The sequence below is a fragment of the Taudactylus pleione genome, unplaced genomic scaffold (assembly GCF_031769625.1).
Source record: "Taudactylus pleione unplaced genomic scaffold, aTauple2 ptg000018l, whole genome shotgun sequence".
In the NCBI taxonomy this organism is placed as follows: domain Eukaryota; kingdom Metazoa; phylum Chordata; class Amphibia; order Anura; family Myobatrachidae; genus Taudactylus; species Taudactylus pleione.
The window spans coordinates 15,296,736-15,362,316 of NW_028284420.1; the positions used below are offsets into that span (position 1 = coordinate 15,296,736).

A 65,581-nucleotide genomic window follows, 5' to 3' on the forward strand; every position below is an offset into this window, starting at 1 on the left:
GATAGTGACACCTTTCGTTTCTGATGGTTGAATGTACATAAACTTTTACTGCCCAAAATTATTACAAATATTGCATTCAATTATTGTCAGGCGTGTGTATAAGGTGTATATATGCAACATAACAAATTAATTTCATGTCTGTACACAAGCTTTGTTTGATGCACAATTATTAAAAATATTGTATAAAATTACCTTCAGGCTGTGTATATGAAACATAAAAGATCTCATTATGGTATGCAATTATTCCAAAATACAGACAAATCCGATATCCAAAATACTTCTGGTCCCAAGCATTTTTGGATATGGAAGACTCAACCCGTATTGCAGTGGTTCTCAAACTCGGTCCTCAGGACCCCACACAGTTCACGTTTTTCAGGTCACCTGGCAGGTGCACAGGCGGTGTATTCCTTACTCAGACACAGGTGGAGCTAATTATTTCACTTGTGATTCTGTGAGACCTGGAAAACATGTACTGTTTGGGGTCCTGAGGACAGAGTTTGAGAACCTGTGCTGCATCGTCATCCACTTCAGCCTGATGGAGCACAAATGGACAGTGCAGTAGGGATGGACATTGGAAGCTGATGGTTAGCAACCATTGATGTTCTACCTGAAAGTTGTATCTACAGTTCAGGTACTGTTCGCATGTGCGAAGATCTGACTGCTTCTGTGTACAGTATAACCACTGATGGTTATAGAATCAAATGGTTTGCTGCCTGGTCTTTCCTGCTAGTAAATTTCCATTGCCTCATTGTTGTGGACTGGTTTGTATATCCTGTCTCCTTCATTTTGGTTGTCAAGTGGTTCCTGTTTTTTTCCCCTGTTGTGATCCCCACATTACTGAAGCCTGACTATTAAACTCTGGTGTCCAATGTGGAGCCACTGCTCTTTGACTCACTTCCAGGTAATTTACACTGCTGTTCATTAAGGGGCAGTCTTATTACGGATCCGTGGCCTGCAGATTGCACCAATTTTCCCTTATTGCATCTGCAATAAAGGGCTTGTTCCAGCAGGCCTTCTGGCCCCCATAGGGGCACAGTGCACCCCATAGGCCTGAAGTTACTCTACGACAAGTATTGTAGATGGTAAATGACAGTGGCCTTCATGTGATTGATACTCTTAAGGAGCTGCAGGTAGACATGCCTTTAATGAGTGGTGAGTTTATTGATGTGAGGTCTTCTTGTGAGATTATGTAATTCTTTGCCATATTTTCACACAATGCTTTGACAACTCCATTCCATGCTATGTCACAAATTTTGTATGTACTGTGGCTGATCTTTGCTGGACTGATGTCAACATTACTACATGAACCTGTGGTGATAGTGCATGTACAGTATGTTTCCCCTTTGACTCAGACATTTTTATGGAATACATTTAGAATAGTCTCACCTGGTACCTACCACTGAGAGCCTTCTTACCTATGCTGCTTTATTACCAAGTCAGCAAGACTTTTCTATTCCCTGATCTTCCCAAGTCTGTCTGGCTGGGTTGTGTGCAATTTGTTCCACCAGAGGGCATTTAGGTGCCCTTTCCTTGTTTTCCACCTGGCATGCCCACCTGCTACATACAAACTAACTCTCATTTTACCTGCTGTGTGTATGCAAAACGTACCTTTGTTAACTCTCTTTCTTCTAAGTCTATAGGGTCAACAGGGATACCTTGGGTTTTAGGTGGAGGTTAGGACCAGACATTTAAAGCTGTTGACTCCCAGGGTGCACTGGTCCTTCCCCCCTATACCCCTCCCCTAAGCAGAGGCCCTTCAGTTAGTTATCAAGCCAATGGCAGGAGGAGGAAAGGAGAGAAGGAAGACTGGTACACAGAAGAAACACACTCTCACACAAGGGAGACAGAGACCAGGAAAACCAACCTAGAGAAGTCAGGGCGGGTGCCCTATGGACCCTATGAACTTCTAAGAGGGTTAACAAAGAAGTTTTACCAAAACTCTTTTTCTTCATCAGGGTCCATAGGGATACCTTAGGGATGTCCCAATGCAGTATTCAAGGGCGGGGATGCTCCTGAGCGGACAGGAGAATCTGGTGTCCAAATGAAGCATCCTGAGAGGCAAATGTGTCAAACGCTTAGAAACACAGAAAGGTGTGGACAGAGGACCACGTGGCCGCCTTACAAAGCTGTTCAGCCGAGGCACCACGGTAAGCTCCACACGAAGGTCCCACAGAGCGAGTGGAATGAGCAGTGATGGTAGCTGGCACAGGGAGACCCGGGTGGAAGTAGGCCTGAGAGGTAGCCATACGAATCCATCTAGCTGGGGTCTGTTTGTTAGCTGGTCAGCCTTTCTTATGGAGTCCATAGAGGACAAATAGAGAATCTGTTTTCCTAAATGAACTGGTGCGGTCCACACAGATCCTGAGAGCACGGACCACATCCAAGGAACCCTCCTCAGCCAAAACATCGGGTAAACAGAAGGCCAGGGCTACAATTTCCTCATCCATATGGAATATAGAGACCGCCTTGGGAAGAAAACCAGGGCGAGTACGAAGAACCGCCCTATCTGGATGAAAAATCAGGGATGGGGGGGGGAGGGAGGGGCGACTTGACAGTGCCCCCAAGTCTCACACCCTTCGGGCAGAGGCAATAGCCAGAAGAAAGATTGTGTTTGCTGTTAAACATTTGAGATCCACTGATTCCAGAGATTCAAAGGGAGGGCCCTGCAGAGCCTGAAGAACCACAGACAAATCCCAAGGAGCCACCGGAGGGACAAAGGGAGGTTGTGCGGAGAACACCCTGTACATAGGTGTGACATCCGGTAGTGTAGCAATCTTGCGTTGGAACCAGATAGAGAAAGCAGAGACATGAACCTTAAGTGAGGCCAGGCGAAGTCCAAGTTCCAGTCCAGCCTGAAGGAAGGCAAAGATTCTAGAGATCCGAAAAATCTGGGGGTCATAACGTCTGGCGCTACACCACTGGAAGTAAGTATGTCACACATTCAGGCAGAAGCTGGTTTACACGCCCTGAGCATATTCTGAACTACAGCATGAGAAAATCCCTTAGATCTTAAGAGGGATGTCTCAAGAGCCATGCCGGCAAAGATAGGCGACCCAAGTCCGGGTGTAGACAAGAACCCTGAGACAACAGATCCGGCCGTTGAGGCAGCAAAAGAGGAGCATCGATGGAGAGGCTCTGAAGGTCCGAGTACCAATGTCGTCTGGGCTATGCTGGAGCCACCAGACGGACAGTGCCTCTGTCTTATTTGAACTTCCGAAGAACTCGAGGAAGGAGGGTGACTGGAGGAAAACAGGTAGTTCCACTTTATGGACAATGCGTCAACAAAGGCTGCTGCGGCGTCCCTTGTCCTTGATCCGTACATAATCAGTTTGCGATTGTGTCGAGAGGCCATGAGGTCTTCCTCTGGGAGATCCCACTTGTCCACAAGAAATTGAAACACTTCCAGGTGGAGAGACCATTCCCCGACCTGTACAACGTGACGGCTGAGGAAGTCTGCTTCTCAAGTCAGAACTCCGGGAATGAAAAAGCTGAGATTGCCGGACAGTGTTTTTCGGCCCATGTGAGAATGTGAGCCACTTCTGACATGGCTGCCCGACTGCGAGTGCCTCCTTGGTGATTGAGGTACCGTGGCATTGTCGGACTATACCTGCACAGGACTTCCTTGAAGAATATGCTGTGCTAGAGTGATGGCTTTGTATACCGCTCGGACGTCCAACACGTTTATGGGTTGGGTTGTCTCGACCGTTGTCCAACAGCCCTGCAAAGAGTGTGCGGGCCGGTCACCACGCCCTAACCCCGGAGACTGGCATCAGTTGTTAGAATCACCCAGTCCGGGACCCAGAAGGGGTGACCTCTGGTTAGGTGAGATGTCTGTAACCACCATGAGAGGGGCAGACAAACCTTTGGAGCACCATCGTCTGAGACTTCAGACGATGAGGCAATCCGTTCCACCTGGAGAGGATTAAGAGCTGCAGGCGTCTTGAGTGGAATTGGGTGTATTCCACCATGTCGAAGGTGGAGACCATGGATCCCCAGGACCTGCATCGCTGAGTGGATGGACACTCGGCGACTGCTGAGTAGTCTGCGCCCACGTTGTTGCTGTGTGGAGATCTTGTCTGCTGTCAGGAAGATTCTTTGAACCTGAGCATCTAAAAAAGCCCCCAGATGGACCATTCTTTGGGAAGGAACCGGGAGGATTTCTTCAAATTGATTAACCAGCCGTGATCTATCAGAAAGGCAATGGTAACCTGAAGGTGTTGCTGAAGAAGCTCTGGGGAACGTGCTAATAGCAAGAGGTCGTCCAGGTATGGTAGCAGTCTGAATCCCTGACAACGGAGATGAGCCACCATGACCACCATCATTTTGGTAAAGACCCATGGGGTTGTAGAAAGTCCAAAGGGCAGAGCCTGGAACTGATAATGTTGCTGTTGAACAGCAAACCTGATGCATTTTTGGTGAGAAGGCACTATAAGTATATGTGTGTAAGCGTCCTGAATGTCCAGTGACACCATAAAGTCTCTCGGTTCCATAGCTAGTACCAGGGTTTCTATCCGAAATCTGGGCACCCTGATGAATTTGTTCAGGGATTTGAGGTTGAGAATAGGACGGTAAGCCCCATTTGGCTTCTGAACCAGAAACAAGTTGGAGTAATAATCTGTCCCTCTCTGAGATAGAGGGACCGGAACGATCACACCCTCCTGCAGTAATGACTGAATAGCCTGTTGTATAAGCAGGGTTTTGACTGGCTCCGAGGAAGGGTCCGTGTGGAAAAATAGGTGGGGTGGTTGTATTAGGAAAGAAGGGGCGTAACCGTAAGAGACCACTTCCTGTACCCAAGCGTCTTGACTCCAGCGCTGGGCAAAGAGAAGTCGGCCCACTACCCTGGGATCCCCCAGAGGGAGGCCTGCCCCGTCAGGGGGACTGTTTCTCCTCTGATTTTGCAGCAGGACGGCAGGTGGCCAAGGCTGGCTTGGGCCTAGGTTTGGCTGACGTAGAGGAAGCCTGCTGTCCAGGAAAGGACTTGGCCCCTAGGTTTGCCTTGGGGGCGAAACCCTCTAAAAGGACATTGTCCGTTTAATAGCTGAAGCAGAAAAGTAGTCTTAGAGACCACCAAAGTGACAATCTTGTCCAAGTCAGGGCCAAAAAGAATGTCCCCATTGTAAGGGAGCGATTCCAAGGCCTTTTTAGAGTCTGCATCCGCCGTCCAGGACCGTAAGCACAGAGAGCGACGGACAGACACTGACGATACTCTGAAGGTTAAAAGACTTACGTCCAGCGCAGCATCCCCTATGTAGGAGGCTGCATCCCTAATGTGAGCCACAAGAGAAATCGTGTCCTGAGGTGCGTCGTCGGGGAGGAGCTCCTCGAGGGCATCTGTCCAGCCTTCACTTGCCTTGGCCACCCAAGCAATAGCCATGGATGGGCGAGCAAAGGCTCCTGAAAGGGAATACATAAATTTTACACCAGCTTCTACCTTTTTTCTCTGTGGGATCCTTCAGCGAGGAAGCAGATGGAATAGGCAAGGTAGAACTTTTGATCAACTGCATGATATACGACAGTCCACAGTCGGGGGGAGTCTCCCACTTCGTACAATGATCAGCTGAATAGGGATAACAATAAGTGAGTCTCTTATGCGGCTGAAACCTTTTACCGGGTGTCTGCCAGGCAGCCATCACATGTTCAACTAGCTCATCTGAGTTTAGACTTTGGAGGGGGTTCATCATCTTCTATGTGAAGTATATCTCTAACCGCTAGAACTAGGGCATGGATAGGAATCTTTGCCTGTAGATCCTCTTCCCCTGAGGGAGATTCAGTATTCGACAAATCCGCCTCGTCAGAGGAAGCCTCAGAATCTGAAAGGAGTGTGGACTGAGAGGAAACCAGAGGACGTTTATGGTTTACTAGGTAGTGATTTCTCACCCTGTAATAGATTTTTAACAGCCATGGATACCATCATTTCTAGGGTAGTGGGCAGAGGAGGTACTTGTATAGCCTGTACCTGTTGTGGCAACCCCATAGGGGGAATTACAGCCTGTAAATGCTGTGGCAACACCAAAGAAGGAGTTACTGCAGGACAGTTAGGCAGTCTACAAGTGAATTTAGCACCTGTGTAAAGGAAGCCCGTGGGGGCTCCTGGATAGGAGCTGGGGGGAGCTGATGGGCCAGGTTTGTTATAAAAAATGGCACAAAGTTCCTCTTGGATTAAATCTTCATTCAATCCTGCTGCACATGACAGTAATATGGGTGCAGCAGCATTACCCTTGCCTGAGTTAGACATATTGCAGAGTAAAACAGCACAACAGTATGAGGCAGAATATCACCCCTGTGTTTTAACACAAGGGGAGAAGTAAGGTAAATAGCTAGTTCAAGCCTGTATAGAGTTGTAGAACTGTAGCACTATGTGTAGTGCAACTGCCCCAGTATGTGATAACTCCAGTGAGAAATTAAGTATATATGGTCCCTGAATATACCGGTATTAAAGGGGACCCAGAGAGAAAGAAAGTGATAGGCAAAGTTTGACAGTATAGAAAATATCAAACAGACACACAACGCTAGCAGATCGCATACAATGCAGAAAAATAACTGCACAATTGGCACTAAATACTGTAATGTCTGGTAGGCAATAGCGCTACATAACCTGGCTCCATGGAGAGGTATGTAGGGGGACCCAGACTGAGCTGTGTCTGAGCTGGAGAAGATGGCCGCCGGAGATCTGAGGGGGCGTGGCCGGAGAGGAAATGCAGCTCAGAGTGGTTTAGACCTCTGTGGAATTGCGCCCTGAGCTGGGGGGAGGGGCTGCTTAAACAGGGAATGCTGGCCTCACCTGACTGATTATTGACCCCAGGGACGCTGGTATCCCTGTGGACCCTGAAGTAGAAAATAAGTATTGAACACATCAACATTTTTCTCAGTAAATATATTTGTAATGGGGGTACTGTATTGAAATTTTCACCAAATGTCAGCAACAACCCATGCAATCCACACATGCCAAGAAATCAAACCATAGATGTCCATAAATTAAGTTATGTGTAATAATGTGAAATGACACAGGGAAAAAGTATTGAAAACGAAGAAAGGGAGGTGCAAAAAGGCACGGATAGCTGAAATCTATCAGTAATTAGAAAGCAATCCTTCCCCTGGTCAGTGCAAATTAATATGAGATGGTTAAGTCCCAACTGATGGCCTATAATAAGGTGTCATTACCAAGGTGTCACACAAGAAACATCTCATGATGGGTAAGAGCAAAGAGCTCTCTCAAGACCTTTGCAACCTTATTGTTGCAAAACATACTGATGGCATTGGTTACAGAAGGATTTCTAAACCTCTGAATGTTCCAGTGAGCACTGTTGAGGCCATAATCCAGAAGTGGAAAGAACATAATTTCACTATCTTCTTGGGTCTCCTGTGTTTGGGTGATCAAGTTGTCTGGTTTTGCGTGCAGGCCTAGAATGATTTGTTTCTAATTACTGCTTTGGTTTTATGCCTCTAGTGAGCTTGGCCGAACATGTGCGCATACCTGGACTGCATGATTTCAATTAATCTTATTTCTCACCTATTTCTTCCATGGTTCTATTTACCAAGATGGTACAGTTTGCTGTTACTACTCATCCACATTACTCTCTTGATTATTTAATGTTTATCTCGGTTTACACCGATGTGTTTTATTGCTGGAGAACACCTCACTTTAGGTAATCTATAGGATGATATCTCCTACCAGCTGGTTTATAATTTTAGGTCTTGGGTTCGGGAGGATGCAGTGTTTCCAGTTAGTAAGATATGCCATAATTTGGTTTTGTATAAAGGATGGATGGTATCTTGGGCATATAGGGAAATGTATATGGTTGTTATCTAAGTGTTCCGCAGCTGGGGAATGGTATACAGGGTATGGGGAATTTATCATAGGGATTCTATTTATATTGTTTAGTCTGGTTTTATAGTCCCGATACTTACTTTGGTTATGGTGGCACAGTGATGGATATTTGTCAGCTTCATCTGCTGGCGGGTGTTCAGGCTACTCGTAGATCCTTCGGGGGCAGAGGTTAGTCAGTCCTTTTTCGACTGTTTTGATGTTATATCTCTGCAGATAATCTCTGTTTTCCACAATGAGATACTGCAGGCATTTATATTATGGTCCAGTTCTAACTGACAGTATGCTCCGAATGGCACTTTTTTTTGAGGCCTGAGTGTTGCTTATCACCATGGGGTCAATCCAATTAGGTGCAAGCTATTTTCACTGCAAACTGGCACTGCAAATTGAAGTTGCAATCCAATTCGAAACTCATTGCTTTTCCAGATAAAATTCCCTTTTTTTGTCCACAGACCCCTAAGGGTGTGAAAAGGTAGGGAAGATCTTTATTTTAAAGGTAAACATGTTGGAACACACTGCAGAACCCCTTGGACACCCCCATAATGATTAGTCATTTGGAAGTTCTCAATTAGCGTAACAGGACCAATGTCATTTTTGGGTGTTAAATAAAAAAAAAAAAAAGGCCTCAAATTACCACCAAATCCACTTTTTTGTGATTTAAGCACCCCAAATATAAAGTATTTTTTAATGAAAAATTGGCATTTCATTTTTTTGTTTAATTAGTTTGCAATATAAAGGGAAAAAAAAGATTATTATTATTTAAAAACCTCACTTTCCTGTTGCCCAGTACCAGCCTTCTTTGTGATTCTGCTAACAAAATTTTCACATTTTTGGGATGGGATGGACTTCCCACATTTCATGAACTTCTCCCAGGTTACATTTTGTTATAAAAAACACTCACAGCGATTACCCCAAGTAGACATTTCTAATTGGTTCCTGCATTTCTCAGGAGTGCGAATTTGTGTGATGTTTGAGAGTTTTATGAAACAAACTCGCACCTAATTGGATTGACCCCTATATCTACTCAACATGACAGCAATGTAGATCAATGTTGCTTTATTCTAAAATACTTTTATCTTGTACAATATTTCTTGTCATTTCCCTTTCATTGTACTGCCTGTGTTGCTTTAATATACTGCTCTGCTCCCAGCTGCCATCAAGCCACTTCCCTTTAATATTTTCATGTTGGCATTGCTCCTGACACTGCATACTCCTCCTTGCCTTGTAAGATGTGACTCCATGCTCCTGTCTATCCTACTTTCTGTTTAACATGTTTTGCTTGAGATTTTTTGTACAAATGTCAAATCTATTTCTTTAAACAAACAAGATTTAATAACCCATAACACATACTAGCTTCCTCGATTGCTGAGTGACTCATGTTAGTGCGTATATCCCATTTACACCAAAATCAGCTTTCCAGACACCAGTCAGCTTCCACTGTTCTATACAACAAGCTGGAGATGAGACAAATCACTTACTGAAATTTAGCAAAGAAAAAGATTTATTACAGAATTACTCCCCACAGATTTTCTCGCAGAATAAATTAAGTCTTCTTCTGTTTCTTCTTCTCATTCTCTTCTTTCTCCTTTTCAATATCTGCAACGTACCTTTCAATCTCATCTGGGCTCAATATCTGCAATGAAAGAAATATGCACACTATAAACTTAGTATTTAACAGGAAGGGTAATTTCCACTCTATAGGTGCGACTCCGTTCTTACCTTCAGAGGCTGGTCTCGCCTCATGACTGCTAATTCAATGTTTTTTCCACCGGACTGAACCACCTAGAATATAAAATGATAAAGAATCAGCACATGTTACACACAATAAGCTACAATAAAACCATACCACATGAAATTATGATGATATTACAATAAACCACTGTAGACTGCTTCACAAAGGTTGTTTCATAATAACCAGCTGAGAAAGTGGAATAGATATTCTAAACAGATTAACAGATCATTGGGCCGTGATACCTTGCAATGATTTCCTTCCTAATTAGACTCTTAAGAGTATAATTTGAGTGAGTGGAGCTATTGTTAGATATACTGTACTATATTTTAGTAATGGTACTCACTTCAAGCAGAGCCTTAATGACCAGTTTAATGGTCAAATCATCAGTCTCGATGGCCTCATCAGTGTAGTGTTTTTCCAGGAACTCACGCACAGACTTGGCTCCTCTGCCGATAGCATTTGCCTGTGGGGTAACAGGAGATCGTTATGGTCTATAAAGTTCACCTGGATACAAGATTCAGTTAGTGGATGTCAGACTTACTTTCCATGCATGGTAAGTGCCTGAAGGATCTGTCTGGTAGAGACGGGGAGTTCCATCAAAGTCAAACCCCACAATCAATGCAGATATTCCAAAAGGCCGACGTCCATTGCTCTGAGTGTAACGCTAGAGGAAACAAAAGTTGCGCTCAATGTATAATGAGCAAGAAGCAGACACATTAAATCACTAACCTTACAAGTCTCCAACACTGAAGTACTGTTTGGTCCTCAAATTTCCAAGTCTAAACATTCTGAATTAAGAGTGTTTTTGGGTGGCATCTTTGCGATTTAACCACTTTTATCCCATGTATTCAAGCAGTCATTTTCCATAATGTCTATAAGGTTAATTTACAGCACTAATGGCCTAGAGCACTTTTTTCTTTAATGAGGCAGCACATGGTTTTGCAGGGCCAAGGTAATGATGAGGCCTAGCTGTGGGCTAAGTGTTTGTAAATTGTGTTAATTGGTGAGCGAAAGGACTGGATTTTAACCAATCCTCAAAGATGGTTGGGTAGGAAATTGCTATACTTTCAGTAGGTCTTTTGCCCATTCCAGGCACACTTTATATAGGAAAATTCATTTCTAAGCACATGTCAACCAATTTATTAAGAGTCGTGACATGTGAAAGTAATATCTGATGTAACGACTCATGTTTAATTTAAGACAATTTAAATTTAGGAGTACATTAGGAGAAAAAGTGACAGGAAAAAATTAATGAAGGAGTGGTCCTATAGTGTTAGGATGTTGTCCTTTATAACACGTTCCATCATAAGCATTTCCAGCAAGCCACACATACCAAAAGTATGAAGAGCACTGTCACGAGTACCAATTTAAAAGTTCAGAATGAAGTTGCGCCAGCAGCTCCCACCCTCTTAGATGAGGGGGGCAACTGCTGCCAGTTGGAGGAAAGGAGGACTCAGACACTGTAGTCCCGAATCCCGACGCCTGCGCAATAGATCTGGCATGCGCAGAGCACCGGCTTCTAGGGACTGCATAGGACGCAATACCTAGAAGCGGGAAGGGCTATCCGATAAGCCGAGAGCGTGCTTCCTTTGGGAAGCTGCTTATCTCAGCCCGGACTGGTAGTCCCTGTGGGAGAAGACACCTCCCCTGGGACTGCCTGTCCTCTATGTGACTGGAAGGTTGCGATTCCAATGGGAATCCACTGCCAGTCAGTGTAGCCAGTCAGTCACAGACTGCAGCTGGCTCCCTGAGGTGGCAAATTTTACTGGGGGGTTTGGGTTAAATCCACCACTGAGTTGCGCTCATTTGTGTTAACAGGTAAATTAGACACATTCATGCAAATAGAACTGTGTTGCGCTCTTGCATATTTTGGTGCTAATAAATGACCAGTAGCCTCACCTATGCCACAAATACTTGTTCCCATTAGTCAGATTATGATTTTGGTACCATGACATGCAAAGCAGTTCAGGTAGCTAAATGATAATATATGCCTCATTATGCCACATGACAAACAAGTTATGTATATATACACTCTAAAAATACGACTACAGTACATCTAGCAGAGATATTCAATTAGCTTCAAGATTACGTCAGAATTTAATGCACTACTATAATGCAGATAAGGAGAGGAGAATGCATTTTTTTCCTTTACATAGTAAAATGTACTGTATACTAAAGATGCCGTGTGTAACCTCACTTACAGCAACCTATAGTATGTAATCAATACTTCCAGAAACTTTTACATGTCTGTGAATGCTGCTTGCTGGAATTCAGTTTAAAAGTAGTTTGCATTTAGGTTTGGTGTTTATTTCAATGCGCTGTTAACGGACTCACCTGTTTTAGACTAGCAATATATCTTGTAATGTATTCCACTGTCACCGGGTCTTCTACTGTAAGGCGGTGGCTCTGACATTCTACACGTGCGCGGTTTATAACAATTCGAGCATCGGCTGTGAGACCTGGAACAGAGGTGGTTGCGTTTGTGCACAGGAGGGCAAATCATACTAAGAGGACTGTCCAAAAGTAAACAACTCCTTAAAGAGACAACTGTGAGTATGGCTGCATTTGTGATCAAGTCTATAGTCATTTGTATGGAGAAAATTCAACAAGCACTTTTTGGTTTCCTATACACTCTCCTATCCTGCAAATACATGAGGATATTAGATGTACAGCTTTTGAGAACATCCCTCTAAAATGTGTGTAGGCAGCAATAATTAAGTCTAAATGGATTGTAATTAATCTATTACATAAAATAAAGGAGGTTGATTAAGAAGCCTGTTCATGTCCGCCCATTTATCCATGTAAAAGGTAAATGAGGAGGAATTATAACCGCTTATGTAAAAGAATGAGGTTGAGGGCAGTGCTGGTCAAATAAGTACATGAGATGACTTAATAACAATTAGTATTGATTTCTGGTAAGCCTTTGGTGTATATACTGTAACCCCATCACCCAAACATGTTCATACCAGCAAAAGCCATAAAAACATTCTCATCTAGCGCACAGATCTTCCGCACCGTCCTCTCATCCTGGAGTTTGGCTACAGATTTCTTCTCAACTCCAAGGACCACAATTTCCTTTCCTCGTACCCCAACCTAATACAGACAGAACAAGACACTTTTATTAACTGCAAACAACAATATTCTCAGTGGGCACATATTGTGTTCTTGCATAATATGAAGTGCCTGACTTGCTGTGGTCTTCGGTTAACACAGAGGAAACTTTTGTATGCAGACAACTACAGGTGGACCCTATGTTACCCTACATTAAAGGCCCAAAATGACTTGCAATATAAATATGCTGATGCACTCCAGGGGCTGGCTTTATTTTTATTAAGCAGTGGCTTGGATTCTCTGTGGTTTTGACCCAAAGATATAAGACAGCAATACTATTCAGCACAAAACACACCTGGTTTTGCATTTATTATATAGACATTCTAATATGTCAGGGTAAAAAACCACCGCTTAGTAACTCTACCCCATGATTAACCTTATTCAGTATGAGATAGCAGGAACACTCCAGCAAATCCTGATAGGAGCAGAAAGTAAATGCTAATGCTGGCCATACACGCTACAATTATCGGGACGATCCGCCCGATATCCGCGGATCGCCGCGATAATTGAAGCGTGGGGGGGGGCGACCGAGGGTTAAATATTGCTCGGTCGGGCATGCTGAATTGTCCAGCATGCCCATCCGATGCGATATTACCTGGTAAACTGTCGGCCGCATCGGGCAGTGTATGCCCAGCGCAGCCGACAGACAGACATTTCCTGCGTTCCTTCCTAAGGAAGGAACAGGGAAATGTCTCCTCCCCCGGGGGCGGAGCGCGGATGTCGGGCTATACACTGTGAGATTTCTCTCACAGTGTATGCCGAGGACATCTGCGGCTGGCAGCCTGCCAGATAAAATGTCTGTCGGTCTGACAGACATTTTATCTGGCAGTGTATGCCCAGCATAAGGAGCAAACATCATAAATTACATATTTTTGCTACATTGTGTGTATATATATATTTATATATATATTTAATATACACCCACACACATAGTCAGGTGCATAAATATTGGGACATTGACGGAATTTTCATATTTTGGCCTCTATTCACCACCACAATGGCTTTGAAATGAAACAAACAAGATGTGCTTTAAATGCAGACTTTCAGATTTCATTTGAGGGTAATTACATCCAAATCAGGTGAACGGTGTAGGAATTACAACGGTTTCTATATGTGCCTCCCACTTTTTAAGGGGCCAAAAGTAATGGGACTATCAACTCAAAAGCTATTTCATGGACAGGTGTGGGCTATTCCCTCATTATTTCATTATCAATTAAGCAGGTAAAAGGTCTGGAGTTGATTCTAGGTGTGACATTTGCATTTGAATCAGTTGCTGTCGACTCTCAATATGAGATCCAAAGAGCTGTCACTATCAGTGAAGCAAGCCATCATTAGGCTGAAAAATCAAAACAAACCCATCAGAGAGATAGCAAAAACATTAGGTGTGGCCAAATCAACTGTTTGGAACATTCTTAAAAAGAAAGAACACACCGGAGAGCTCAGCAACACCAAAAGACCCAGAAGACCACGGAAAACAACTGTGGTGGATGACAAAATAATTATTTCCCTGGTGAAGAAAAACCCCTTCACAACAGTTGGCCAAATCAAGAACACTCTCCAGGAGGTAGGTGTATATGTGTCAAAGTCAACAATCAAGAGAAGACTTCACAAGAGTGAATATAGAGGGTTCACCACAAGATGTAAACCATTGGTGAGCCACAAAAACAGGAAGACCAGATTGCCAAACAACATCTAAAAAAGCCATTACAGTTCTGGAACAACATCCTATGGACAGATGAGACAGTTCAACTTGTACCAGAGTGATGGGAAGAGAAGAGTATGGAGAAGGAAAGTAACTGCTCCAAAACATACCACCTCATCAGTGAAGCATGGTGGTGGTAGTGTCATGGCGTGGGCATGTATGGCTGCCAATGGAACTGGTTCCCTTGTATTTATTGATGGTGTGACTGCTGACAAAAGCAGCAGAATGAATTCTGAATGGTTTCGGGCAATATTATATGCTCATATTCAGTCAAATGCTTCAGAACTCATTGGACGGCGCTTCACAGTGCAGATGGACAATGACCCGAAGCATACTGCAAAAGCAACCAAAGAGTTTTTTAAGGCGAAAAAGTGGAATGTTATGCAATGGCCAAGTCAATCCCCTGACCTGAATCCGATTGAGCATGCATTTCACTTGATGAAGACAAAACTGAAGGGAAAATGCCCCAAGAACAAGCAGGAACTGAAGACATTTGTAGTAGAGGCCTGGCAGAGCATCACCAGGGATGAAACCCAGCGTCTGGTGATGTCTATGCGTTTCAGACTTCAGGCTGTAATTGCCTGCAAAGGATTTGCAACAAAGTATTAAAAAGTGAAAGTTAGATTTAGGATTGTTTAGTTTGTCCCATTACTTTTGGCCCCTTAAAAAGTGGGAGGCACATATAGAAACCGTTGTAATTCCTACACCGTTCACCTGATTTGGATGTAATTACCCTCAAATTAAATCTGAAAGTCTGCAGCTAAATCACATCTTGTTTGTTTCATTTCCAAGCAATTGTGGTGGTGAATAGAGGCCAAAATATGAAAATTCTGTCAATGTCCCAATATTTGTGCACCTGACTGTATATATATATTAAAATATTCCACACTGTGCCTTCATATAGCAATATTAACCAAAATATAAAGCCCCCATTTATCTACATTACCAGCCAATCTCCAATCACCCTTTCATGTCTCCACCCATCGGAACCCTCTTTGTCATCCAGTATGCCCGATTTTTATGATATTGGAGCATTTCTTTTTTTTTCCACCCAGGGAATCCCGATTGGTACGAGACTCCCCCTTTCCTAACCAAGGATCCCGATTTTCATTCTCGTGTTTCACCAGTCAAGGGGTATCCAATTTTCCCTCTACAACCGGAGATTCTTTATGTTATACCATCTCCAGAGGGGCCTTCTTCCCCCTCCCCACATGAGTCCCGTCTTTCACCACCACAGTCCCTTCTATCCTTTCGGCTACCGCGTATAGTAAGTGGCATGCAGACGTATCTATATCCATTCTTACCGCTGTGGATCCTTTCTTCACGGCTTCCTGCGCATATTCCACCTGGAACAGATGCCCGTCCGGGGAGAAGACGGTAATGGCCCTGTCGTAGCTCATCCTCAAACCGGGAACAGACTGCTCACAAACCGAAACCTACTGAAAACAGCGCACTCATCCGCGGACAATTCACGAAGCCTACTTAGGGCGTCGGCGTAGCGTAACCTTATGGCCGATTCCCTCCTCTAGTCTACGTAAATTGCGTTACTAAACTCCGCCCCCGGGAACCTGCACTACCCGGTGCCTGAGACAGGAAACCCGGCTTGTAGGAGATACCACTTCTGTACAGGGGGAGCCTACAATCTAATCTACTAATAGCTCACACTAGCACACTTCTGTACCTACATTTAGGTTTTATGGAGGTTATATACTAGTATTCTATACAAAACAGAAATATTCACCTGTATACATTAGATTAAAGCGTAACAGGTTGTTTCATTGACCCCCGCAAACCCCCTGTCTGCTGCACAGAATAAGAATTCCCTGCCTAGTAATAGGGTGCAGATATTAAGAATATCTGTAATAATTTATACTGCTGACTGACACCTAAGATCAGACATACAGGGGCATAGGGGGATCATGTCTGTGGCCTTTGCTTCAGCCAGACCCAGAGGGAAAGGAGAGGTCACCCAGCAAACTATACAGAAGGTAACTGATCTGCAGGGGGTGTCTGATGGCAGCAGCTTTATTCTAAGGGGAGGAGAGGAGATAAATTCCTCATGTGTCATACATGCTATGCAGAATGTGGACAGATGCATGAGTTCGAGCTACAAGAAGCATAAAAAATGCATCATCAAAAATCTATATATTGATGTGTGTATATAATATATATATATATATATATATATATATATTTTAGTATCGGATTTGCAATAGAACGCTAGGAAGTGCGGGTGGAATACATCATCTCTCTCAGGTAGCATTTGCCTCCATGATGACAAAAAGAACAAGATGCATGAGTGTCTTCATCGTTATCAGTGGATTAGGGAGGGGGTGGTGAGTGAGAAGCTATATTTTACCATTGTCTGACAGGAAGTTACAATTTTCTGATCCTCTTTATACTGGCTCCGAAGAGGAGACGCATGTGAAGCAGAATGGGAACCAGCACACAGCTTTTACCATCTGATGTATATAATGTGTTATTTCATGTTACTTTATAGGTCTCAGATCCTATTGATGAAATTGATACTCGTGTTTTGTTCATTGTAAATGTGTCTGCCAGGATAAGCAATGTTATCGTTGTATTTCTTTTGTTACATATATTCAGTGTGAATGTAGTTGACAAAATTATATTAGCAAATAATTTACAGAACCCTTTATGGTTTGCAGACATTTTTTTATTTTTTATTCATTATGTTTTATTAATTAAATGTACTGTCATTGATTTAATAACTGTAAAACCTGCTACTATTTGGTAATACAATATAATTCCGCACTCAACACAACATGTGTTTCTCGTTCCTTACAATAATTTTTATGGGTACTACAACCTATTAGTCTAATGCTTAAAATGAGCCGCATGCCCGAAATGTACTGTCGAAAATTCACAAAAGTAGAATATGCCTGAATTTTGTAATATGTTAGATCTGAAAGTCTTAATAATAGCTACATTTGTCCCATGCATTCTTGCAGTGTTTTCCTGTATGAGTCCCCACCAGAAATGCTGGGAGACTTTACCATGGATCTTTCACTCTTTATGTAAAATAGTTCATCATTAGGGCTCCTTTTTAGTCTTCATCCTAACGATTTTCAAAGTGTGCTGTATGGTTCTACATGTTAAGCTGGGTACACCCTACACCAGGGGTCTTCAACCTTGGCCCTCCAGCTGCTGCGGAACTACACATCCCAGCATGCACTGCCATAGTTTTAGCATGCTGTTATATCAAAAAGGTGGCAGTGCATGCTGGGATGTGTAGTTCCACAGCAGCTGGAGGGCCAAGGTTGAAGACCCCTGCCCTACACGATGTGTGTAGCCTTGACAATACATCATGCCGTCGGACACACTGCACAATGCAGTGGATGACACTGCGATGTGCAGTTAGTTCCATGTTGCATTTAGCAGCATGGCGTGGTTCATCGCATCGTGCACAGCAGATGGGACGATGCGATGAACGAGCCACGGACATGCCCGGATACACACTATGCGATCCGCACAATATATCGTTCCAATCCACATTGGAACAATATATTGTGCAATGGATCGCGTAGTGTGCACCCAGCTTTAGAAGCAGGTGCTGCTAGCCATCGCAAGCACTGAAAGAGTGCCATTATGTCACTTATTCAGTGGTTTAGGTGCCCCTATGTCACTTCTCTCCTGTAAACTGTGTATGTTAAACTCAAAGCATTTTTTTTTTATGTTTTCTTATGTAGCCATGCACTAATTCAGTAGCCCTTCTATTATTTGTCTTTTTGGAGATTGAGCACCAGAACTGTACACAGTACTCAAGGTGGGATCTTACCAGTGACCTCTAAAGCAGTGACGTGTGGTGAGGTCAATTGCAAGGGAGGCACACTTGGAGATGGGTCTGAGTGCTGGAATCCTGTGTCTCCCCCTTACTCACTGTACCTCTCCCCACACCACACTAAGCTTCAGTGTCCATTGATTCTCCTACCTGCATCACTGTGTCTTCTCTTGCTGCCCCTGACTGAGGTCCGATCTCTAAACACTGCAGTGCACTTCCTTGTCACATGACACATACAAGGTGTCCATCAGTGATCAAGTCATGCCCCCCTACTCAGAGGCATGCCTCTATCAGTTCACTTTCTGTGCAGCTTACTGCCTGTGGTGTGGTCCCGCCCCCAGCTCTGCAAGCAGTGTCTGACTATACAGAAGCGAGGCTGAGTTGTTGCTGCCTCATCTCCCCACCGTGCCAGGGAGCTCCACAAAGCTGGTGAGTGTTAATTATAAAAATGATTACAATAAACAAAGAAGATGTTTAAAAGTTATAAGTATTTTCTTTGTATTATTCTAATAATTTTTATATAAAATCTCAGGAGTATGACAGGGGAGGCTCTGCCTACCATGACTGCACGTCCCTGCTCTAAATTGGCAATATATAACCTCTTTTATTCTGCTTCTAATATATTTTCAAACACAACCAAGTATGGCTTTTTCCACTGTTTGCTTACCTTCATATCATCTGACACCATGACTCCAAGGTTTCCTGTTCTGTGGTTGTTGACAAATATGTCAACATTCATTCTGTATTCTGCTTTTAGATTATTGTATCCCACTTACATTATTTTACATAGTATTAGGATTCTACTATTTAGTCAATTCCTGTGTTTATTTTTTTGTAAATCACTATACATTTGTTCTACACCTTCGGAGTATCAAGCCTGTTACTGGCAATTCTATTCTCTGCAATGTGCGTTTCCGATGTGGGGCTGTGCACATCACCCAGAATTACATTACGCCAACATTGCATATTCCTGCACATCTCTATGGGGGTAATTCCAATTGACCGTGATGTGCCGTTTTGGAACAGTTCATTGCGCCCTCTGGCATTGCAAGTTTTCCCTCGTACTCCTCCTGTAACTGGCTGATATAGGGATATACACCGATTGAAATGGTTACAGACCATCAATGTTTTTCTTTTAATGACAGTACTTTTACCATTCAATGATGAAAATTTGCTTCTATCGTTTGGTAATGATTTAATGTTTTCTCACAGTTACCTGTGTGCAGCTCCCGAAGACATGGGCAATTGTGGTACCAATAATGTAGCACAGCACTGGTCACAGCTTACCAGCCACACACATTGCCCACCACCGTAACAAGAGCAAGGTCCGATTTCACATCGTCGGTTAGAGGCAGGGAAAGACGTGATGTGCCCATGAGACCAGGGGCATGTTGGGAAGCATAGTCCCTCACTATATCTCACATACGTACATGTATACCTTTAGAACTACAACTCCCCACAGCATGGAAGACAGCAGGTCTTGTACCATAATAGCAATACACAGGCAGCAGCAATATCCACCGCACCTTGGTGGTGTTAGCGCAGTGTCTGAGGGGTATCATGACAGAAGAGGAAGAGCGGCCTCTGTCAGTGCCCCGTTTGTAGGCAACATGGCTGCATACCCAGGGATATATGTGAGTGACACAAACCAGCAGTCACTGGAGGAGGAGTGATGGCGTTGTTCTATCCTTCTCTGCCTTCTCCAGTGACAGTCCATCTCTGCCCTCTCTGGCCAGCCATGCGGCTGGGGTATTGTGCAGGTGTAAATCTGCCAAACTGTGCATGCGCGAACCATCGCTTGTTAGCTACCATCTCATTTAAAAATTTGATGGAGGAAGCCCGTCCCACCCTTGGCCGATATGGGCACAGCACATCACGTTCAATTGAATTACCCCCTATTTATGCGAGGGAAATAGTGCAATGTTAGTGATAGCGTTTCGCCCATCTCTATGACACTTCAGACCAATTTATAGGAAAAGAAGTCAAATAAATCTGACGTGCAAATGTTAATCTACTAACCCCTATTAGAGGAGTGGGACCTTGGTCCTGAATGCTTACTTTGGTGGTGCTTTCTGATTGGCTAGCTGATTATCTTATATTAGAAATTAAGAGAAAGTAGCATTTTGTGGAAGACACACTCTTTTTTGGTTTTGTTAATCGGAAAAACCTAACTAATGTATTCAATGATTACTTGGTGCACAGAATATGTTACTAACAACAAAATACTAACATAAATATTGATAATACAGACAAATACTGTATACGCCGAAAAAGGAAAAACATATACAATAAACAAAGTATGAAAATACTGTGTGTGCGGGCGCATCTTCCGGCAGAAACAGCCTGCCGCCTGGCACTTTTCCCCGCTGTGGAACGCTGGTCTCTGAAGTGACCGGAGGCTAAAGAAGCCTCCAATCACTTCAGAGGCCAGTGTTCCCAGTGATGCACTGCGCGGGTGACGTCATGACGTCACCCGCGACGTGAGGAGCCTACCCCGCGCGCCTGCTTGATCTAGTTAGATCGAGGCAGCGGGAGCGGCCAGCAAGTAAAGTTAAGTGCTGGGCTGGGGCCAGGACCATTCTGGGGGCATTATTTAAGTCTGGGGGCACTGCATAAGGGACACTATTAAACCTGGGGGCACTGCATAAGTGGCCAGCCTGGGGGCACTGCATAAGGGACACTATTAAACCTGGGGGCACTGCATAAGGTGCCAGCCTGGGGGCACTGCATAAGGGACACTATTTAATCCTGGGGGCACTATTTAAGCCTGGGGGCACTACATAGGGGCACTACTTCAGCCAGGGGGCAATGCATAAGGGCAAAGATAAAATACAGGGGGCAATGCATAAAGGGGAAAACTACAGGGGACACTGTATAATGGGCACTTTTGACTGAGAGCCAGTGGGGGAGCAGCCTGAGACCTGTCGGGCTGGATTGGTAAAGGAGATACCCCTTTTCCCGGCGCGCGCATAATTACAAAGGCCCCCAGCCGGCTACTTTTGGATGCCACCCAGCTGGAAAAAATTTCTGGGGAGAACACTGGTGTGTCTCTTTCCTTAAATCAACTCTATTATCAATATTTATATTAATTGGTGATCACTCTAGATCCACATAAAAAGCCATTGGGTCTCAATCTCTCTTAAATCACAACATAGGTAACTAATTTGTAATGTACTCTGTCTCTGTACATCACACACTGTAAGTGATATAATGTATGTCTCTTAACGTGTGAAAGTTTTGTTCGATTACTATTACCACTTTCACACATACAGCAAAAACCCAGGTTTTTTGCCATGAACATGCATCGACTTGGGTTTTTGCTTTATGTGATTAGAAATGACCTGGGTCGAAGTCCCAGGTCCACGACCCTGCTCTGTACCAGTATCGGAATGAAACCTGGGATATTTCTTGGGTCTTATATCTGAAAGGAGTATAAGAGAAGCTGTTGCTAGGTGCAGTCGTGCTTTCTAGCTTTTGATAAGTGCAGAAAGAGTACAAGGTGTTACTTTGTAGTATGGTGTTGATACAATTCAAAGATTCTGTAATATTAGTTACCGGTGTTGTGGTTTAAGAGAGGTGAGACCCATAGGAGATGAATCAAATCTAAAAGGTTGAGAAGTTGCCCATAGCAACCAATCAGCTTTGAGGCAGCATTTATCAAGTATATTACATAAAATTATAGGTAGAAGCTGATTGGTTGCTATGGGTAACTTCTTCACTTCTCCACTCGTTAGAAGGCTTGATACATCTCCCCAATAGTTCTTTATGTGAATATGGAGTCATCGCCAAGTAATATGAGTATAAATATTGTTCATAGAAGATATTAAAGAAAGGGCAACGTACAAGGCCTGATTCAGAGATGTTTACGCAGTTTGAGAGATTATCGGTAATCTGCACATGCATATTAGTCACACCGCGTATTTGTCAGGTTTCATTACTGATGTCGTCTGCAGTGATTATTTATTCGCAAAGTGATTGACAGGCAGGGACCGTATGTTGGCTGCAACTGGGGTTTTAACTCAAATGCAGGCATGTCGTGACTGTTTTCAAGATGTGTCTCTGTCTGCGACTGTGAACCCATACGCAAAAAATGACTCCTGCGTCTCAGTTCCCACGGCCATTTTGAGCAAGCATAGGGTTACTCTGAAGTCCGGTAATCGACTGATCTGCGTCCGAGCAGCGTCTTTGTACGCAGTCACTTGTATTTGGAAAGCCGCAAGTGGGCATCTGCATACAAATTCCGACGACTGTGACATTTGCATATTCTCGCACAGCTGCTGTGTACAAATTCGCAGCTGCAGTGACATTGGTGTACATTTCTGAATCAGGCCCAAATATTTAGCCTATTGTACAGTATATGATTTTCTTTTACAGTGTACACAGTGGGGCATATTCAACTGGCTACAAGATTTTTGCCACAAAAATCAACGCAGCTATCGCAACCAATTTCTGGTTACCGCAGCTATGCGAGGTCCTGATCCTCGTGCTATCCAATTGAAATAAATTGGGCACAATCATTTTTTTTGTCAAAAACCTGCGTGAAAAATAGGAAAAAATGGGTCCTGGAGCCTAAATATTGGTTAACATACAGATGCCTATTGCCGTCCCCATGGAAAGTATTTAGCACTTTTATATGTGCATTTTATTAGCAGTGAAAAAAGTATAGAAAGCGTTTTTTTTGTTAAAATAAAAGCTGTAGTTAAATTTGGGGTGTATAAAAATGCATGTAAGTTGATTTTTTTTTTATTTTTTTTTTAGACTTTTGAAGACACTTTACATTAAAAAAAAAAACTATCTCCCACCTGCAGTGTTTAAAACAAAAGTCCCATCCATACAACAGCCTTGTATACAGTACCTGTCCCACATATTTTATAGCATGCACTTTACAGGATTTTACCCCAATAATGACATGTAATTATTGGCCCAATTAAGCTAGTTTAAAACTTCTAATTGATCATTAGGAAATATGTCCCAGGGGTCCTGAACCAAGTCCCAACTGTAACACCCATTTAGCCAAACATTTTTCCATTCTATTATCTTTGATTAAGGTTAAGGATTTTTGGTTTTAAAAGTAATGTATTATAGCATACCGTATCAAATGTTTTGCTAACATATAAATAAGCTATATCATCCAATGTCTAAATACTGTTATGCTGGCCATACACGCTACAATTATCGGGACGATCCGCCCGATATCGGCGGATCGCCACGATAATTGTAGCGTGTGGGGGGGCGACCGAGGATTGTCCAGCATGCCCGTCCGATGCGATATTTAGGGGGTAAACTGTCAGCCGCATCGGGCAGTGTATGCCCAGCGCAGCCGACAGACAGAAATTTCCTGTGTCTCTTCCTACGGAGCGCGGATGTCGGGCTATACACTGTGAGATTTCTCTCACAGTGTATGCCGGCGACTTCTGCGGCTGGCAGGCTGCCAGATAAAATGTCTGTTGGTCTGACAGGCATTTTATCTAGGGGTGTGCACCGGCCACTTTTCGTGTTTTGGTTTTGGATCTGGATCTTTCTTCGTGTTTTGGATCTGGATTGGTTTTGCCAAAACCACCCTTCCGTGTTTTGGGTTCTGGGTTTTGTGTTTTGGATCTGTATTTTTTTTTTAAAAAGCATAAAAACAGCTAAAATCACAGAATTTGTTGGTTTCTCTGCTCCTATGCTATTATTAACCTCAATAACCTTAATTTCCACTCATTTCCAGTCTATTCTGAACACCTCACACCTCACAATAGTGTTTTCATGTCCAAAAGGTTGCACCGAGGTAGCTGGATGACTATGCTAAGCGACACGAGTGGGCGGCACAAACACGTGACCCATCTAGGAGTGACACTGCAGTGGCAGACAGGATGGCAGTTAGAAAAACTAGGCCCCAAACTGTACATAATGCAAAGAAAAAAAAGAAGTGCAAGATGGAATTGTCCTTGGGCCCTCCCACCCACCCTTATGTTGTATAAACAGGACATGCACACTTTAACAAATCAATCATTTCAGCGCCAGGGTCTGCCACACAACTGTGGCTGAAATGATTGGTTCGTTTGGGCCCCCACAAAACAAGCTGGCAATTAATGTGTCCCTGCACAAACTGGCTCTACGGAGGCAAGATGTCATCCTCATCCTCCTCATCCACCGATTCCTCACCCTCTTCAGTGTGTACATCCTCATCCTCACAAAGTATTAACTCGTCCCCACTTGAATCCACCACCACAGGTCCCTCTGTACCTTCTGGAGGCTGGTCTCCCTGGAAGAGCTGATAATTCATTTTGATGAACATCATCTTCTCCACATTCTGTGGAAGCAACCTCCTACGCCTTTCGCTGACAAGGTTCCCGGCTGCACTAAACACTCTTTCGGAGTACACACTGGAGGGGGGGCAACTCAGGTAAAATAGAGCCAGCTTGTACAGGGGCCTCCAAATTGCCTCTTTTTCCTGCCAGTACAGGTATGGACTGTCTGACATGCCTACTTGGATGCTGTCACCGATGTAATCCTCCACCATTCTGTCAATGGTGACAGTATCATATGCAGTGACAGTAGACATGTCAGAAATTGTTGCCAGGTCCTTCAGTCCGGACCAGATGTCCAAACTTGGTCCTGCCTGCCCTGCATCACCGCCAGCGGGTTGCTTAGGATACCTAAGTTTTTTCCTGGCAGCCCCAGTTGCGGGAGAAAATGAAGAAGGAGCCGTTGACGTGTCACGTTCCGCTTCAGCTGACAGTGTGTTCACCAGCAGGTCTTTGCACCTCTGCAGGCTTGTGTCGGCCGGAAAGAGAGACACCACATAGGCTTTAAACCTAGGATCAAGCACGGTGGCCAAAATGTAGTGGTCTGATTTCAACAGATTGACCACCCTGGAATCCTGGCAAAGCGAATGAAGGGCTTCATCCACAAGTCCCACATGCCGAGCGGAATCGCTCCGTCTTAGCTCCTCCTTCACTTTCTCCAGCTGCTTCTGCAAAAGCCTGATGAGGGGAATGACCTGACTCAAGCTGGCAGTGTCTGAACTGACTTCACGTGTGGCAAGTTCGAAGGGCTGGAGAACCTTGCACAACACGGAAATCATTCTCCACTGCGCTTGAGTCAGGTGCATACCCCCTCCTTTGCCTATGTCATAGGTGGATGTATAGGCTTGTATGGCCTTTTGCTGCTCCTCCATCCTCTGAAGCATATAGAGGGTTGAGTTCCACCGCGTCACAACCTCTTGCTTCAGGTGATGGCGGGGCAGGTTCAAGAGTGTTTGCTGGCGCTCCAGTCTTCGGCACGCAGTCGCTGAATGGCGAAAGTGGCCAGAAATTTTTCGGGCCACCCAAAGCGTCTCCTGCACGCCCCTGTCGCTTTTCAGAAAATTCTGCACCACCAAGTTTATTGTGTGAGCAAAACATGGGACGTGCTGGAATTTGCCCAGATGTAATGCCCGCACAATATTGGTGGCGTTGTCAGATATCACAAATCCCCAGGAGAGTCTAAGTGGGGTAAGCCACTGGGCGATGATTTCCCTCAGTTTCTCTAAGAGGTTGTCGGCGGTGTGCCTCTTACTGAAACCGGTGATACACAGCGTAGCCTGCCTTGTAACGAGCTGGCGTTTCTGAGATGCTGCTACTGGTGACGCTGCTGCTGTTGCTGCGTAAGGTGATACATCTACCCAGTGGGCTGTCACAGTCATATAGTCCTTAGTCTGCCCTGTTCCACTTGTCCACATGTCCGTGGTTAAGTGGACATTGTGTACAACGGCATTTTTCAGGACACTGAGTACACTTTTTCTGACGTTTCTGTACAGTCTCGGTATCGCCTGCCTAGTGAAGTGGAATCTAGACGGGATTTGGAACCGGGGACACACTACCTCCATCAATTGTCTAAATCCCAATGCACTAATGGCGGATACCGGACGCACGTCTAACACCAACATAGCAGTCAAGGCCTCAGTTATACGTTTTGCTTCAGGATGACTGCTGTCGTACTTCATCCTCCTCGCTAAGGACTGTTGGATGGTCAATTGTTTAGTAAAAGTAGTGGTGTTCCTACTTCCTCTCTGGGATGATGAACGACTCCCAGCAGCAGCAACAGCAGCAGCGGCAGCAGTAGGCGTAGCAATGCAGGATCCTCCAGAGGAATCCCGGATAGGAGAGTCAGTCATGCCAGTGACATGGCCTGCAGGACTACTTCCGATCCTGACTAAGGAGGAAATTGACGAGGAGGGAGTTGACGGTGTGGTTTGCAGGCGCTTGGATACAACAGGACAACGGGATTTAGGTGTCCCTGGACTGCTTACGGTCTTAGCCAAAGTTTCTGAACTTGACAGTAACTTTTTATGAACGCGCTGCAGGTGCCGTATAAGGGAGGATGTTCCTAGGTGGTTGACGTCCCTACCCCTACTTATTTCACCTTTACATATGGTACATATGGCAAGACAGTTGTTGTCCGGATTTGGATAGAAATATTGCCAGACCAAAGAGGTGGAATGTTTGGTCTTCTGCCCAGGCATGACCGTGATGGGCTTTTTCATCCCACGGACAACAACTGTCTCCCCCGGAGCCTGATTTAAACAAACCACATCACCATCAGAATCCTCCTCGCCAACTTCCTCCTCAGCGCCAGCTACACCAGTATCCTCATCCTGTTGTACTTCAACAGTGACATCTTCAATTTGCATATCAGCAAGTGGACTGTGGGTGCTCCTTTCAGCACTTGCAGGGGGCGTGCAAATGGTGGAAAGAGCCACCTCTTCCCGTCCAGTGCTGGGAAGGTCAGGCATCGCAACCACCACCACACTTGGACTCTCCTTGGGGATTTGTGATATCTTCTTAGAAAGCACAGTTCTTCGCTGTGCTTTTGCCAGCTTAACTCTTTTGATTTTTTTAGTGGGAGGAGGGCTTCCATCGTCATGTGAAGCTGAACCACTAGTCATGAACATACTAGGGATCGACCTTAGCCGTTCCTTGCCACTCCGTGTCGTAAATGGCATATTGGCAAGTTTACGTTTCTCTTCAGCTGATTTAAATGTCTTTTTCAAGGTCATTTTCCTGAACTTTGCCATTTGGGATTGTATGTGCCCTCTACTATGACATTGGGCATCGGCCTTGGCAGACGACGTTGATGGCATGTTATCGTCTATGTCATGACTAGTGGCAGCAGCTTCAGCACTAGGAGGAAGTGGTTCTTGATCTTTCTCTATTTTATTTTTATCGGAGAAAGTTTGGTCCTCCATTTATGTTATATCGATTTGATATATACGTGCGGCTAAACACAGAAAATAATTTTTTTTTTGGTTTGGACTGGAGTGTACTTTCGGGGGTTACAGCACCCTTAACGGTCAAGCCAGCCGGCCCTTTACTTATGACACAGGCGCACGCTTGGCACTACTTTGTTGATGCACGTGCGGCTACTGCGCACACAATTCACAAACACAGAAAATAATTTTTTTTTGGTTTGGACTGGAGTGTACTTTCGGGGGTTACAGCACCCTTTAACGGTCAAGCCAGCCGGCCCTTTACTTATGACACAGGCGCACGCTTGGCACTACTTTGTTGATGCACGTGCGGCTACTGCGCACACAATTCACAAACACAGAAAATAATATTTTTTTTGGTTTGGACTGGAGTGTACTTTGGGGATTACAGCACCCTTTAACGGTCAAGCCAGCCGGCCCTTTACTTATGACACAGGCGCACGCTTGGCACTACTTTGTTGATGCACGTGCGGCTACTGCGCACACAATTCACAAACACAGAAAATAATTTTTTTTTTGGTTTGGACTGGAGTGTACTTTCGGGGGTTACAGCACCCTTAACGGTCAAGCCAGCCGGCCCTTTACTTATGACACAGGCGCACGCTTGGCACTACTTTGTTGATGCACGTGCGGCTACTGCGCACACAATTCACAAACACAGAAAATAATTTTTTTTTTGGTTTGGACTGGAGTGTACTTTCGGGGGTTACAGCACCCTTAACGGTCAAGCCAGCCGGCCCTTTACTTATGACACAGGCGCACGCTTGGCACTACTTTGTTGATGCACGTGCGGCTACTGCGCACACAATTCACAAACACAGAAAATAATTTTTTTTTTGGTTTGGACTGGAGTGTACTTTCGGGGGTTACAGCACCCTTAACGGTCAAGCCAGCCGGCCCTTTACTTATGACACAGGCGCACGCTTGGCACTACTTTGTTGATGCACGTGCGGCTACTGCGCACACAATTCACAAACACAGAAAATAATTTTTTTTTTGGTTTGGACTGGAGTGTACTTTCGGGGGTTACAGCACCCTTAACGGTCAAGCCAGCCGGCCCTTTACTTATGACACAGGCGCACGCTTGGCACTACTTTGTTGATGCACGTGCGGCTACTGCGCACACAATTCACAAACACAGAAAATATATTATTTTTTTAGCACTTGGGGGGAGCACCCCTGATGGACAGAGCACCCCCTGGACAACACTACAGCACTCCTTTAGGACTGGGACACTGCACAGGACTTTGGAGTGGACACAGCCCCTATGGAGAACTGACTGCACAACACAGTCCAGCCAGCCCCTATGGACTTTGAAGTAGTGGACACAGCCCCTATTAACAACAGCAGCACAGCACAACACAGCCAGCCCCTATGGACTTTGAAGTAGTGGACAACAGCAGCACTACACTACACTACACTACACAGCCCTACCACCCACCCTCCCTCTTCACTGTCCACAGCCGAGTGAGAAAATGGCGCCGACGCGGGTACCTTATATAGGATCCAAAACCCGCGAGACTCGGAAGGCGGGATGATGACGTTTTGCCTCGATTTCAGATCCGAGTCAGGCGGGAAAAGTCGAGCCTGACTCGGATCGGACTCGGATCGGGGGGGTTCGGATTTCAGAAATCCGAACCCGCTCACCCCTAATTTTATCTGGTAGTGTATGCCCAGCATTAGTATCATTTGTCAGGTTGTAAGTAGTGATCCTTACACTGACTGTAAATATTGAAACAATTAATGCTTTTCTGTTTATTTCCATGGTGTGTTGTGTTTCTAATGCAGGGTACTCACTTGGCGCTATATTGCTTCTTCTATCGACAAGTGATATATCGCCAATACATCGGAGTTCACAGACCTATCAGGTTGGCCCTGTAGCATAGCCAATGCCAATATATCTGAAAGATATATTGGTGCATCTGGAGGTGTGTATGGGTGACCAGCTGACCTCCGTCTCAAATGCCTGGCCAGTTATATCAGCCCAATAACTTTGAGTAGCCGATTGGTAGGTGTGTGTAGCTTACCAATCGGCCGCTAGAGCGGCGGATCGGTCTGTTGTCCTAATGTATACCCAGCATAAGGAAGGTCAATTATTCGCCACATATGTCATTTGGCAGTAAGAGTTTTTTTTTTTTTTTCATTTTCAACAGGCAATTTGTGTGAAAAATCCTATTTTAAGGATGAGTTAGTTGTAGTGCTCAACACTATAATTTTAATTAGGAACATTGGGCTGTAATTACAAAGTGGCAGGTTTGAGGTAAAAATTTATAGCAGCACTAATATCATGGGGTCAATTCAAATAGACGTAAGGGGGGGCGAGTGGTCGTTGCAACAGTGTAGAAATGCAACGGCAGCTGAACTCGCCCCCCTCGCGGCTGATCTCGCCCTGGGGCTGCAAACAAAGATCTGCGAATTTGGCAGTACCATAAGTACCTCACTTACTCGTGGCCATGACTGTCATGCCTAATTGAATTGACCCTAAAGTGTAAAGCCAGCCATACTTTAAACTTAATGTTAGTGCTTCTTTAAATTTTCACCAAAACCTGCGAATAAGCTAAGCTGACGCTTTGTAAATATAGTCCATACAGTAGATTTTCAGTGGGGTTCCTTCCAATAGCACAACACCATTTACAGTGTAAATTTACTTGTGAAGAATGGTTCCGTGTCATTTCTTGAGAAAAAAATGTAAATTACTCACACATTTCTGATTGTAAACCACAGCATTGTAAACTGAGCTTTGTGTGACAAATACATAACTTTTTGTATGTTTATTTTTGTGTTATTTTGGTGAACAGATGCTTGATGAAAACCATCACCTCATACAATGTATAATGGATTATCAGAGCAAGGGGAAGACAGCAGAGTGTACACAGTGAGTGACCTTACAAACAAAGTACGCTTGCCCACACATTCCAAAGCTGCAAAATGTGTTGCACTATCCCATACATTTATTTTTGCTCATGTAAACTTCAGTGGCTGGAGGTTGAGCATTAGAGGATGTTCCCATGTTTGATGTTGGATGTAGAACCTTACCAGTGCCAATAACTGAAAACTCTCCTGTACTTTAAATGGGACATCTTTTGCACAATCCAGTTACACATATACAGTGCATCCGGAAAGTATTCACAGCGCTTCACTTTTTCCACATTTTGTTATGTTGCAGCCTTATTCCAAAATTGAATAAATTTAATTTTTGTCGTCAAACTTCTACACACAATACCCCATAATGACAACGTGTAAAAAGTTTTTTTTTTGAGATTTTTGCAAATTTAGGCTGTGAATACTTATGTACATGTGATTTTTGAGGGGGTTTTTTAAATTAAATTTGCAAAAATCTAAAAAAAACTTTTTACACGTTGTCATTATGGGGTATTGTGTGTAGAAGTTTGACGACAAAAATAAATTTTTTACATTTTGGAATAAGGCTGTAACATAACAAAATGTAGAAAAAGTGACGCGCTGTGAATACTTTCTGGATGCACTCTATGCAGGAAATGTCATCTACAAGTGCAAGTCTACCAATGGAAAAATAAAAATGTGGTAGATGACATGCAGATAAGTCCTATGATTTATTCAAATGAGAATGAAAAAAAAAAAACATAACCAGTCTAGAAACCTTAAGACCGTTACCTGCTAGCATCCATGACTACCCTTCACCATTTATCTATCTTAATTGAACCTCCTTCCTCTTCTGGTTATGCAGGTCTTTTGATATTGTGCTGCATGGGTTTTCTGCCAGCTTTAATGTACTTTATTTATGCTTGGCGTCATGCTCACTGGACACAGAGTTAGGCCAATAATTTTCTTCTTAGAAGTTGTGGCGGCCACTGGTGTCACCAAGGATGCAGCAGAAATAACCAAAAGATAAACAGAGATGGCAATTGAATTGACAGTTGAATACACTGGCGCTGAAGCATGGTGAGCACTAGGCAAGTTGCGTAGCATATCTTGCGTAATTGCACTCAGTGTTTGCTCAGAAAGCAAACGCATACACATGAAGGCCTGCACGTATTTTACTCATATCGAAGCTTATGACCGGAGAGGCAGAACTCGGTAATGTAAATTTATTTATGTAGCAGATCTAAGGACATGTGAAGGGAGGAGGGTGTGAGAGATATTGCTGCCTGGTATATCTAGTACTAGAGCTTCCCACACTAGTGAGTATGGCAATAAATAAATAAAATAGATCTGGGGCAAATTCCATCCCCTAAGATAAAGTCAGCGGTTGTGATATTTCTGCAGCATGGCATGGTACATTGCCCCGTCGTACCACTACATCATGGAGTGTGTACACACTGTGCAATATGTCGGGCGGGTGGATCAGCCAGGAACACATTGTTCTGATGTGTACCCCGGCCAAAAATATAAAAAAGTAGGTATCTGCAAGAACTCAAAACCAGCACAGTGGAAAGAAGCAAAACATGGAGTAGCATCTTGAAATGCATATTTGACATGGACCCTGGCAGTAAAAAGGTTAAAATCCTATAGTTTAAATTAATGTCACCTTTGGCCAGGGATGGTACTCGCAGATGTGGCCCATGCTATACCCTTCTGAAAGCACAGTAGGACTTCCGAAATGTATGGACACATATTACTCCTCTGGGCTACCATATCTGTAATTATGCCCTATCCAGTGCAAGATAGAGGTATGAAGATGCAAGTTTTTAATAATATTGGTGACCGGGTTCATATGAAGTGCTCATACGAACTACCCAGGAACCTGAAAGCTTTTAGTTGGAAAGGAGAACAAATAGTGTGCACTCTTTCTTGCTTCAATTTTTACACTGTGACGTTTACGTATCACAGTTTGTGATGCAAAACTGCTTGTCAGTATAGCTAGCAAACTATGGTTGGTCATAGCCATGGGCATTGTCAATAAACTACTCTGGTAGATGTACCTTTGCGAAAAGCACAGAGGGAGACAAAACATACCCTATTAGAGCAGGAAGTTCAGTGGGGTTTGCGGTGGACGAGACCCTACCACAAGGGTCTCACCGCAAGCCCGATGGTCGCGATAATCTTGGTCACCCACAGCTGTGCGAGAGGCGTGGAGGCCGGACCCAAAAAACCCCCCCAAAAAAACGCCCATCAGACCTGCAAGCTGCCTCCGGCAGCGAGCGGGTCTGAATCAGGGCCATAGTCCTATACTTCACCCTGTACTTTACCAAACCACATACGTAGCCCTATACTTCACCCTGTTCTTCACCAAACCACCCTGGTAAGAGGTGGGGCTGCAGCACAGTTCAAAATTCAAATAGGGGAGTCACACCAACTGTCATTTCACACTCTGCCAAACATCACTGGCTGGGACTCACTGGCAGTTGGTGTGACTCCCCTATTTGAATTTTGGACTGTACTGCAGCCCCGCCTCTGGAGCCGCCACCAATCATAAATTACCAGGGAAGTCCAGGACCAGAGCATTGTGTCCCTCCTGGAGAGGGTCATGTTGGGAGGTATGTACACATAGCCCTATACTTCACCCTGTATTTCACCAAACCACACACATAGCCCTATACTTCACCCTGTACTTCACCAAACCACACACATAGCCCTATACTTCACCCTGTACTGCACCAAACCACACACATAGCCCTATACGTCACCCTGTACTTCACCAAACCACACACATAGCCCTATACTTCACCCTGTACTGCACCAAACCACACACATAGCCCTATACTTCACCCTGTACTTCACCAAACCACACACATAGCCCTATACTTCACTCTGTACTGCACCAAACCACATACATAGCCCTATACTTCACCCTGTATTTCATCAAACCACATACATAGCCCTATACTTCACCCTGTATTTCACCAAACCACATACATAGCCCTATACTTCACCAAACCACACACATAGCCCTATACTTCACCATGTACTGCACCAAACCACACACATAGCCCTATACTTCACCATGTACTGCACCAAACCACACACATAGCCCTATACTTCACCATGTACTGCACCAAACCACACACATAGCCCTATACTTCACCCTGTACTTCACCAAACCACACACATAGCCCTATACGTCACCCTGTACTTCACCAAACCACACACATAGCCCTATACTTCACCCTGTACTTCACCAAACCACACACATAGCCCTATACTTCACCCTGTACTTCACCAAACCACACACATAGCCCTATACTTCACCCTGTACTGCACCAAACCACACACATAGCCCTATACTTCACCCTGTACTTCACCAAACCACACACATAGCCCTATACTTCACTCTGTACTGCACCAAACCACATACATAGCCCTATACTTCACCCTGTATTTCACCAAACCACATACATAGCCCTATACTTCACCAAACCACACACATAGCCCTATACTTCACCATGTACTGCACCAAACCACACACATAGCCCTATACTTCACCCTGTATTTCACCAAACCACATACATAGCCCTATACTTCACCCTGTATTTCACCAAACCACATACATAGCCCTATACTTCACCAAACCACACACATAGCCCTATACTTCACCATGTACTGCACCAAACCACACACATAGCCCTATACTTCACCATGTACTGCACCAAACCACACACATAGCCCTACACGTCACCCTGTACTTCACCAAACCACATACATGGCCCTATATTTCACCCTGTACTTCACCAAACCACACACATAGCCCTATACTTCACCCTGTACTTCACCAAACCACACACATAGCCCTATACTTCGCCAAACCACATACATAGCCCTATACTTCACCAAACCACATACATAGCCCTATACCTATACATGCAAATGAGGAGAGGTGCACAATTCACTGGCATTTTTGTAATGTTAAACGAAATATGTCATTTAGTGCGTGAATGAAGGTAGTTGCAACAATTCCTTTCAGTTTAGCACACACATATATACTTATATACATACTGGTTGGTTTAAAGATATATATATTTTTTTCTGGTTTGTGGTGGTTTAATAATGTACAATACAAGCCTCCTGCACAGGGTCTCTCATTGAAAAGTGTGGTATGTCATATATATTTACAGTATATCTTTGTTTTGTATTGTGTTGTATTACCTCTCCTCCTATATTCTGTAGATATCAGCAGATCCTGCACAGAAACTTGGTATATTTGGCAACTATAGCGGATTCCAATCAGAACATGCAGTCTCTGCTCCCTGCAGTGAGTATGGACTCCCTCATTACATGATCCTTTCTCTGGGCCGTATTCAATTAGCCGTTTTCGCCGCTAATTGAATACGGCCCTATATCTCACCCTGAATTTCAGATATCCGACTTCCTCCTAAAAATGTAATTGTTACCTCCATCACCTTCGGAACTACACTGTGATTGTCCTAGACATCAAAACACAAAATAATACGTAAGGGGTGTTTCTGACAACTGCACCACCTCAAACATGGTTAAGGGGTGACTTAGCTGGTGGTCATGGACTGTTGCAGCATGATAATCTGTACATCCATTTGAAGCCACTTCTATATCTCACAGTAGGGAGTCTTTTGAATTTTTTTTTTTTTTTGGGGGGGGGGGTGAGGAGGGGATACATTTGTAGAGTGTAACAGAAGTAAGAAGTTAGAGTGTGGTCTACTAGCAATTTGCTTTTTTTTAAACTAACGTGACCCTCTTCAACCCCTGAAGATTGCTACCTTAGGCTGTAGTCTCTGTTGACTTTCCACATATTTTATCTTGTGACAGTGGTAGACACAATCAACAACTTTATGCATTCTGTATTTTTCTACTTCAGGGTCCATAGGGTATCCACAGGATACCTTGGGGTATAGGTGTGACGTCAGTCGCAGGGCACCAAAGAGTTAAGCTTTCAGCCTCCCAGGATGCACTAGGTCCCCCTCCTATACCCCGCCCCCGGGCCAAGGCACCTCAGTTTAGTTTGGTGCCCGGCCGGAGTCGGGTGCACCTGTTGGAGTGGGGGCTAGAAGAGCCCCTGAAGCTTATTCTTCATGCAGCTGTGGCTGCACAACTGGATGAACAGCATGGACAGTCAGTCCTGACGTCCATGCTGTCTTCCCTACACCCCGCCGGTACCAGAACGCCGGTACTGATCCGGGGATGCTGGTGGGCGTCTGGGGTCACAGCTAGCGGTGACCCCAGATGCTCCAGACCATGGCCGGATTCAAGGGGGACAGAGGTAAGCAGCGGGGTCCCGCGGTGGGTCCCCGCTGATCACATGGTCCTAAGTCCCCAGGCAGGGGGCTCCCTGGGGACTGGCTGCAGCGTGGAGCCAGGCGACCAACCTGCGCTTCCACTACCCCCTGGGACAGCGGACCGCAGCAGAGCGGTAGCGCTGCGGCGTCCCAGGGGTTAAATGCATGCCAGGGGAGCGCGCCTTCCCTGTCTCACAGCCGGCGCCTCCCCCGCTGCACACAGCCCTCTCTGCATGCTGCCGACTGGTCCTGTGGCAGCGCTCCTCCCCCAGGCCAGCCTCCTCTCTGCTCCTCGGCGGCCATCTTCTCCAGAACGCATGGTGAACGCTGCTGGAAGCGCTGGACGGAAGCATCGTGGTCTGGGTCCCCCCGCATACCTCTCCTCCGCTGTGGTCAGGTCTGTGTATGCAGCGCTGTGTCCTACCAGGCCCTGTGTCTGTGTAGTTGAGTGATCAGCGCTGTTAGTGCAGGAATTGTTATTTTTCTGCATTGTATGTGACTGTGCTAGCGCTGCTGCCTGTAATCTTTTCTTCTCTAAACTGTCAGCTTTATTACTGTCCCTGTTCTTTCTGCTAAAGCCCTTGCGGTGCGGTGCTGCAGGGTGGTCTCTCGCCTATTTAATACTTAATTGGTGAGAGAGGTCACATACGTGGTGCCATCATGTCTGAAAGTGATTTTCCCCTCCGGCTACAGTGTACCACGTGCAAAGTACCGTTAGCGGAGGGGGAGGGTAGCGCGGAGGGCCTTTGCCGGCAGTGTTTGTCCATGGCGCGGCCTATTACGGTTACAGCACCGGTACAGGAGCCGCCCTGGGCTTGTTTCGCTCAGGCGTTAACAGCTTTAGTGGGCCAGTTAGCTCCGCAGCCCGCGTTTACTCCGATGGGTTTGTCCCAGCAGTCTGTGGTGTCGTCACCCATGCAGGGGTTCCCACGACAATTGGTGGTACCCCACAGTCTCCCTATTTCCCCGCTCCCGGGTTCTCAGGAGCCAGCGTGGGTTAACTCCCTGACGAGTTCTGTACAGCACTTGTCGGATGTGTTGCAAGGGGAGTCTGTGATGCGGTCTCATAAAAGGCCGGTGGCGTCTCTGTCCGCTCCTTATGAGGATGACGAAGGGACGTCTGATGATGGGGAGATTCTAGATCCTTACGATCAGGAACCTCTCCATTCTAAGGACGCTGATGCTAAGTCCAAAGTATATATTCCTGGACTTATTCGGGCGGTCCGCACAGCCTTGGTGATTGAGGACGAAGTTCCCCCAGTGGCTAAATCTAAGTATGCCTTTTTCAAAGATGTGAAGGGTGATGCCACAGTCTTTCCTCTTTCGGGTCAGTTGGTGGACCATTTAGAGGAGGCGTGGAAACAACCTGGCAAAAGATACCAGCCGCAGAGACGCCAGGCGGTGGCTTATCCGTTCGCGGATAATTATTTTGCTAAGTGGGAATCCCCTCCACAGGTGGATTCTCACGTGACCCGTCTTGTCCGTAGTGCCACATTGCCAATGCCATCCATGTCCTCCCTTAAGGATGCTACGGACCGCAAGGTAGAAATCTGCCTGAAGTCCGCTTATTCCCTTGCAGGGGGGGCAGCACGGCCGGCTATGGCCATTTGCTGGGTTGCCAGAGCGATGGAGCGCTGGGCGGATTCATTAGAGGCTTCTTTTGAATCCGACTGTCCGGCCGATCAGGCGGAGTTGATTGGCAATCTCCGTGATTCGGCCACCTACATCAACGAGGCGGCTCTAGACATTAGTACTCTGGTGTCTAGAATTTCTTCAGCAGCGGTAGCTGCTCGTCGCACCTTGTGGCTGCGATCCTGGAAGGCGGACGCAGATTCCAAGAAAGGTCTGGAAGCGTTGCCGTTTACCGGAGAAGTTCTCTTCGGTCCGGATCTGGATAAGATTGTGGCCACGCTGGCGGCAGCCAAATCTGCCTGTCTCCCGTCGGCCGCTGCTCCTTCTGGTTCGGGACCATCGTCCTTTCGGTCATCTAGGGCCCAGGGCAGGCCCAAACCACAGTCGTTTCCTCGACAGGCTGGCCCTAGGAAATCGGTCAAGCCCCGGAAGCAGGCATGGAGTACCAGACGTCCGGGCCCCAAGCCAGATGACAAGCCTGCGGCCTGATGGTCCGGGCCTCCCTTTGGGGGATCCCAGGGTGGGAGGCCGCCTGCTACAGTTCGCCCAGTGTTGGTCGACCACTACAACAGACACTTGGGTTCTGGAGGTGGTTTCCCACGGATACGCCCTCTCCTTCCGGCACAGACCCCCGGCTCGCTTCTTCACCACGGGTCTCCCATCAGACCGGAAAAAGGCTACGGAGCTGCGGAAGGTATTGCACACTATGCTCCAGGCTGGAGTTATAGTGGCGGTTCCATTCTCCCAGAGGGGCCAGGGTTTCTATTCAAATCTATTTTTGGTACAGAAACCCAATGGGTCATATCGTCCGATTCTCAACCTCAAAGCACTCAACAAGTCTTTGCGGGTCCCGAAGTTTCGGATGGAGACCCTACGGTCCATCATTCTGGCGCTGGAACCTGGGGACTACTTGGTGTCATTGGACATACAGGACGCTTACCTGCATGTCCCTATTCTTTGGCGCCATCAACAGTTCCTCAGGTTTGCAATCAGCAGCGTCCACTTCCAGTTTCGGGCGTTACCTTTTGGCCTGGCAACAGCACCACGTGTTTTCACCAAGGTGATGGCGGTCATGGCGGCTTCTCTGCGGCTGCAGGGAGTCCGCATGTTGCCGTATTTGGACGACCTGTTATTGGTGGCAGGATCTCCAGAGCTCCTGTTACGCCACTTGGACCTGACCATTGCACTGCTGCAACGGCACGGCTGGCTAATCAACTGGCAGAAGTCCACTCTAATCCCGTCTCAGAGGATTCTGCATCTTGGAGCCTTATTGGACTCGGGACAGCAAAGGATCTTCGTGACGGAGGACAAGATCTCTGCTTTACAGTCAAGGGTGCGCAGTTGTCTGCACAGCCGCCGGGTGTCCTTACACTCGGCGATGAGGTTACTGGGCTCCATGGTGTCGGTGTTCGACATGGTGGAATACGCCCAGTTTCACTCCAGACCTCTGCAGCACCTGATCCTGTCCAAGTGGAACGGGCTGACTCAGTCTCTGAAGTCCCAGACGATTGTGCTCACCCAGGAGGTTCGCCTGTCCCTTACGTGGTGGTTACAGACGACCCACCTCAACAAGGGACGTCCGTTCTGGGTTCCAAATTGGGTCCTGTTGACAACGGACGCCAGTCTTCGGGGCTGGGGAGCAGTTTCGGGTCCACACTTGTTCCAGGGCAGGTGGACGCCGACAGAAGCGGAGCTTCCAATAAATATCTTGGAACTCCGTGCGGTCTTCAATGCTCTCCAGCAGGCACAGCGGTTTCTCCAGGGTCGCCCGGTGCAGGTCCAGTCGGACAACGCTACCACCGTGGCCTACATAAACAGGCAAGGAGGAACTCGCAGTCGGGCGGCTCTCGTAGAGGTCTCTCGGATCCTGGTTTGGGCGGAGCGCAATCTTCCGGCCATATCAGCGGTCTTCATCCTGGGAGTGCTCAATTGGGAGGCGGACTTTCTAAGTCGCCAGGACGTTCATCCGGGGGAATGGTCCCTGCACCCGGACGTTTTTCAACTACTGGTGGACAGGTGGGGTCTTCCAGAAATCGACCTCATGGCGTCCCGGCACAACAACAAGTTGCCGGTGTACGGGTCTCGCACAAGAGACGAAGGGGCGTCTCTGGTGGATGCTCTGTCCGTCCGGTGGACGTTCCGGTTCGCATACCTGTTCCCTCCGGTCTCCCTTCTTCCACGGGTAATCCGGAAATTCAAACAGGAAGGAGGGACGCTCCTGTTGATAGCTCCCGCGTGGCCCAGACGGCACTGGTTCTCAGACCTTCAGGGTCTGTCCGTGGACATTCCTCTGCGGTTGCCGCTACGACCGGACCTTCTGTCTCAGGGTCCTTGCCTTCACCCGGACCTGACTCGGCTGTCTTTGACGGCGTGGCTGTTGAGACGGCCATGCTGAGGTCCCGGGGGTTTTCCAGCTCTGTGGTGCGTACCATGTTACGAGCTCGGAAACCGTCTTCCGCGAGGATATACCATCGCGTGTGGCATACGTTCTTCCAGTGGTGTCGACCGAGAGGTTATGCACCGCGGGAGTTTCGTCTGTCTCGGATTCTCGCCTTCCTGCAAGCGGGACTAGATCATGGGCTTCGCCTTGCTTCTTTGAAGGTACAGGTTTCGGCTCTATCTGTCTGGTTTCACCGTAGGATTGCTACAATCCCGGATGTGCGCACCTTTATGCAGGGTGTTCTCCGCATTCAGCCGCCCTTTGTTCCACCTGTGGCGCCTTGGGATTTGGCTGTGGTCCTGAGGGCTCTCCAAGGACCGCCGTTTGAACCACTGGGCTCAGTGGATCTTAAATGGCTAACAGCTAAGACTGTTTTCCTTCTGGCCATTGCTTCGGCCAGACGTGTTTCTGAGTTAGGGGCTCTTTCTTGTAGACCCCCTTTCTTGGTTTTTTATGGGAACAGGGCAGTGCTCCGCACTCGGCCCGAGTTTCTTCCCAAAGTTGTTTCCCAGTTTCATATTAACGAGGAAATAGTTGTTCCGGCCTTTAACTCACCGGGTCTTTCCGTGGGTGAGGCCTCTTTGGATGTTGTGCGGGCCTTAAGGACTTATGTTGACCGCACTTCTTCGTTTAGGAAGTCGGACGCTTTGTTTGTCCTCTTTGGCTTCTGTAAAAAGGGTTGGCCTGCTTCAAAGCAAACTTTGGCAGCCTGGATCCGTATGGCTATTTCTGAAGCTTATCTTCATGAAGGCCTACCGGTCCCTCCTTCTCTGAAGGCTCATTCCACTAGGTCTGTGGGTCCTTCGTGGGCAGCTCGACGTGGTGCCTCGGCAGTTCAGATCTGCAAGGCTGCTACGTGGTCTTCTGTCCATACCTTCGTGAGGTATTACAGGTTTGACACCTTCGCCTCTCAGGATGCTTCCTTCGGGCGGCGGATTCTCCTTTCTGCACAGGAGCGTCCCCACCCTTAAAGGATACTGCTTTGGGACATCCCCAAGGTATCCTGTGGATACCCTATGGACCCTGAAGTAGAAAATATGAGATATGGTAAGAACTTACCCTTGTTATCTCTATTTCTACGAAGTCCATAGGGTTCCACAGGACTCCCGCCCTGTCGCACCTGTGCTGCAGATGGGCTTTGCTCTGGTCACCGGTTTTCCGTCTCCCTCTGGTGAGAATGTGATTCTTGTATGTGTCCAGATCTTTGTTCTCTCTCTTCCTTCTCCTCCTCCGGCCTATGGCTTGGTAACTAACTGAGGTGCCTTGGCCCGGGGGCGGGGTATAGGAGGGGGACCTAGTGCATCCTGGGAGGCTGAAAGCTTAACTCTTTGGTGCCCTGCGACTGACGTCACACCTATACCCCAAGGTATCCTGTGGAACCCTATGGACTTCGTAGAAATAGAGATAACAAGGGTAAGTTCTTACCATATCTCATATTATAATCTACTGACGTTTCTGAGGACAGATGGTATCATTACTGAACAAGAAAATACATTATTTGGTGCTCACTGGTATTCTGTCTAGGTCTACCCAAAAGTTATATACAACAAATATACATTTTTAGATAGCTAAATTTTGGCTCACTCGGGTTGATGTATCAAGCAGTGAAAACGGAGGAGAAGTGGAACAGTGGAGATCAGCTTTGAGGTAGCGTTTATCAAGTACATTCTATAAAATGATAATTAGATGCTGGTTGGTTGCTATGAGCAACTTCTTCACTGGTCCACTCTTTTAACTACTTGATACATCTCCCCCATAGTAGTATATTAAAAATTATGACCATATTTCTAGTGCTGCTTAGTTATTATTTTTGAGGCTCATTACTGACGAATCAGATTTATTCACCTGTATATGATGGAAATTCTCAAAATATGCATTTGCCTATGAAATGACATAGTTTTATTTGCAGCCACCAACACAGAACATCAATCTGGGCCCAGGAGGGATGAGCCAAACAGGCCCCAGTCAGAGCCTCCACTCCCAGGGCAATCTGAGTGACGCGCTGGGTGCCAGCCTGCCACCCTCCTCCCTCATGCAGAGTCAGATCAGTAATGGTGAGGCCTCTCTTTGCTGCATTACCGTTGCCTAGCAACAGAGGCGCAAGTGCTAAGTGTGTGTGAGGCCCTGTCTGACGGAGACGCCTGGCAGGGGTCCTGAGGACATTTATGTGTCCTTGTTTATTCATCTGCACTTATACATTTATGGGAAATAATGGAATTTTAATATGCATGTGTCTTTCCTCCATTGTAATCTTCTATTAGTTGTAATAATATTTGTATTTCCCCCAAATAGTCTTATGCACAAAAGTAAGTTTTTATTTTCTCATGTTTATGTATCTGCTTCTTTATATATTAAATGTGACAGATGGTGTCACCTCTATTGTTATAAATCCATGTGTCCATTACAAAAAAATTTCATAATATTACCAGATCAAATGACCAAATGACCATTTATTTTGATGGTCTTCTGGTCGTTGACCATGATAATCCTTTGTCAAAATATTTCCTATGTGCTCTCTGGGGTTCTCATTCTTCTTTACTCTTTCTTTTCAGGGCCCAACCATGTGTCCATGCAGCAGTCTGGTCAGACAACTATGCCTACAACAAGCATGAGCATGGCGGTGAGCTCCCATGGCACAGCTCCTGGGTATAGCCACACTGTGCCCAGCTCTCAGAATATGCCAATGCAGAGTCAGGGCAGCATAGGCAACTATGTTTCAAGAGCTAATATGAACATGCCCGCTAACCCAGGTAAGCATCAGTGTTCCAATTCATGGCATGCCTAGGTTTCTTCTCACTTAGTAGACTCTGGGGTCTATGTACTAAACCTTGGAAAGAGATAAAGTGGACAGAGATAAAACGCCAACCAATCGGCTCCTGTCATTTTAAAACACAGCCTGTAAGTGACAAGTAGGAGCTGATTGGTTGGTACTTTATTACATTCCACTTTATCTCTCTCCAAGGCTTAGTACATAGACCCCTTTGTCTTATACTCCCCAACCAGACCTACAGCTGGTCCTCACTGGCCAGCCCTTCTGCTGACCTTTGCCAGACTTACACTCATCCTAACCTGCAAGACTTCAATCATCCAAACTCATAAGATATATTGCTCATACTCATGGCACTGGCTCCCCTCAAGTGTTCAGCATACCCTCTTATCACCAAGTAGACCTCTTTCATCCTCACCACAAAGACACCCCTTCTATAATCAACACAAGGATCACGACAAGCTCTTCACTCAATTTCAAATCCAAAGCTCCAAACTTGTCCTCCCCATTGCTTCTTGCTGGCCAGACTCCCTTACTGTTCTTTTTTTCAACAAAATGTAGTAATAGCCATCCATTGTGTAAATGACAAATTGCATATATAAATATACTAATTACATAAATGTATTAATTAATGACAAAATTCAGTGAAAAATAACCTTCCGAACAAGGAGGCACAGACAAAGCAAATAAGGTGGTAACAACTTGGCATAGCTGAAAACCATAGATATGGTGCTTTTTGTAATTTAATCGTGTCAGTGGTCATGGTAGCCGTGGTCCCCTATGGTCTCTTCCAGCAATGCTCACCATTTATATATGCCAGGAAAGTCCCTTCTGGTCCTTTGCAGCAGTACTCACCATGGTATGCATTTAATATGTCAACATGTTGATTGCCGATTTTAAGGTTAGGCTGCGCTTCAGGGTCAGGATTACATAAAAAGTGAATTTAAGATTGCATTGTCGGCATGCCGACCATCAACATTCGGTAAATGTCAACAAGTTGTCAATATCGACATTTAAATCATATCGACATTCTGGTGTCAAGATCCTGAATGTTGACTTTTTATACCACACTTCTCATCAGTAATATATGCCAGGAAGCTGCATTTATACATGCCAGAAAGACTCCCATTGGTGCTTTGCAGTAATACCCACCACTTAAAGTCCATAGAATCTTACCAGTTCAAACTTCATACTTCCAAATTAAGGGGCCTGTTCATTATTGGGGGGCTATTGGATAATTAAGTATCCAACTCATCATGAGTTGCCGCGGTGGACATTTAACTACCCGAGCAATTCAGTATTGCTCTGGTGTGGGGAGAGCTTCTCCGAAAAGCAGCTGTACCTGCGATCCCTAGCAGTGCTACTGAAGTAGCAGTGTTACGAATGCATAACCTGAGTTTGCGCATGGCATGCAGTGCAAAGGTGCCAGAAGGATCCGATTGGATTTCTCTTTGCAAGAAAGTGCTCTTTCCCATAAAAAGGAGTGGGGCTCTGGAAACTAATGCCATAGAGACGCACTGATTGGTCAGTTTGCCGCATTTCTAATTCTCTAACCAGTGCACCCCCATTCATTCAACAAGTGCCATCATGCCCGGGCAGCCTTGCTGGGACCTGTAGTCTACCTGTAAAGAACAATAGTGTTTAAAACATTTAATTACACTATTACCCAACTATTACCAGGGGTGCATAGACGAGCCCAGGGCTGGTTGCCCTTAGGGAGGGAAAACCCCATTTTCGGGTGGGTCCCCGTTTCCCTAGAGATTCCAGCCCTGGACTGACCAGTTTGGGGCTGGTTGCCATTTTGGCAGTGGGAACCCACGCTGTGAGTCCCCCTGCTATAGTGCCAGCTGGCCCGCCTGGTTCAGCCTAGTGGTGGTTATTGGAAAATAGGGGTGACACAATGCTGTTTTTTCCTCCTATTTTTTTTAATGCCAGCCTAGGCACAGAGGCCCAAGGCTGGGTAATGATAGTGCTTTAAAGCTGCTGCAGATTGACAGTGTATTGCCATCAGATTTGCTGCGGAATAGAGGGTTAAAATCCGACGAGTATTAACGGCGGATAAAAAGTGACAGTCAAATCCTATGCATAGTAAATACTGTTTTTTTAGACTGCAATCCACCGTAGATGCCCGTCTGTTTCAGTTCCACTGCAAATCTGACCCTTAGTAAAAAATACCCCCTAGACTTTGTGTTGAGGGGAGTGAGTTCCAGTCACATGGCCTGGCTCACCCGTTCCACCTCAGGAGCTCACATGGCCCAGCTAACCTGTCACTCAAAATACCTCAAATTGCTAGAAAGGTAGGTTCAAGGGACACCACTTTCCATGACAATGAAAAGATAAATGATACGTCTAAAATGAGGCCCTCACCATGCGTGTGAGATCTGATACATCTATAATAAGATGTGCCTAGTGGATTGAGCCTGTCGTGCTATATGTTCATTGGACTGGGCCTTACTTCATATGCCTGCAGAACCGCTTCCTGGTTCAGCAACTGTTCAGAAATTTGCTAGCAGGGCAGAACTAATGTGAGCATCCACATCTGGTGCCATATTTAACATGCAGAGCCAAATCTGATACAAGACTAAACCTAATTTTCACTGCACTACATGAAAAGGAGAGAGCGAATTAGCACAAATGACCTTATGGGACCACTCAATCAGGTTGCCTGGTGTGCTTGAAGAAAACCTTTTGTAAGTCTCCAACTGCAATGCTCCTGCACCTAATCTTTCCATTCTGAACTCCTGAATTGCCCCCTTTCTTCTTGTACTGCACGTGGCATTGAGTTTTGTCTGTGTTGTAGTGATTACCGCTGTTCCAGGAGTTCGCCTGGATTGCTGGATACCCATAGTTACTCCAGGATATGCCCACAATACCAGCTAACACCACAAATAGCGGTAATGAACGGTATACAATCGGGAAACCGGCTGCCTTAATACCGGCAGCCGGCTTCCCGACTGTCATATCCCGGCGAGGGTGAAATGCCGGGCGTCGAAGGGATGCCGGGTGCCGCGTGCGGACAGCCGCAGGATGAGAGGGTTAGGTTTAGGGCACCCGGGGGGGACTTAGGGTTAGGCACCCCCCCCGGGAGGGTTAGGGTTAGGCCAGGGGGAGGGAGGGTTAGGGTAAGGCATCCCCGGGGGGGGACTTCGGGTTAGGCACCCCCCCGGGGGACTTAGGTGTAGGCAGCGGGGAAGGGGGGGTTAGGGTTAGGCACTTGGGAGGGAGGTTAGGGTTAGGCACCCGTAAGGAGGGTTAGGGGGTTAGGTTAGGTTCGTATATACTTACCTTAGCGACGATCGGGATTTCCAGCGCTGTCGGGCTTCCGCTACCGGGCTCTGCTCATCTGTCGGCCAGGCGCAGCCGGGAATCGAACCGCCGGCCATGCGGCCAGCAGTATTTCATACCGATTCCTAATGAACAGAGGGCCTGATTCAGAGTTGGGAATAGAGAGAGATATCTCTCTCAACTGATCATCTTGGTGAAACCATGCTGCACTGCAGGTGGGGCAGATTTAAAATGTGCAGAGAGATTTAGAATTGGGAGGGAGGTGTCCAAACTGACATCTAAAGTGCAGTGTAATAATAAAGCTGTGCAGTATTTGTGGGCTACATACAAAAGCAGCCAGTATTTATCCTACATGCAAAAAAAACAACAATGTATTTACACCCCTTGCATTGCAACATGGTTTGCCCAGGTACACAGTTAAGTGCTCTCTCTCTCTCTATTCCCAACTCTGAATCAGGCCCAGAATACAGAAGCTGCTCACTCCCATTGCACAAGATAGCCTCGACATTTCAGAAATTGAAACGGGGATAGTGGAAAACCTAAGAGTACAAGTTACCTCCACAGCAAGAGGTGACAAACACACTAGTCTTCTGTGGCAATGCACGCACCACTCCCCCAGCATGGAGGGACAGCAACACAGAAGAGAAAACTTAAAAAAATATATATTTGTGTGGAGGGTTTGAGGGTAGGTTTATTTTGAGGCTGGGTTAGTACAGAGGCCTGGAGAGGCAGAACTTAAGGTTTATGGACAGGGATAACAGTTTAGGGCCAGTTGTGCACTAAATTATGTATGATTTGTGATTGTTGTTGTTTGTCTAGAATAGATCATATAGACCCACGGAGCACATCCATTGTAATCTGGCACGACTAGTATGCAGTGTGTGGCTCATTCATGTATTTTTTTTCTTTAATGGATAGTAAGTATGTGAGCAGATACATATTACCTCTGTGTGTTAATGCACAGTTACAGAATATGCTGGCGTTAAATAAATAATTTATACAAAAGTGATATTTTTGTATATTATTTGAGGCAATGGGCATTCATTTCTCAGAGCACTTCTGTTTCGGGCATTTTTGAAAACCATTCCACTGCTAACTGTGTAAAAAGTGATAACAAATAAAGTTATGTCAAATTTCTAGTATCCCAGGAAATGAAAATAAACTTCTAATTGGTTGCCGCGGGTTTCAGCAATGCAGCTGTGCAGTCACCTGTCTAACAGATTTTATACAAGTCGCTATGTACTAAATTATGGTTTTCATAAATGTCACTCATTTTTAAATTGAATGAACATGATCTTAATACTCTAAGATGGTTATAATTCCATGTACAATATCCCACTTGTTTATTGAGTTCTTTCAGTTGGAATATCTTTCTGCTATATTGTGAAACAGTGTCCATGATGCACCAGCAAGCGGCCACTTCCCATTACACCACGGCACAAGGAGGAGGTCAGCATTATCAAGGGCAGTCTTCAATTTCGATAATGAGTCAGGCTAACCAGGGAAGCAGCATGATTGGTCAGAGGCCTTTGGGACCATACAGATCATCACAACAAGGTAATGTTAGTTGCATTAGTATAACACAGGGTGGTGCGAGCTGTGCCATGGCACAGGGCACCGCAGGACAGGGGGCGCTGTTTGGGCCTGTCAATTATCCTGTTTATTATAATTTTCACTTGTAGCTTCCTCTTCTTTTATCCCCAGCATCTCCTGGCCTCCCCTATCTCTTTCCTGGCCCTTCCCCAGGAGGCCATGGCCCTTTTTCAGGTGCACTCTCTTATGTCCCTATTTACAAAATGGGAGGAGGGGCGCCAATGCTCTCTCTGGCACAGGGCACCAAAAAGTCTAGTTACGGCTCTGCATTGGCTGTGTCTCAGGAATAAATTGCATCATCTGGTAGTCTAGATGAGTGGTTCCCAATCATTTTCCACCTGGGTTTCCCCCAGTAGCCCATTAGCGTTATTTGTACCCCCAACATTTGCAAAGCAAAATATTTGTAATGAATATAATTACTGTTAGATAAAGAATTTAGGTGACACTATATATAAAACCATTACATGTGCTATAAACAACATATTACAGGAAATCACATCTTACAATTTATGACAAATGTAAATTGGCAATAAAACTCTACTGTGATGCAAGGTGCTAGAGATCCATACAACATGGCTTTTCCTATGTGTCTTATGTCCCGTCATTGCAGAACATTTTTCAAGTACCCCTGAACTTCACAGCGAGTACCGCTGGGGTACAAGGACCTCAGGTTGACTAGGCCTAGCTAACAAAACTTCATTTTAAGAGAAATCTCATTAATACCTGTATATACAAACTTATAATTCTGCAATAAAGAGCCTGTCATCTTCTTATGCTTTTTTCTCCTCTCTTTCTTTACTTTGTGTATAAAAATCAATTTCTGTACTGTATTACAATCTCTTTTGGGATTGATCCCTTGAGGCACAGTAACACTTATATTCACATTATGGAGCCGGTGCAAATGGGCCACAATTGCACCTTCGTACACGGAACTAATTGTGAATATTTGCCTGTATGATGAGTTTCATACATCTGTGACCACACCGCCCTGTCTGGTTTCATAGCCATCATCATTATTAATGCATACTTGATCAGTCCTATACCTGGTGCCAAGAGATCCATCTGAAAACAGATCTCTGCATACGCAGAACATGCCTTCAATAAAATTTGCCAATGTGTAAACATCCCATTGTCAGCAAGTTACTCCCCTTCAGCAACAAGTTGAGATGCGACTGTGCTGCATACAACACGTAATGGTCCATTGCTGTGTAAAAACATGCACTATACATCCACAAAATGGATTTGCGCACATCTCTGCAAATGCTCCATTGTGTCTGGTACACGGCTATTATGAATATACTTTTAAGTCACCGGACATCCTGATTACGGTCTTATGGGCGTGTGACCAGTGCGCACGCATAGGATGAGTAGGTGGCCCTGTAGCTGCCCCGGTGGCACCTGCGTTCATATTGTAAGATGCCTGGCATGGCAGAATGGGAATCCGTGAAGCCTGTACTTAGGATGAGCCCAGCACTCACACTCACTGCTCCCGACACCCACTAGTGTGACTTCATATGAGCAGGGGGAGGCGGGTTCGGGCCGGGGCACAGAAGGGCACAGAAGTGCCCAGATACGGCTGTGACCCTGATTACTGTAGATTTCTTCACACTGAGTAAAACAGTTGAGTCATGAAAGGTGCTAAGTTACAATATGGCTGCTTGGAAATGCCAGTTTAAATGAAAATCTGACCACATGGAGCACTATTCCTTTGGTATTTCATTTTACATCAGCTGAGCAATGAATGTTAGTTATTTTTAATTTGGTGCCACAAGGCTCTACAGCGTTGTACATAAAACATACAGCAAAGTGCATAATTACAAAATGGTACAGACAAGAACATTTACATATATACTTAATTACAAAGCTCAGATTACACAATTATATAAATAATACAGAAGGGAGAGGGCACTGCTTGCGAGAGTGTACAATGTAGGATTCTCATGTATAATAGTAAATGCAGTTATGTGGATATAATACAACATATAGTCGTGCATTAATGTAAACATTACAGTAATGTGAAAATAAGCAGGTTCGCTTCTTTATTTATTACCAGTTATTTATATAGCGCACACATATTCCAAAGTGCTTCATATGTGTATTTGTGAATGTACATTTTCACTGTGAGTATATGTACACCTGCTAGATTCTTCATGTCCCTTGTGCTTTCAGGTTCTGCTCAGCAATATCTGGGTCAGGAGGAGTATTACAGCGAGCAGTATGCACACAGCCAGGGTTCCTCTGACTCTATGAGCCAGCAGTATTACACAGATGGTAGGTGTCATCTTCCCTCTATATAGATATAGAATTGGCAGATTCCAGCAAGCTGACAATTATTGATACTTGTGTTGGGTGGTAATGTTTTATATTCACTATCAATCCAACATGTGAATATTCAACCTTTATTGTGGAGATACTGTAGAATATGTCTTTTCAAATTCAATTTTCTTTCATAAGAGGTATTTTATTTGTATATATTGCGTGTTGTTTAGGATCTGACTTCTGTTGTATAATCTAGGACATGGGGACTACACTTACCAACAATCTTCGTACGGTGAGCAGAGCTACGACAGAACATTCGATGACTCCTCACAGCATTACTATGAAGGAGGTCAGACACATGGATCATTCCTACATACCATTAATGGAATCATCATTGATTATGTGCACACATTTCATGGACCACAGAGCAATCGGTCACATTTGTACCATAACAAATACAGAAGCTTATTGGCTGCTAGGAATACAACACATTTGTGAACATTGGGTCTAATTCAGAGTTGTACGCTATGCTGGTGTTTTCACAGTTGTGCGATTATCGTCAGTCTGCGCATGTGCCTGAGTGGAAATGTGCATGCGTCCAGATACATTACTATTTACTCGTAGTGTTATTGACAGATGGAGTGTTTGGGGGAGGTAACAGGGAGTAGTGATTACAGCAATGCCTGGAGCATCCTGAGGATGCTCCGGGAAGCTGTAACGGCAGCAGTGTGACCGCCTGAAGCGTCCTAAGGATGCTCCAGGTGGCACTCACTCCATAGATTCTGTCTGCAGGGTGCCATTATAGGCACTCTGCTATCCAGATGAGGCTAGCAGAAAAAAGCTCTGAGGGTCAGACCAGATGATTCCAGAGGCCTTATACGGCCCCCGGGCCTGAGGTTCCCCATCCCTGGTCTAACCCTATCTCTTATTTATGATTTTATAACAATCCTATACATGCAGAATTGAGATAGTGTAACATTTTAGTCACTGGAAGTGGTTTTAATGCTGATATGTTAATATATACCTATTGCCTCCACATAGTGGACTCCAATATTTTGCAAATCAATATTCAGCTTACTATTACACTAGCTATGAATGCAGTTTACTGGTATGATCATGCATTCACATGTAAAGCAGTGATGCCCAATAACAGGGAAAACCATGAATTCATGTAATTCTTTGCAGGAAACACACAGTACACCCAGCAGCAGAGTGGATACCAACAGGGAACTGGCCAGCAACAAGCATACTCCCAGCAACAACAATACTCAAATCAACAGAACTATCCAGGGCAGCAACAGCAGGGATACGGTGAGCAGGACAGCGTGTGCGGGGGCCTTATTGGCATACAACAGTTGATGTGAAATAGTGAGGGACAAATATATACACAAAGTTATTGTTTTCTGTTATCAGCCATAAAAGAGCCAGATGGCCTCCCTGCACTTTCTTTTATTAGGTGTTCTGATATGATTAGGAAGAAAAAATATCTCTTATGAACACAGACTACACTGAACATATCTTATACATCATCTACTGCAATTTGTTATTGTTTTCAGTTCCAGCACAGGGCTCTTCCTCACAATATTCCACCTACCAGCAAGGCCAGAGCCAGCCGTACTCCAGCTACCGGGCACCGCAGACAGCATCTTCTGCCCAGCAACAAAGGCCCTATGGCTATGAGCAGGTAGTACATACCATGTCCCTAAAAATACCCCCCACCACACTTGTTGAATGTGCATGTTTCTGAACAACGACACATCTGATTAATCTATAATTTTAAGTCAAGGTGGATAACTTATTTTTCATAAGCTTCTATGTGTTCCCTCTTTGGTTTTTATCTCTTTACTGCAACCTAGTCACCGATTGTATACAAAATACTCTCCTCCATGATCATTCAAATCTTGCCCCACAGACACCATAACCTGCATCTTTTTTTTACCAATTCCCCCCCACCCCCTACTTCTTCTTCTATTCTTTTGCCCTCTACAGCTCAATTTTTTTTTTTTTGCTCCTAAACTCTGAATGTTTAAACCCTATTTATCTCAAAACTTTTATTATTAAATTTCAATATTTAGTGTTCGTTCTAGCACCCTGCACCTGTCACGACCAATGCAGTTCCTCTTTCCTGCCTGAGGTGTCGCTCTCTACCCTGGTGCTTCTAGCACACTCAGCTGATACAACAAACTTCTGAGATGCAGACCAGAGTGTGCTAGAAGCACCAGAGCAGAGAGCGACACCCCCAGTCAGGAAAGAAGAACTACACATGTATTGACAGGTGCAGGGTGCTAGGATGAACTCTAATTATTTATAAAATTTCAACATTTTACACTGTGCTGTACAATATACCCAGAAATTAAATACTAAGGCAAACTAACATCAAGGTAATCAAGGTCTTGCTCTGCCATGGCAGCTTGCACCATGCTGAATCCCAAAATATTTTCCCTCATTAATTCCCGATCCCCTCCTCACTTGGATCCTGAACTGACCCTCCCCCCTCTCGGCTCCTGATCGTTTCCCCCCTCTTGGCTCCTGATCGTTTCCCCCCTCTTGGCTCCTGACCCGATTCCTCCTATTTATATATAATATATATCTATATATATATATATATATATATATATATATATATCTCACACTATATAGACAAAAGTAATTGAATCAATAAGATTTTTTTGACGTCAGTACTTTGTAGGTCCACCACGTGCAGTGATGATTAATGTAGACACCCTTTTTGGAAAACTGTCCACAAGTTCCTGAACAACAGCAGGTGGTATGTTTTGCCATTCCGCCTTAAGTACAGTGACCAACTGTGACACTGAAGAAGGTTGAGTTAGCCTATAATGCACCCATTGCTCCAATTAGTCCCCGAGCTTCTCAATGGAGTTGTGATCGGGACTCTGAGCTGCTAGTCCATCCATGTTACCGAATTTTCTGTATACCAGTCCAGTGTTGCCCCCTGGAAACATGACAGGTGGCATTGTCGTCCTGATAAGAATATTCGTTATTTCCATAGAACTGCAAGTGCATGGGCCTCCCTACGAAATGTTCTTTTGGACCCATGTGCAATGGTATGCATGGGACCATTTCACTTAGCAGGGGCGTCAAATCACTTTTGTCTACACAGTGTATATATACTGTGTGTGTGTGTATGCGTGTGTTTGCGTGTGTGTATATATACATATATACAAAGAAATCCAAGCGGCACTCCTGGGCTTTAAAAAATTTAAACTGGACACTCTCCCTCTATTCCAACGTTTCGGAAATGTATTACCTCTTTTATCAAGGATACATATAATGTGTGTGTGTCTGTGAGTGTGTGTATACGTATATATATATATATATATATATATATATATATATATATGTCAGGTCCATAAATATTGGGACATTGACAGAATTTTCAGATTTTGGCCTCTATTCACCACCACAATGGTTTTGAAATGAAACAAACAAGATCTGCTTTAACTGCAGACTTTCAGATTTAATTTGAGGGTAATTACATCCAAATCGGGTGAACGGTGTAGGAATTACAACAGTTTCAATATGTGCCTCCCACTTTTTAAGGGGCCAAAAGTAATGGGACTATCAACTCAAAAGCTATTTCATGGACAGGTGTGGGCTATTCCCTCGTTATTTCATTATAAATTAAGCAGGTAAAAGGTCTGGAGTTGATTCTAGGTGTGACATTTGCATTTGGAGTCAGTTGCCGTCAACTCTCAATATGAGATCCAAAGAGCTGTCACTATCAGTGAAGCAAGCCATCATTAGGCTGAAAAATCAAAACAAACCCATCAGAGAGATAGCAAAAACATTAGGTGTGGCCAAATCAACTGTTTGGAACATTCTTAAAAAGAAAGAACGCACCAGAGAGCTCAGCAACACCAAAAGACCCGAAAGACCACGGAAAACAACTGTGGTGGATGACAAATAATTATTTCCCTGGTGAAGAAAAACCCCTTCACAACAGTTGGCCAAATCAAGAACACTCTCCAGGAGGTAGATGTATATGTGTCAAAGTCAACAATCAAGAGAAGACTTTACAAGAGTGAATATAGAGGGTTCACCACAAGATGCAAACCATTGGTGAGCCACAAAAACAGGAAGACCAGATTAGAGTTTGCCAAACAACATCTAAAAAAGCCATTACAGTTCTGGAACAACATCCTATGGACAGATGAGACAAAGATCAACTTGTACCAGAGTGATGGGAAGAGAAGAGAAGGAAAGGAACTGCTCATGATCCAAAACATACCACCTCATCAGTGAAGCATGGTGGTGGTAGTGTCATGGCGTGGGCATGTATCGCTGCCAGTGGAACTGGTTCCCTTGTATTTATTGATGTTGTGACTGCTGACAAAAGCAGCAGAATGAATTCTGAAGTGTTTCGGGCAATATTATATGCTCATATTCAGTCAAATGCTTCAGAACTCATTGGACGGCGCTTCACAGTGCAGATGGACAATGACCCGAAGCAAACTGCAAAAGCAACCAAAGAGTTTTTTAAGGCTAAAAAGTGGAATGTTATGCAATGGCCAAGTCAATCCCCTGACCTGAATCCGATTGAGCATGCATTTCACTTGATGACGACAAAACTGAAGGGAAAATGCCCTAAGAACAAGCAGGAACTAAAGACATTTGCAGTAGAGGCCTGGCAGAGCATCACCAGGGATGAAACCCAGCGTCTGGTGATGTCTATGCGTTCCAGACTTCAGGCTGTAATTGCCTGTAAAGGATTTGCAACAAAGTATTAAAAAGTGAAAGTTAGATTTAGGATTGTTTAGTTTGTCCCATTACTTTTGGCCCCTTAAAAAGTGGGAGGCACATATAGAAACCGTTGTAATTCCTACACCGTTCACCTGATTTGGATGTAATTACCCTCAAATTAAATCTGAAAGTCTGCAGTTGAATCACATCTTGTTTGTTTCATTTCAAAGCCATTGTGGTGGTGAATAGAGGCCAAAATATGAAAATTCTATCAATGTCCCAGTATTTATGGACCTGACTGTATATATATATATTATATATATAAAAATCACAGGGGCTCTGCACTCACCATAATAACAACAATAATAATAATAATAAACAGGGTTTTGGTTCATGAATTGATCAATGCATTTAAGCTTGCAGTCCCGTCACGAGTGCCCACTATACTGCAAGTCCCTACTCTATTGCTCAGAATTATAACATGGAAATAGCTTTAGATTAAACAGGTTAAAAGGGGTGCATGAGAAAATGTGATCACAAAATAATTAATTAAAAAAATTAATCAAATAAACAAAAAGCGCACTGATCCACGGCACTCACCATTCCTAGATTTGGGGTGCAACATGGTATGTGGGTGCAACATGGTATGTGGGTGCAACATGGTATGTGCTATTTAAACAATGTGGCCACATACCATGTTGCACCTCAAATCTAGGAATGGTGAGTGCCGTGGATCAGTGCGCTTTTTGTATATATACGTGTGTGTGTGTGTATGTGTGTGTGTGTGTGTGTATATGTGTGTATATGTATATATATATATGAGCCAGCACATCCATCACTGAAAATGTATCTTTATCCAGATAGAAATCCATAAAAATCCAAAGGTACCACTTCACGTCAACTGTACTTTATGCTATTTTACCAATATGCACTTGGCATGAAGTTTTATCTTTGGATTTTTATGGATTTCTTTCTGGATAAAGATACTTTTTCAGTGATGGATGTGCTGGCTCTTGTATAGTTTTTGATTCAACATTATATATGCTATGCACTCCAGTATTATTCATTTAGGGTAGTGTGTGCAGTCTTCCTAAAGTAGAATTTTTGTCCAGGTCAAATTTTCAAGTTATTAAATAAGGCATAAGGCATCCCAGACCGATTGCCACCCCTCTGTGCAGTTTTCATCCAAATCCATCCAGTGGAAGGCCCAGAACAGGCTCCCCGGTCAAAGTTCTGCCCAGGTAACACCGAGGGGTCCGACCGGGACCCTAACCCGCCTTATACCTCACTAGGAACCTCCCGTTGGTTTCATCCTAATTGGTGCGGGGGTGTCCAACTGCATTTCCAGACAAACAAACAGACCAATTATTTTTATATATATATATATCTCTCAGTTGGTCCTGTATTCTTTTCCCCTTTAAAAGTCCCTGTCTTTTTTTTTAGAGTCCCTCTCTTTCCTATTTCCTCAATATGGACGGGATGTACTAAAGGGTGAAATGCAGTCAAAACTCAAAAAAACTCTTTTTGGAGGTTTGGCCGCATTTCCATATGTACCAGGGACTTGCAGTGGGGAGGCAGAGCCTCCCCTGTCATACTCCCTCTCCTATCATACTCCCTTTCATGCTTCAGAGTTTTGATACAAATCCTGTGTTTTTATACATGTGTGCCTCCCCAGCCATTGACCTCATCGCACATCACTGATATGTACCAATCTCCGGAATGTGATACCCCCGAGAGGGATCCAATGCGATGCTTATTACATCCCGCCGTATATGTCTTATCTTTTCATGTTCCCTATCCCTTTTTTTCATCCACTGCCTGTTGTTCTTTCACTGTCACTAACAGACCTCCTAGATTATTTCATTCCATACATTCCTTCCAGTTTGTGTAACTAGCTCTTCTTCCCAATTCCCCACTAGGCCCTGTGGCATTTACTCTTGTCTTTTTATACCTTACCTCCAGGGTCAGTATGGAAATTACCAGCAATAACCCTGCAACATCTGTGCCCCTGGTCTGAGGCTGGCAGGACTGTCGATAACACTTACCTGAACTCCTTGCCGCACTTACTGATTCCAAAATGGAGAAAGAAGAGCATTAAAACCAACCTAGACTCTCTCCATGGAACAAATATGACACATGGTCTAGTCAAAGGAAGAATTCAAAGTTCAATGTTTTGTTCCATTCATTGTTATCTGTGCTGTTACATAGCAAGTTCTAAATTCAAGGTATGGTTTTTCCAAGGGAGGTGGCGCAGACTAAACCAATAAAGTATACCAAACTGTAATGGGACAAGACTACACCCTAAATACAAAATGAACAGAATTGTGCTGGAGCTTACACTTGGCATCAGGTCAAACCTGCTGAATGGTTGGGAAAAGTTTATGGCTTTATCATTCTGTGTAAGGTGATGAGGAAAAGGTCACACAGTTGCTTGTACACATCAGAGGCAGCCATTTTGTGGGCTTAAACAATATTTTCAAGTAATCAGCGTATGGATTTACTTGGAATTAGTGACATCACTGAGAAAGCTACTTTACTAGGAACCAGTGGCTACACACTCAGCCTTCCATCGGTTCATTGGCTGCCTCAAACGTGTATAGGTGACTGGCGCGTTTTAACAGTAGTAATAAATTTATGGTCGCCAAAATTATCAGACATTGGCAGTCTATGTCACTTTATGCATCATTAATATCTGCATGTAGACACAATTTTTTGCATGGCTTGAAAGGGCCACTAAACCCAAAATACAAATAGGTTCAATATTAAAAAGGCGTCTTATAATATTCACACGCATAAATATAGTTAAACTGGAACAGGGTTGGCATTGTGATTACGTCTGCTATGAGGTTTTTTTCAGTTACTCTAACAGGGTTGGCATAATAAAAATATTGGTTTTGTCTTCTAAATTATTGCCACTTTAAATGTGCAGGTGAGATCGCCAGAATCCCTCTGCTTCTGAAAACTCCAGACCTTATTACATAACCCCTATGTGTTTGCCAGTGTGTTTAACAAATGTTTGATGTGTGGTTCACATGCAGAAGTTATACCATGTTTGCAAATGTGTTCATAATGTAAGCGGTATAAAACTTTTCCCATTTGTTTCAATAGCACGTTCATGTAAATGGGATTTCCATAATGTGCACTACATGTAGAAATGCTATTGGATGAATGGGAAATAAATAAATTATTTTAAACTACTAGCAGTTTGCCCCCTACCCAACATTTTTTCAACCAATGTTTATTGATAGATAGTTCAAGAGGTTCTTACAAATACGGAGACAATGAGTGTAGTGTGAACCTGGTGATAACTGTCTGAGGACTACACACACAAGGTCAGGCCTGCCTCCTTAAGATAAGGTAAGGAGCAGGTCACTCAGGTGGTGGGGTTCATCCTGCTCTGAGGACTGGGCGAGGCATCCGACATTGGTCAAAATGGTCAGACAGCGTGCCAGGGACAAATTCATTGCTGGTCTGGGTAGCAGTGGGCCCCTTAGTCCCCAGTGCAGTGTACCTGCTGCACCACTGTTAGTTCCACCCCTGGATTGTACTCCACCAGAACTTTATAGTTCATGTGAAGTCGTCTTAAATTGTAAATAGGAGAAGTCTTCATCTGTAATTGTAATCCACTGGTAGGTTTTTAAAATTATTTGTAATCCTTGGCTAATTAAAATTAAAAACTCCTTACTATGGGACAGGCTGTAGAATGACAGAAAAATAAAATGACTGCAAGGGTAATGTGCTGTTCAACTATCCACAAGCAGTTTCCTACAAAAGCCATCAACTTAATTGTCTGGCATTGAGAGCAGTATTGGGGACTCTGCTTTATCTAATTGTCTATGTGGAAAATGCACATTTAACAATGTATTGTTAATTATTGCAATGCAATGAAATACATCATTTATGTCAATGGACCATTCATTTCATGGAGCTTTCTACTTAAATTAATGGGCAATTGAAATGATGATGTAACAGTTTGAATTAAATACTAATGGGTATGTACGCCATATCCCCTGTTAATGATATAACTGTGAATGCAAATAGGTATTAATACAAAAATAGAGCTGGTTTTCCTTTTACATGAGCACTTTTTTTTAAAAAGCCATTGGGTAAGGAGTCCTACATATACGTTTATGAATATTATAAGATGTCTTTTCATATTGGATCATTTTGTGTTTTAGTCCCCAACAGGTACATGTGTTTTAATCAAAAACCTTTGTAATTTAAAGGGATTTCTATTCTTTTTATGGAAGGATATTTTGTGCAGAGTTCTGGGAGGCAGTGGGTATTGATTTTGTGTGCTCATCATAGTAGTGTGGCTCAGCCAATGTTCAGAAAATGAGAAGTTCCAGCAATGCCTTCTATAGGGTATGTGAATAGAAATGGTTTTGATATGTGTGGGTATTGTATGGCAATTAGGGAACAGTTAACAGGTCTTAAGTTATTTGTCCTCATGTTTGGTTTGAAAAAAAGAGTAATTTAAAAAGTATTGTCTTTATGAATGAGACGTTCACAGCACTATTGGGGTTTGATTGTGTGCTTATTTATTGTTTGAAATATAATTTAAAGTGCACATATGGAGAAGCAAGAGTCTTTATGTATCTGTCCTGATTTATATGTTTATTTAGTAATGCTTTACACATGAGATGTACAGTATGTATGCTTTTCAGCAGTTGTAGAGACAATTCTGCTTTTGATAATTCTATAATGATGCCACACAGTACAAATCTATCTATCTATCTATCTATCTATCTATCTATCTATCTATCTATCTATCTATCTTTCATGGGCAAGGTCATGGTAAGGGTGCCATCTCCTGGGGTAAATGGTTGCACTTGTCATACAGCAGTCAATTAGTAGCACACCAGTCCACGGCTTTGGTACAGGTATCCACAGCTAGTTTTATTAGCAGCATTAGCAACACAAAAATAAACAAAATACAAAAACAAATCCTGGCCTGTCTGGCTCTAGCTAAACAAACTGATACCCTCTCGCTTAAGGTCGGTACACAGTAGACGATGTTTAGTGTGTACCGATCTCGTTAGAGACGGGACCCGGCGAGGTGTCCCGGCATCGGCAAGTGCGTACACACTTGCTGATGGCGGGGGCCATGCTGCATTCAGCAGCATGGGCCTCGCTGACGATGATGCCTATTGGACCTGCATGCAGGTCCGACGGACGATGTTGCTGACGACAAGCAGGAGCGCGCATCATCAGCGACATAGCGGGTGCCAGATATGTCGTCCTATCCGGCCGGATCGCACTCCAATAATTCCAAATACAATACTTGGGCTGGTGCCCTCCTTGGGGTGCAATCCCTGTGGTAGGCGATGCAGAAATGGCGGCACTCAAGCGTCTTAATGATGCAAAGGAATACTTTATTCCAACGTTTCGGGACAGATGCCCATCATCTGTGTCGAAACGTCGGAATAAAGTATTCCTTTGCACCATTAAGACGATTGAGTGCCGCCATTTCAGCATCGGCTACATATACATTTATATATAATGGTGGTTCCATTAATAAGGTAACAAGATGTTTGATTATGTAAATTTATTCAACACATACATATATGTATAATTAATAGTATGGCCTTGGTACAGATAATTTTTCCACAAAATTCCCATAATTGTCTAAGCATTTGTTCCAACGGTACACCAGGGCATCTATCCCTACACAGAAGAAATCAGTGTCAGTGGCTTGCTGAACTTCACTGTCAGTTGTAAATCGCCTTCCACCCAGGTGCTTCTTTAATGCTCCAAAGAGATGGAAATCACTCGGTACCAGTTAAGGGCTATAGGGAGGATGGTCCAGTGCTTGGCCGGCTAGAACACTGTTCATCTTGAATGTCTGTCCTGCCTTTATCGAAACCAAGTTGGCTTCCCTCTGTGCTTTTTTTTTTATTATAGCCAGGTAATAGCTGTGTGCTACTAAACTATATAAAAGCTAAATAAATCTCAATGTACATCTAAAGACAGAACAACATATTTAGTAATAGTTACATATGTATGTACAAGACAATGAGAACATATTTCATTTCTAGCAAAGCACTTATTATTTTTTTCTCCCCATGAATGTGAATTTTTTTTTTTTCAATCATCCACATGAGTGGATTTAAGCGCGACTTAAATATAAATGTATTGAATTAAACGCTTGCAACTGCATAATTGAATTTATTTCATATGAGCAATTAAACACAGTTTCAACATTCAGTCTAGCTGCAGAAAAAAAACTTGTAAAACTATGCATGCAATCCCCCCCAGAAAAAGCAAAACAAAACAAAATGGCCCCCATTCGCAGTCACAAATAGCTTAGATGATTACTGGGAGTTGGTATTTTATGTCCTTTAAATAATGTTTTTCATTACAGGACCAACTATCTGTCGATTAGTAATTTTATTTTATACTCTTTGAATAGTTACCATTTTGCCAGAATCACTAATATCCCTCCTGAAGTAATAATCATTTTAGGAAAATTCGAAAATGGGGGAGAGTTTACTCTGATTTGTAAAATAATGAGAGAAATGTTATTAAATGTCTAAATTTATTTATAATAGCTTTATTACTAACTTGCATGGGACACCTTGTTACCTTTCTAATACTACAGTGTCACCTATGTACAGTGGATTCAACCAAGATACAGAACAATGTACCCTATCAGTTTGATAGGAAGCAAAGGCCTATAAGTAAATTCCTAGTGAATTAATAAGCTGAATTTTGATTTAATCTATACTTGGCTACTTTTTTTTACCACCGTTCCAGGAGAAGCCGAGGTAAAGTAGGAAAAGAAGTACTGGATGGGCCTTAATTATACAATTTTGCGTAATTAAAGAGGGTGAAATAGTTGTACATCATGCCCCACCATCTCAGGGAACACCAAGTGGCAGGGAGGTTTATAGTGCAATTTGTATCATCGTGCCCCTGCTACTAGGTGTTTATGAAGGTGGGTGGTTTGATTATGCAAATCACATCATGTTACTGCCTACCTTAAGGTGCCCATACATCTGCAATAGATCGCCGCGATGCAGGGCTGCGATCAGAAATTTCCGATCGCCCACCATCGATGTTCTGCAATCCATTGCCGGATCGCGGACATTTCACATGTTAAATGTCCCCGATTTGACGATTGCGATAATTTTTTGATCGCGATCGTCAAATCGCCGAAATCCAACATGTTGAATTTCTGCGATCCTGCGATGCCAGGATGCAGCATCGCAGGATCGCGGCAATCCCTCTTTGATATATGAGGCCCATTACAGCAGCCAAAATGCACCCTTGGAGAATTGCTTGCTCTCTCTGTGGTCCGTGAGGTCTCTCCTGATTTGGGATTTTCCCACCAACTATGATTTAACCAATAATATGGCTGATTACACTGTTTTAGGTGACTGAACCACTGTATTGTTATTTAGTAATATTCAACATCATTGAAAGTGCATAAAACACATTTTTTTTTTCCAACATAACATTCTGTAACTGTATGGCATTACTAAAGACTTCTGTCTCATTTTCGATTTCCCTCTTTCTAGTTTAGAAGTGGCTCTGGAGTGTGTGAAGAGATTGTATATATTTTTTCTGCACTGCTATATGTTTTAAGAAATTGACATAACATCCTTGAATTAGCTTTTTAATGAATAATATAAAAACATTTTAAACAGTGTCTGCTGTGTGACTTATTTCTTATCGGAAACATTTTCCTGAAAAGGACACTAACCCAATATTTTTTATTTTATTTTTGCATTTGTCGAATGTTGATATTAAGGAATGCCTGTTATCATATTTGTTGTTATAGCACTTCACCGGGCTGATTCTGAGTGGGAGGCAGCTGCGTCCATGTCTATGCGAATTTATGCAAATACGTCTATAAAGCTCTTCCCTGATGTACATCTGTCTGTCCAAATGTGCAAGGACCGAGTTGTCCACTGTCAGCGACCGCCGACACACCGTCAGTCGCACCATGGAAACTTGCCCTATAGTAGGTGCCGTTTCTCTTGTCTGAGTATGGCCTCCTATGTCAGCAGTTGAGCGTCTGTGTTCGCAACTTTTTTCAGCAACACTGTGTGACACTCTTATAACACGCCCATAAGATAGACTATCTCCATGCTTCCGCTAAGCCATCTCCCTATCACCGCCCAATACATTTTCAAGACATTTCTGGGATTGTACGTCTCCCGCGTGCCAATCGCACCTCTGACTTTCGCTATCTGGACGCATGCGCAGTAAGACTGACGCATGCACAGAAAAACAAGACTACACTACATCCGACTTTGGCAGTGTGTGTGACTCCAAAACAGGCTCTATATGTTTTTGTGATGGTTCTAGTAAGTCTGCTTGCAGAGCTCATCATCCAGTAGAGTTGCCATTGAGTCTCCTTTTTTCACCCTAATGTTTATCTTCTTTATCTTTTTCCAGAGTCCTGTCAGTCTTAAGCTGCAAACACACAGAACGATATTGTGAACGATATAATTATCGCTCATACATTGTTCCGTGTGTATGCAAGATATCTTTCATCGGCCGCACTTGCAGGCCAAACTGACGATATCGTCAGATCCTGCAAGTTCGCGGATGCAGCCGGTGACGTCACTAAACAATATCGTTAACGATATTGTTCATTGTGTATGCTCAATGTCGGGAACGACATTGAGCCCGGCAGGTGAGGGGACAGCACTGAACGACATCGCTCATGGGGCATATCATTCCATGTGCACCCGGCTTCATCGAGTTATTAAACAACTGCTCACAGTGCAACTACAGAGCATGGCTTACTATAGTTGCAATATCCTTGTGTCTTAGCTATGTTGTGAAAAGAAAGAAAATATAACTAAAACAACAATTTTCCTACTTATTTTGGCCCATGTGACATTTTTTTTTACGTAATTCACTTTCAACAGAAATAATTGATTAGTGTTTGTTTTCAGGCAAATTGTAATCTTATTTGACAAGTAAAAATGCACTTACCAGTAGTTAAGGCCCCCATACACGGTGCGATTTGTATAAGATGCGATCTCGTATACGATTTCCCTTGAAAATTCTTCCCTTGAAATTCTATACGATTTGTGCCAAAAAATGGTACGATTGTACAAATGAACATACAATTAGATGTGTCTTAAGCGTTTGCAAATCATTTTTGATATATCGTATGTGTGCAAACAACCTCACAATGTATCTGCTAGAATCTCAATAGGGGAGGGCTTATCTAGGGGGTATAAAAGGCAGCAACCATTGGGCACACTCTGCTCTATAGTGAGGCTTGGTTTTATACCCTGCTATTGTACCTTACATTGCTATTGTGCTTTGCTTTGGGCTTGCCTTTAACAAAAGTGTGTTCTATACTAAATACATACATCTGAAGCTGAAAGATGATGGAGCTGAGGAGAGGAGGTGGGTGAGGTCTAGCTGGACCAAGGAGTGGCTGATGAGGAGGGAGACTCGCTCCCATATACTCCTGTTGATGGAGATTAGGGAGAACAACCCGGACGATTAACGCAATTACCTGCATATGGATGATGCGACTTTCCTGGAGTTGTTGCGTCTGGTTACCGCTATATCCAGAGACAGGACACCAGCACGAGGAGGGCCATCCCGGCTGAGGAGAGGCTCATTGCTACCCTGAGGTACCTGGCTACGGAAAGGTCCTTGTGGACTTGAATTTTGGGACTCTCATTTCCCCCCAGGCTTTGGGGCGCATCATACAGGACACCTGTCAAGCCATTGTGAATGTCCTGAAGTTTCACTACTTTAAAGTGAGTAAAAACACTACACATTTGTTTCTGGTGAAAGAAAATGTTTTTCTTTGCTTGTTTTTTCACACTGAGGGAATATCACTAAATGTAATTTTACTTAAAAGCAAAACCAACATGGCTGCTTTTTAATGGTTACCAAAACCAACATGGTTTTAAATATATAAAAACTGGTATATATCAACAAGTTTTATCTCTCCCAATAGCCAGCTGCATGGTATACAGTGTGTCAAACGACAGATTGAATAGGCCAAGAAGCACATGGCGCAAGTGCAGATTGAGGCCCCGGCATTCCCCAATCTGTCCTTGCGCCATGCGTTTAGTGACCCTGTCCAATCCACGTCATCCGCACCGTGTACCATGCAGTAGCTATTGGGAGAGATAAAACTTGTTGATATTTTAAATTATAATTAAAAATAATGGAGGGGGGGCACTCCTCAACCTCCGCCAACATGGCTCTGTAAAGAACCTCAGAGGAGGATGTGGAGGGATTGGTGGGTTCGGGAGTAACGTAAGTGGGATGGGGTGTAGGGTGGAATGGGGTTGGCCTCATGTGTGGCATGGAAGCTTGGTGACTGGTATGACCGTGATGAGGATGACCCATAGCGTGGCTGCACCATTGTGCCATCAGCCTAGTTGTTGTGTCCAGCTGCTTCATTCACCCTCGGATCACTGTCTTGTCATGTCCTCTGGGCATGGATTTGCTGACCTTCGTCCATTTCACGTAGACTACTGGCTATGTGAGTGCCCAGGTGGTTGAACATGTCTGGGGGCTTTTGTAGGGCCTGCTCGACCTGTTAAATAAGCGAATCCTGCTGCGGCTGGGTTTTGCGCTGGTATCGATGCCGTCTTGCAGCAGGCTGGGGAGTTCGGCCTCACACTTGCTACGGGTGCCTATTTGCGGACTATTGGTGAGGAGGTCAAGGTCTGGTGTTGTAGATTGTTGGAGGAGAAAGATAAAAGATTAATATTAATAATGTTTTCTAATATTTAGTTTTTTCTTTCTTTATTCTAGTTTCCAACAACGGTGGAGGAGTGGCAGACCATTGCTGAGGAATTTGATCTTAGGTGGAATTTCCCCAACTGTGGAGGAGGCATTGATGGAAAATATATCCGTATTAACCCACCTACCCACAGTGGATCCTTTTATTACAACTATAAGGTTTTTTTTTAGTATAGTGCTCATGGCGGTGGTGAATGTCAATTACTAGGTTCTTTTTATTGATATGGGCAATAATGGCCGTGCTTCTGATGGAGGGTCATTTAAACAAACCCTCTTCTCTGAATTTGCCAAATACAGAGGCAACGAAGCATGGCCTAAACTACGTTTTTGTGGCTGATGAGGCATTTGCTCTCCATGAACACTTGCTGAAGCCATATGCGCAAAGGTGCCTGACAAAAAGAAAAGCACATCTTTTATTACCGTCTAGCCAGGGCACGGAGGATAGTGGAAAACACTTTTAGCATTCTATGCAACCGTTTCCGAATTTTCCATACTTCTATAAATCTACATGTGGACAAAATAGATTCAGTCGTCTTGACCTGCTGTGTCCTCCACAATTACCTATGAACAACTTTGTCTATATAGTAGACACAGATAT

General features: G+C 44.3%; 2 protein-coding genes across 4 annotated transcripts; one reads left to right on the top strand and one right to left on the bottom strand.

Moving 5' to 3' along the window:
• Nucleotides 1-9,311: 9,311 nt before the first annotated feature.
• PSMA7 (proteasome 20S subunit alpha 7) lies at nucleotides 9,312-15,891 on the bottom strand. The gene is made up of 7 exons (XM_088442712.1): nucleotides 15,678-15,891; nucleotides 12,527-12,653; nucleotides 11,895-12,019; nucleotides 10,102-10,224; nucleotides 9,904-10,023; nucleotides 9,548-9,610; nucleotides 9,312-9,461 (listed from the first exon to the last, which is right to left on the bottom strand). The coding sequence occupies exons 1-7, from the start codon at nucleotides 15,771-15,773 to the stop codon at nucleotides 9,372-9,374; spliced, it is 744 nt and encodes a 247-aa protein (XP_088298838.1). The 5' UTR covers nucleotides 15,774-15,891; the 3' UTR covers nucleotides 9,312-9,371.
• Nucleotides 15,892-16,209: 318 nt separating this feature from the next.
• SS18L1 (SS18L1 subunit of BAF chromatin remodeling complex) lies at nucleotides 16,210-59,585 on the top strand. Of its 3 annotated transcripts, none has more exons than XM_088442682.1 (11): nucleotides 16,210-16,361; nucleotides 30,206-30,282; nucleotides 34,491-34,575; nucleotides 41,554-41,698; nucleotides 42,197-42,394; nucleotides 47,089-47,253; nucleotides 49,459-49,560; nucleotides 49,805-49,897; nucleotides 50,734-50,859; nucleotides 51,105-51,232; nucleotides 56,212-59,585. In XM_088442682.1, the coding sequence occupies exons 1-11, from the start codon at nucleotides 16,293-16,295 to the stop codon at nucleotides 56,236-56,238; spliced, it is 1,215 nt and encodes a 404-aa protein (XP_088298808.1). In that variant the 5' UTR covers nucleotides 16,210-16,292; the 3' UTR covers nucleotides 56,239-59,585. The 3 variants fall into 3 exon arrangements, with proteins under 3 accessions (XP_088298808.1, XP_088298816.1, XP_088298825.1); XM_088442690.1 differs by having other exon boundaries at nucleotides 49,805-49,840; XM_088442699.1 differs by lacking the exon at nucleotides 16,210-16,361 and having other exon boundaries at nucleotides 30,241-30,303.
• Nucleotides 59,586-65,581: the final 5,996 nt, after the last annotated feature.

What these genes read in the sequence shown, in the direction of transcription:
- PSMA7 (XM_088442712.1), bottom strand. Translation starts at nt 15,773, where the DNA reads ATGAGCTACGACAGGGCCATTACCGTCTTCTCCCCGGACGGGCATCTG. An exon ending in TGAAGAAAGGATCCACAGCG is followed by an intron (nt 12,654 to 15,677) that starts GTAAGAATGGAT and finishes TGTCTGTATTAG; the next exon opens with GTTGGGGTACGAGGAAAGGA. An exon ending in ATATTGCTAGTCTAAAACAG is followed by an intron (nt 10,225 to 11,894) that starts GTGAGTCCGTTA and finishes TGTTTCCTCTAG; the next exon opens with CGTTACACTCAGAGCAATGG.
- SS18L1 (XM_088442682.1), top strand. Translation starts at nt 16,293, where the DNA reads ATGTCTGTGGCCTTTGCTTCAGCCAGACCCAGAGGGAAAGGAGAGGTC. An exon ending in ATACAGATCATCACAACAAG is followed by an intron (nt 47,254 to 49,458) that starts GTAATGTTAGTT and finishes TTGTGCTTTCAG; the next exon opens with GTTCTGCTCAGCAATATCTG. An exon ending in GGCCCTATGGCTATGAGCAG is followed by an intron (nt 51,233 to 56,211) that starts GTAGTACATACC and finishes CCTTACCTCCAG; the next exon opens with GGTCAGTATGGAAATTACCA.